Source organism: Vigna unguiculata, chromosome 6 (genome assembly GCF_037176805.1).
Source record: "Vigna unguiculata cultivar grain cowpea cultivar isolate G323 ecotype 2 chromosome 6, ASM3717680v1, whole genome shotgun sequence".
Classification (NCBI taxonomy): domain Eukaryota; kingdom Viridiplantae; phylum Streptophyta; class Magnoliopsida; order Fabales; family Fabaceae; genus Vigna; species Vigna unguiculata.
In genome coordinates, this window is record NC_140797.1 from 46717571 (window position 1) to 46787755 (window position 70185).

The 70185-nt window shown below is 32.5% G+C and overlaps 9 protein-coding genes and 1 long non-coding RNA gene across 18 annotated transcripts; 8 read left to right on the forward strand and 2 right to left on the reverse strand.

Annotated features, from left to right (window-relative positions):
- The first annotated feature begins 2134 nt into the window (after positions 1 to 2134).
- Positions 2135 to 16837, forward strand: LOC114188189 (uncharacterized). Of its 2 annotated transcripts, XM_028076744.2 has the most exons (22): positions 2147 to 2985; positions 5198 to 5312; positions 6144 to 6244; positions 6375 to 6466; positions 8156 to 8291; positions 8427 to 8495; positions 8640 to 8741; positions 9053 to 9151; positions 10060 to 10170; positions 11125 to 11331; positions 11674 to 11781; positions 12137 to 12232; positions 12331 to 12387; positions 12856 to 13002; positions 13528 to 13587; positions 13678 to 13782; positions 14112 to 14273; positions 14440 to 14513; positions 15412 to 15535; positions 15962 to 16053; positions 16257 to 16377; positions 16475 to 16837. In XM_028076744.2, the coding sequence occupies exons 1-22, from the start codon at positions 2317 to 2319 to the stop codon at positions 16625 to 16627; spliced, it is 3000 nt and encodes a 999-aa protein (XP_027932545.2). In that variant the 5' UTR covers positions 2147 to 2316; the 3' UTR covers positions 16628 to 16837. The 2 variants fall into 2 exon arrangements, 1 of the variants encoding a protein (XP_027932545.2); XR_003605385.2 differs by lacking the exons at positions 16257 to 16377; positions 16475 to 16837 and having other exon boundaries at positions 2135 to 2985; positions 15420 to 15535.
- A 775-nt stretch (positions 16838 to 17612) lies between these two features.
- On the forward strand, positions 17613 to 20751 carry LOC114187235 (myosin heavy chain-like protein). Its single transcript, XM_028075428.2, has 9 exons — positions 17613 to 17905; positions 18031 to 18158; positions 18428 to 18475; positions 18646 to 18759; positions 19367 to 19435; positions 19556 to 19612; positions 19846 to 19986; positions 20210 to 20290; positions 20391 to 20751. The coding sequence occupies exons 1-9, from the start codon at positions 17773 to 17775 to the stop codon at positions 20445 to 20447; spliced, it is 828 nt and encodes a 275-aa protein (XP_027931229.2). The 5' UTR covers positions 17613 to 17772; the 3' UTR covers positions 20448 to 20751.
- A 1805-nt stretch (positions 20752 to 22556) lies between these two features.
- Positions 22557 to 23229, forward strand: LOC114188781 (uncharacterized). Its single transcript, XM_028077421.2, has one exon. The coding sequence runs from the start codon at positions 22687 to 22689 to the stop codon at positions 23128 to 23130; it is 444 nt and encodes a 147-aa protein (XP_027933222.2). The 5' UTR covers positions 22557 to 22686; the 3' UTR covers positions 23131 to 23229.
- A 3303-nt stretch (positions 23230 to 26532) lies between these two features.
- Positions 26533 to 27750, forward strand: LOC114189013 (protein E6-like). The gene has a single exon (XM_028077712.2). It carries the CDS (start codon positions 26585 to 26587, stop codon positions 27446 to 27448), a length of 864 nt encoding a protein of 287 aa, XP_027933513.2. The 5' UTR covers positions 26533 to 26584; the 3' UTR covers positions 27449 to 27750.
- Positions 27751 to 31792: 4042 nt separating this feature from the next.
- LOC114188860 (uncharacterized) lies at positions 31793 to 34963 on the forward strand. 2 transcript variants are annotated; one of them, XM_028077517.2, is made up of 3 exons: positions 31793 to 31969; positions 34200 to 34358; positions 34540 to 34963. In XM_028077517.2, the coding sequence occupies exons 1-3, from the start codon at positions 31958 to 31960 to the stop codon at positions 34762 to 34764; spliced, it is 396 nt and encodes a 131-aa protein (XP_027933318.1). In that variant the 5' UTR covers positions 31793 to 31957; the 3' UTR covers positions 34765 to 34963. The 2 variants fall into 2 exon arrangements, with proteins under 2 accessions (XP_027933318.1, XP_085531422.1); XM_085675296.1 differs by lacking the exon at positions 31793 to 31969 and adding an exon at positions 33129 to 33271.
- Positions 34964 to 35752: 789 nt separating this feature from the next.
- Positions 35753 to 38591, forward strand: LOC114187083 (protein NUCLEAR FUSION DEFECTIVE 6, mitochondrial-like). Of its 5 annotated transcripts, XR_003605188.2 has the most exons (5): positions 35753 to 36004; positions 36078 to 36199; positions 37325 to 37395; positions 38049 to 38095; positions 38294 to 38591. XR_003605188.2 is itself a non-coding variant. In XM_028075211.2 (4 exons), exons 1-3 carry the CDS (start codon positions 35862 to 35864, stop codon positions 38054 to 38056), a joined length of 273 nt encoding a protein of 90 aa, XP_027931012.1. In that variant the 5' UTR covers positions 35756 to 35861; the 3' UTR covers positions 38057 to 38095; positions 38294 to 38591. The 5 variants fall into 5 exon arrangements, 3 of the variants coding, with proteins under 3 accessions (XP_027931012.1, XP_027931013.1, XP_027931011.1); XR_003605189.2 differs by lacking the exon at positions 38049 to 38095; XM_028075211.2 differs by lacking the exon at positions 37325 to 37395 and having other exon boundaries at positions 35756 to 36004.
- A 2003-nt stretch (positions 38592 to 40594) lies between these two features.
- Positions 40595 to 43072, reverse strand: LOC114188174 (Nucleic acid-binding, OB-fold-like protein). Of its 2 annotated transcripts, XR_003605383.2 has the most exons (3): positions 42707 to 43072; positions 41132 to 41384; positions 40595 to 40906 (listed from the first exon to the last, which is right to left on the reverse strand). XR_003605383.2 is itself a non-coding variant. In XM_028076724.2 (2 exons), the coding sequence occupies exons 1-2, from the start codon at positions 43062 to 43064 to the stop codon at positions 41194 to 41196; spliced, it is 549 nt and encodes a 182-aa protein (XP_027932525.1). In that variant the 5' UTR covers positions 43065 to 43072; the 3' UTR covers positions 40908 to 41193. The 2 variants fall into 2 exon arrangements, 1 of the variants encoding a protein (XP_027932525.1); XM_028076724.2 differs by lacking the exon at positions 40595 to 40906 and having other exon boundaries at positions 40908 to 41384.
- Positions 43073 to 45421: 2349 nt separating this feature from the next.
- On the forward strand, positions 45422 to 46175 carry LOC114189101 (uncharacterized). Its single transcript, XR_003605556.2, has 2 exons — positions 45422 to 45759; positions 45836 to 46175. It is a non-coding gene; the product is annotated as an uncharacterized LOC114189101 (long non-coding RNA).
- A 7480-nt stretch (positions 46176 to 53655) lies between these two features.
- LOC114189216 (ethylene-responsive transcription factor 4-like) lies at positions 53656 to 54767 on the forward strand. Its single transcript, XM_028077930.2, has one exon. It carries the CDS (start codon positions 53743 to 53745, stop codon positions 54415 to 54417), a length of 675 nt encoding a protein of 224 aa, XP_027933731.2. The 5' UTR covers positions 53656 to 53742; the 3' UTR covers positions 54418 to 54767.
- A 12382-nt stretch (positions 54768 to 67149) lies between these two features.
- On the reverse strand, positions 67150 to 68610 carry ERF12 (ERF domain protein 12). 2 transcript variants are annotated; one of them, XM_028075059.2, is made up of 2 exons: positions 67936 to 68610; positions 67150 to 67519 (listed from the first exon to the last, which is right to left on the reverse strand). In XM_028075059.2, the coding sequence occupies exon 1, from the start codon at positions 68441 to 68443 to the stop codon at positions 67937 to 67939; it is 507 nt and encodes a 168-aa protein (XP_027930860.1). In that variant the 5' UTR covers positions 68444 to 68610; the 3' UTR covers positions 67150 to 67519; position 67936. The 2 variants fall into 2 exon arrangements, with proteins under 2 accessions (XP_027930860.1, XP_027930859.1); XM_028075058.2 differs by having other exon boundaries at positions 67150 to 67522.
- Positions 68611 to 70185: the final 1575 nt, after the last annotated feature.

Below are 70185 nucleotides of genomic sequence, written 5' to 3' on the forward strand. Positions count from 1 at the left end.
CATACGAGATTCATAGCCACGAATTGCACCACTGTATTTGATATATATCACTAAGTCATTTAGGTAATTTTTTGATAGGTGATATAATAGTTCTAACGAAGTAATTGTCTCATGTTTTTGGGTTTAGGGCATATAAGTCATATGGATGCTCTATGTTCTCTTTCTCCGTGTTGATCATAAAGTGTTCTCTTGGGATCATTCATTTTCTTTAAATCAACAAAAGGATAAAACTCATTAAAAAAAGACAAATAGACCAAACGTACAATATACATTATAATTAGATTCAATAAATATAACAACATCTAAAACTTAATCATTTTGGGATGCATATTTAGACTTGGGCGCCTAATATGTGTCTCTAGTTAATAAACAATGGTGAAGAAATAATTCTCTAAAAAATTAACGAGAAATTTTTTGAGAAATTTTCATTAAAAATACTCTAAAAACATATATAAATTTAAAATGAAATTTATTTTGACTTTTTACATAGACATTGTAATAGTTAATTACGACATTTGAGGTATTATTTGCATTAGAATATGAAAATCTATCACATTTCTGACTTTAAAATGCATCTGAAAGAGTTTAAGAAAGAAATGTCTATTTGGATTGTTTTTAATTTTAACTCTTAAAAGTGATGTGAAACAATTGGAAACAAGTTTTTAATTGAATTTAAGGAAAATTAAGATTCATCTCTGTAAACACTTTTCTATCATTATTGCACTAATATTTTGACCTTTAAGTCCATTAAAATAACAATGTTAGAGTTAACCATAACATTTGAGGTGTTATTGTTTTTTAAATTTAGGCTTCTATCACAATTTCATTATTAAAATACACCTCAAACAGTTAATAGAGAAAAATGCAATTAAATTGTTTTTAATTTTGACTTTTAAACAATGCGACATTATTGAATATTTCTATGCAGAGACATAAAAGAGGTTTTAAAAATGAATTCTCATTTTCCTTAAATCTCGATCGAAAAACTTATTCAAAAATATTCAATATAGTTGAGAAAAAAACAATTTTTATATTACTATCTTTTAACCAACTTTTAAAGATAAAACAATAAGAAAACTCTATACTAAAAAATATAATATCTCAAATGCAATTATTAATCAAATATATCTTCCTTCCTTTCTTTTAATTTTACACACTTTATTAAAACTAAAATATTCTTTATTTTTTTCTTAAATAAACTTGTTCGATGAATTTATTATTTTAATATAATATAAAAATTGCATAAATACCTTTAAATACCTTTTTTTTAGGCAGGTGAGGCGCATAAAAGTAATCTTTTACTTTATAATTATGGATTAATTTTTTCAAAAGTGGGTTGAACTCAATCCGGTTCATTTAACACACACAGATTAAAGGTGGATTAAACCATTTAACCCACAAACATTTTTTTACAATTTTTTATTTTTTTAAATTTTTTTAATAATTATTTATTACTCCTATTATATATGTTGACAATTTCATATTTTTAAAATGTTATAATATTGCTCAATAATATTTGAATAGTTTAAATGTTTAATTAATTTGATTGTCAAGTTATATATGTTGATACTTTAATTTTTAACTATAATCTTTATAGTAAATTACTCAAGCAACTCTCTTATAAGTAATTTTTTCTAAATTAGCATGACAAAAATATATAGTTTTTTATTTATATTTTGTTGAATAGCATGACAAAAAATGTGTAACATGTATGTTGTCTTAGACTATATGGATACTTTCTAGGAAACAATTCATCATATTATCATATATTGGTAGTGAACATGATCAAGACATTGGTTCTTAATTTTACTATCATTGTCATCTTACGAGTTACTTAAAAATTTATTTAAATATTTGAATACTAATAAGTAAATAAATAATTTTTTTTATGTGGGTTGGTCAACCCACTTAACTCATCAACCCGTGATGAGTTGAGTTAGGTTATAAAATTTCTGATTCACCCTAAAATAAATCGAATTAAATTCACTCATTTTTAACTCGGTTCGTGGTGAGCCAACCCATATCACTTTGTCATGTTTATTTAAAAAAGGTGTAAGGATGTAGTCCTAATATTTATTTATTTTTGTGTTTATTTGTATTGCGTATGAGCAGCGACATGGCACGAGTTGCATTTCATAAGCTTCTTGCCTCTTATCGGAAAGGCAAACTCCTTTTAAAAGTAGTTAGTTGAAACTTGCAACAGATCACGATTCCCGCTATTCTTTTCTCTTTCTTTTTTCTGACTGTCATTTTCCATTTCACTCATACAACATTCACTCATGTCACCATTTCACTAATTCTAAGCTCTTTCCCAAAATGCAAACACTTTCATCCCCTCTCTTCACTTCCTCACTCTCATTTCCGATCAATTCACTCTCTCCATTCCCTTCTCTCACACACTTCTCCTCGCTTTCCGTGCCCTACGCCACCGCTCGCCGGAGCATCCCGTTGCAAGTTTCCGCGAGCGACTCTGCTTTCGCCTCCTCCTCCACCATTGCCGTCGACAACTCCGACGCCGATGACTCCACCGCCTTTGTGATCCGCGCCCGCAGCCGAATCGGCCTCCTCCAGGTCATAACCAGGGTTTTCAAGGTCCTCGGCCTCACCGTCGACCGCGCCACCGTCGAATTTGAGGGCGACTTCTTCGTGAAGAAGTTTTTCGTCACCGATTCACATGGCAACAAAATTGAGGATTCCGACAGCCTGGAGAGGATTAAGCGAGCGTTGGCCGAGGCAGTCGGCGGGGACGGCGACGGAACGGTCTCGGCTGCGAGACCGGCAGCGGCGAACCCGGGGGTTGTGGTGAGGAGGCCTGGGCTGGTGGATGGCGTTGGCGAGCGTCGCGCTAAAGCGGAGAGAATGTTTACCTTAATGGATGGGTTTCTGAAGAACGACCCTCTCAGTCTTCAAAAGGATATTCTGAATCATGTTGAGTACACCGTGGCCAGGTCACGGTTTAGTTTTGACGATTTCGAAGCGTATCAGGTACGCTGCCTTTCAACTCCATTGCTTTTGGTTTATGTGTGTGCTTCTTTCTGATTTGCTCTGGTGTGGTACATTTTGGTGTATGTGTGGATCAAACGTGGTTAGTTATCCGAAAAGAAAGAGGGAAAATGAGAATTTGTATTTGTGCATTTTATTTGGAAGGCAGATAGAATTGTTTTTGGTACCAGGCACACTCCACGGGAAGTAATTCTGGACGAATCAGGTAAGACCACAGTGGGTTTTTTTTTTTCGGAGTATCTAAAACATAATTGACTTAATTAGTGAAGAATAATATATTTTCAATCAAGAATATTAAATAGGAGTGTAAAATGAGTAATATAATTGTAGTGTAAAAGGGTATTTCATTGTCAATGGAGGCTATATGTCAGAAAGATTTAAGTTACTCCTCAAGTTTCGAACCATCATTTTTGGAGAAGTTTTTTAATAAACTTTGTTAGACCTAAGTCCACTGTGGCAACGATTTGTTATATGTACATTTGACTATTTTATCAAATTTGCTAAGCGCTGGACAATTGTTATTGAATAAATAAATGAAAAGTTTTACTTAGAAATTACGACAGAGATACATTGATGACTTAACTATAACATCTATTGATAGAATGTTTTCTCTTAGTTGTAAACGAAATTTCCTCCCTTTAATTCCTCAATCATTACTTAGGGCAAGAAAATGGTTTTCAGAATCCTTTCTTTTCGAGTTCAAGTTAGAAATCCATTTTGTTTAAACTTCATTAAAATCATTATGAGTGTTTGCGGCTCCGTATGGCTTGGTTTGTCTTTAGTTAAAAACTAGTTTTAAACCGTTCCGTTCCGTTCCTAGGCACATGTTGATATTTGTTTGTGTGTTTATTAAAATAGATTTAGAGGTTGAAAAAGGAAATAATAAATATTTCTTTATATATATATATATATTGTGACATAAATACTAGATAACCATAGGATATATCTCTTATAAGGCTATCAAATCTAATATTGCAGAAAATTCAAAACATAAACATTAAAATTCGGTCTTCTATTTTGTTTCCTTTCAATTATATTTTATGTTGTTTTAGCATTTTTCTCTTCCTAGATTAATAATGTAACGTTTACACTACCAGGGTAACTCTTCTTCCACCTCATTCATATGTTAAACATATTGTTACTACTCTAGTGCATATTTATAGGCAATAGGTACATTAGATTCTTGTCTCTAGTAGACATCTCTCATATATAAGAGAAATAATCGGTAATATGATAAGTTTAGATAATTGATTTTGGTTCGGTTCGAATCGTTCAAACCGGAAATTGATTCAAACTGCTTGGTTCTGGACAAAAATATCCAAATCTATTAAAAAAAGAATTGTTTTTGATCGGTTATTGACTTTTTGGATCAGTTTTCAGTTTTTGTTTTTGTATCGGTTTGGATCTAAACAACCCAAAAGAAGTTTACTGCGAATTCAAGGTTTTCTACACGAAAAAAAAAACTAACACTACCCAGTTGCTTGTTAGCAAACAGAAATTGAAAGTATTTATTTGGAAAGAAAACATTTATGATATATAAAAAAACACCAAGATTATTTGTACATGTTTTTTTTTTTTTTTTATGTAATTGTAATGAGTATTTAATATGATATATTTAATACTCCTAAACCAACACTCTTCTGAGTGTTCGTTGGAGGACCCTTTGACTAAATGATGTTTTGAAAGGATGAGTGTGTGACTAAGTAATTTTGATGATAGATGTGTAATTATGATTTGTTTATAGGAGTTTTTTGTATTGACCTTGAAAGAATACATGGCATATTGTTATTTAATATGATATATTTAGTACTCCTGAAGCAACACACTTTTGAGTGTTCGTTGGACCCTTTATTTTTTACTGAAGGATGTTGAGAGGATGAGTGAGTGACTGAGTAATTTTGATGACAGATTATGATATGTTTATAGGAGTTTTTTGTATCGACCTTGAAGGAATGCATGGCATATTGTTATTCATGTTTTCATTTTATCCAGCAAACCTTGTTGTAGAAGGAACTCAGTCTTCATTTATTGAACATTAAAGCTTATTCCATTGTTATCTGTTTGACATCTTGAGATTCAATTCTGTAGGTTATAAAGGGCATCAAATAATATATTAAAATGTTTTGACCTACTGCTCGCCATATTCTTAACGGCTATCATCCAAAAATTTATTTTTGTGTGATGATATTTGTAGGCTTTGTCACACAGTGTCAGAGATCGGTTGATTGAACGCTGGCATGATACTCACAGTTACTTCAAGAGAACAAAACCTAAGCGCCTCTACTTCCTTTCTCTTGAGTTTCTCATGGGTAGTTAAAGTGATGCCCTAAATTTTGTTACGCACATCAGCCATTATTTACTATTTATGTGCAAGTTACATGTATAAGTTTAATCAGTTATCTATGATAAAAAAGTATAATAAACTATCTCTTGTATAGTATCTCGTATTTAGGGACTGTCTGTTTTCTGACTTATTTTCCTCTCATAGTTTCCTCAAATTAGTGAATGTTAGTCATAATTTTTTATGCAATTTCACTGAGGATTACCTAAAGTAACTCAGAAATCTTTCTTCCTTTTCAATTCTTTCTTTACTTGTTAGTTATTAATTAATTATGAAATTTTACGTAACCAAATGAACTAACAACAAAATATATATTTACCTGATATGGTTTGAGCTGCAATGAGCAAGACACTTGAGTTGAGTGGTTGGACCAAATTTGAGATCTAGAAGGGGCTCCTAATTTAGGGGTTAGTCTGACAGTAATTCCACTGTGTACACCCTAGTCAATAACCAAAAGATAAATAATATAAGAAATGTTTATTATTTTGAAAGAGAAGCAAAAGCACGAACTAATTCCTGTTAAAGCTTATGATGTGCAACCAGTGTGAATAAGATTTTTTATTATATATTGTGTTCTGATGTAAGTATATATACGATTTAGTACTCTGGTGGTTTAAATACGAAGGAAACTACAGCAGTGCAAAATTTCTTCTTGGATTTGTTATAGCAAAGTCAAACAATTAAATAAATTGATACCTCATTTGATGAATTATTAATCAATGGTTGTGTTTGTGAAAGTGTACAATTGATGCCGTTCTTGTATCCAATTGTTAAGAACACGTGGCCTTTTTGATATCAGGTCGTTCCTTGTCAAATAGTGTAATCAATCTTGGCATCCAGGATCAATATGCAGAGGCCCTAAGCCAACTTGGCTTCGAGTTTGAAGTTTTGGCCGAGCAGGTGTTATTAATGTTTTTAATATAATCATTTTGTATTTCCCAGTCCACCGTTGTAGATTTGTTATCTCAGTGAGAATTCAATGTGGTTATCCTTATCCCTTAATATACATGTATGTGACATCCCTGACCAGGAAGGAGATGCAGCCTTAGGGAATGGTGGCCTTGCTCGTCTTTCAGCATGCCAAATGGATTCTTTGGCAACTTTGGATTATCCTGCATGGGGGTATGGTGTGATCTTCATATTTGTTGTAAACTTTTTCTAGCAGGTTTGAAATAGTAATGTTTTCACCATACTGTGTTTAACTTTTTAATGAATATTCTAAATGTAGATATAGGCTGTGAGCTGTGAAGTTGACATTTTAAGCTTGGACATCTAACACTTAGTTTTTTTTGGCCATATTTAGTTGTGGTGAAGCCCAAGTGTGTTTGGATAGGGAATTTTAGGAGGTTAATTTTTTTTTTTAATAGAAAGTTTGAAATGCCTTATGTCAAAGTGTGTATTTTGGGTAAGGAATTTCAAAAGAAAATGAAATTCTAGAATTTTAAGAGAGTAATTGAATTACTAAAAATTAGAAAATTTCAAATTCCACCTATAAGGTAAGAATTTGAAAATTTTCATATTCTTATATTCATGTGTGTTGTTTTCATATTTTCTCATTTTAATTGGAGCATCGTTGACTTGACTAAGACCAAGACATTGTTGATGCCGACCAGTTTTATTTATTCATGTTGATGAGTTGTTTTTTTATTTATATTGTTAGGATTACTTTGTTTTTGTTGTTGTGATCCATTTTTATTTCTCAGTTGAGTCAAGGTTTTGTCCACCAATGTTGGGATGTTATTTTTTTTGCGGACGCAACTACATTTTTTCAATTGACGTCTACCATGCTTACTTGTTTTGTTGATGTTTTGAGTAATTATGTTTTCTATCATATACTGTAATGTTATTCTTTATCTAGTTAGGATTTTTTTATCCTAATGTTGATTGAGAGAACTTTCGTTCAACATTAACTAGGATTTCTTTTGTCAATGTTGGTAATGGAAATTTGTCAATAAACATCGCTTGAAAGGTCAGGAAAGAAGCCCCAACCAGCAGTGTTGTAAAAATAATCTTAATTGATGCTAATCTAAATAATTGTGGTTGTTATAAACTGTACAATCATGGACAACGTCAATTGAAAATAAACTTTATCGATATAAGTTGAAAAAATCTTGATGAAGTTGGACCGAAAAATAAAATCAACCAAGGTCAACTAAAACATGTCTTTAATATTGATATTTTTTTAATTATTAGCAACTATTTGACATTTAAATCATTTTTGCATTTAGTGGTAGTTGAAACACTTTATCCAAACAAGAAAATTAAAGTTCAATAAATTTGAATTGATTTATTCAAACAAAACATGTAGAAAATGAAATAACGTAAAATGAGATTAATTTAAATTTTTTGTTTTGGATGCTTTAAAAATTGTGAAATTTCGTATCCAACACAAGGGAAAGGTTTTCCGTGTCTAAGCAGTTTGTACATCATGTGTAGTTATTGTCAAATAAGAATGAATTTGTGTCTCAATAACTTAATGCCTGAAGTTTAGTTCACATTCTGAGTGTCTTGTCCTAAAACTATGAATTTGGAAGTTATTGTACTTACTGTCAACAATACTTTTTACCAGTTTCTGTACTGATTGTATCTATGAAATCTTGAGAACCATAAAAGTTTACACCCAATTGACTGGTTATTTTTGGAGTGTTATTATTATACTTTTTTCAAGTTCCAACCTACTTGCTGATTCTGGAACTGTGCAGAAAAGAGAAGTGTATATATTTTGCTTTTTGTTATATGGAAAACAAATATGCCTATTATATAAAGACAGGCTGCTGTCCGCTGAGGTTGTGCTTGATCTTCACTATGCAGATATGGGCTGCGATACGAATATGGGTTGTTTCGTCAGGTTATAGTGGATGGCTTTCAACATGAGCAGCCTGATTATTGGCTGAACTTTGGAAATCCTTGGGAAATAGAGCGGATTCATGTGACATATGAAGTGAAGGTTTGCCCAGCTTCCATCTTTTATGCCTTTTTTAATCATTTTATAGTTTCTGTTCATATTATTGCCTTTTCTTTTCACTTTATCACCTCAAAATTACAAATTGACTGCATCTCTTTGTTATACTGGATGGATTAGTTCTATGGGACTGTTGAAGAGGTTGATATGAATGGAGAAAAACATCGAGTTTGGGTCCCTGGAGAGACGGTAAGAATAATATTTTTAATTTGGTTTGTAATGACACTTCTTTCTAATATTTTAGATTTATGCCTACTGCTACATGTGTTACATTTCTTTTAGACTTTGAATATGCATAATGTTGATGACAAACTTGTTCTTTCCGAACTACAGGTTGAAGCTGTGGCTTATGACAACCCAATACCTGGTTACGGGACAAGAAATACCCTCAACCTTCGACTATGGGCTGCGAAACCTAGTAATCAATTTGATTTGGTAATTATTTTCTTATGAATGAGCATCTGATCTAAATTTGAGAATAAATTATAGGCATGATGGTATTATCATAATATAGGTCTAAAGCAAATAAGAAAAAAACTAAGCGTGGTCATGCAGCTTTTACATACATTATTCAATTTAGGTCATTAATTAAATATGGTCATACCTTTACTGAGACTGACTAAGCATAGAATAAGATGAAAAGTGGTCTGCTGCAGTTCATTATTCTCTGTTTAGTTTGGCATATCTTTTTCTTTATTTGGGCTTAGGGTGAACTATTGAACCCTTTTTTCCTATTGCTTTTGTAGGAGGCTTATAACACTGGAGACTACATTAATTCTGTTGTTAACAGACAAAGGGCAGAAACTATAAGTAATGTTTTGTACCCTGATGACCGTAATCATCAGGTATGGCTTTATTATCATATTTAAGTTCTGAGGTAGTTGTTTCTTTTAACTTTTCAGAACTTCTACCCTGTCTCTGTTATTGGTAATAAAAGCTAGCTGTGCCATATGTTCGGTTCTGGGTTTATGATTGTAAGAAACAGAGATACCAATATTGATTTCATTTAAGGTTACTTACTATAGTTTCATCGTTTCCTTGTTGCATTAGAAAATTTACGTATAAGGCTTTACTTTGTTAGTGGATTCTTGCATCGATCTTTTGTGACTTGTGCAGTTGTTTTAAAATAATCTTTTAATTGAAAATTATCTCTCTTTTTTATTGAATTAACATAGTTGTTTATAGAAGTTATTAACTGCAGTAGTTTATGGTGAAAACTCACTGAAGGAACTTGGTGCCAATTGTTGAATGAGCAAAGTTTTTTTTTTTTCTATCTTCTGCTTTTGTTCTCAAAGTTTTCATTCGTCAATTTGTGCATTACTTTCTTATGTTTCTCAAGCTTTCAGTGTAAGATTCCACGCATTCTATTTTAGCTTGTTTTAGTAGTCTTCCTCACAATATTGACTGTCTCGTTTGGCATACCACTTGGTCTAGAAACATTGCATCAGGAAGTTAATAATTTTTCATGAATATGATAAATTATGGCTTTGTAATCATTTTGCCCCATTCAAAAAGATGAGTATTCGATCCCTCTTATCTCATTACCACTGAGTAGTGGCGGATCCAAGACTCAAGACTAGCGAGACAAATAGTATAATTACACATTCCTACATTAGCATATGGGTCTATCACTTGGTTGTTCGGTCAATATTACAAATTTGTGATGATAAAACATAACAATTTAATATATTTAGTTGTAATCCCATCCTGGAATTCTGTCGGTCCACCACTGACTTTTTATTGTATTTTTCAGGGGAAGGAGCTGAGATTGAAGCAACAATATTTCTTTGTCTCGGCATCTTTGCAAGATATCATCCGAAGGTTCAAAGAAGCACATAATAGCTTTGATGAGTTGCCCGATAAGGTTCATTGTCAATTATTTTGTACTTGCACATTTGGTTGTTAACTGGTATTGTGATTACTAATCACTATTGCAATACTATCAATAACAAGTACTTTACATATTTTTTAAATGTTCCTCTTTCCTATGGTGAGAAGGTTCCCAAAATCAATTGACCAATCAAAGTTCCAGGTTATCACATGGTCATTTCTTGATGACATTTCCTTTTTTGTTTAATTATTCATTTGGTCCCTGCAATTATATATATATTTTTCTTGGTCCCTACACTTAAAAAAATTCCCTTTTAGTCTCTACACATAATTTTTAATCTCTTTTTGTCCTTGCTGTGGGAACTAAAAGGGATTAAAATAGTGTGTTAGGACTAAAAGAGATTAAAAATGGTATGTGCAGGTACCAAAAGAGAATGTTTTAAGCACAAGAACTTAAAGGTTTTTTGTAACTATAGCAACGAAAGGAGTGATTTAACCTTTTTGGTTGTTTTAGTGATTTTATTGCATTAGGATTGAGGGAGTTTTCAGGTTAGAAAGGGGTTCTTTAGAGTTTTTAGGGAGGGAGACATGAAAATCGAAGAAAGAAAAGGAAGAAGAAGGCTTTGGCAGCATCCTACGTTCACTCAATTTCAAAGATCTATGGAGAGGATTGTCCTTCAAAGGGTTTCCCTTTCATAAATGGTTTCTCTCCTTTCTAAAACCAAGATAATGCTCAGTTCCCACATGATAACAAACAGAATTCCCAATCCTCTCCCGTCATGCTCCTATCTTTGCAACTTTATTTGCCAACTATTCTAAGTGACTATCCTAAATAACCATGCCAGCATGCCAGATTTCTATCTGTTGCTTCAGTATATGTGAAAGTGGACTATGAGTTAAACTTGTTTTATGCATTAGATTATCACTAGTGATATAATTATGCTCCCACTACTGTCTTGCAACTTATGATCTTCCTTTCCTGTATTAGGTTGCTCTTCATCTAAATGACACCCACCCATCCCTTTCAATTGCTGAAATTATGCGAATATTGGTAGATGAAGAACATCTGCACTGGAATAAAGCATGGGACATTGCATGCAAAGTTTTCTCTTTTACAACTCACACAGTTGTTGCCGAAGGACTAGAGAAAATCCCTGTTGATCTGCTTGGAAGCCTTCTCCCTCGTCATTTAGAAGTATATTCATCAAGACATGCTTTGAGTTTCTGTATTTTATTTTGTATTTTACCTTACATATGTATTTTACCAGCAAATTAAATGACACCAAACAGGTATCTTTGATTCTTTTTTCATCTTTTATGTTTGGCTAAAGCATGGGAACATTTGACTGCATGGTCCACTCATTTTCTAGGGAGTTTTCCATGTTAAACCATAAATTTCAGTAATTTGGAATGGAAATGTTGATGAATCTAAATTTTGTTTTGTTCTTGTTCTTATTCTTATAAAAATACTTCCTTTTTCCTTAATTATATATTGTAGTATGATTATATTTACGAATATTGTAAATGCTCTTTTCAGATTTTATATGAAATAAATTTTAATTTTATGGAGGAGTTGAAGAAAAAGATCGGTTTAGATTACAACCGTCTGTCCCGGATGTCAATTGTTGAAGAAGGTGCTGTGAAGGTATTCTAGAACAATTTGTCAATGCTTAATCTGGTAAATTTGGTAGGCTACATTTTCTTTCTGCGTGTTTTTATCTCTTGTAGTGCAAAATATTTTTAGTTATTCAATTTAACTATCAGATAATGTCTAGTGCTATGTATATTAATTCTTAAAACAAAAGCTTAATGAATGATTGAAATCCAGTGGTTTTGGTTACAAATTACAATGATTAACATAACCACAAATCTGCTTGAACTTGGACTAGGCTGCCATATTCAGCCTTAGTGCTGGATATGTAAAAAACTTTATACTTATGGGAGTATTATGAAATAATGTTTTCTTGATATTGTTTTCTGATTATGTATTGCATTTCCAGAACATTAGGATGGCCAACTTGGCAATTGTTGGCTCCCATATTGTGAATGGTGTTTCAAAATTACATTTAGATACACTGAAAATGACAACATTTAAGGTATGAATTAATTGTGCCAAATCACTTCACTGTTCTTTCTTATCACCTTGGCTGATTGTGAAATCATAAAGCAATAAATTATTGGTTCGACTTTGCAGGACTTCTATGAGCTATGGCCCGAAAAATTTCAATTTAAGACAAATGGCGTAACCCAGGTAGAAAATCAGTTACTATTACTACAGTATATGTATAATGCAACTGTTTTTCTCCTGCTATGAATGTATAGTTATATGAAATGGCTCATGTGGCTTACTGTCGAATGGAGTTGTATATGCTGAAGAAGTTATCTTTCTACATGTAGAATTGTTTTTTCTGACTATAAAGGCTGTCAACACTCAATTGAAATACACAAATCTAGTTTCTGCTATATGAAATTTTGTTAGCTCCTTGTGAGTACCATTGTTGGGAGACTTGTGTGTATCTTGATTACATCTTAAATAGTGTTGTCCATTGACCAAGTAAGTTTAAGATGCTTGTTTTACAATTATTTTTTCATATTTCTCTGCAGAGTAAATTTTGTTTGTGGTTCTTGACAATTGCAACTATTCTTCATTAAAAAAAAATGTGTGATTATGTATACACAGTGCAACAACTAATAAGTCAATGAATTGATATTTTGTCAGCGTCGGTGGATTGTGGTGAGCAATCCCAGTTTATGTGCTCTTATATCAAAGTGGCTTGGAACTGAAGCCTGGATACGTAATGCTGACCTTCTGACAGGATTGAGAGATCATGTTGACAATACTAATTTCCATCAAGAATGGAAAATGGTAATTTTTCAATTCAAGTTTTATCTATTACTTATTATACGGAACAGCAGAATTCTGGTAGAATACGTCATCCTTTCCACCACTGGAAAATCATCTTTTGAAATTGTTTGTCAACATTTCCTAGATGGAAGCAGCTGTCTCCCAGGTTTTATCTATTACTTAAGGACAGGGCAGCTTCTGTAGTGGGTCGAATTAATAGGAAATAAACTTGAGTAGGATAGGCCTTTTAAGGTGTATCCAGGAAGGCCGCCCAAAACAGTGGGGAGGGACATACTAACCAAGATCTTTATCTGTGGGGAGATTCTGGGAGTTAGTTAGAAGAGAGGAAATGTTACGGAGGAGGAAATTTGAATGGGATCTGGGAGATTAGAGAACCTTTCTCTGTCTTGGGGGAACATTTCTCTCATTACTCTTTCGTGCATTTTCTTTTATTTTCCCTATTTCTTCGTACTTTGCAGGGGATTAATATCCAATACGAATCATATGATCTGCTTTATATCTCTTTCTATCCTTTTGATATTGTAGGTTAAAAGGGTCAATAAAATGAGGCTTGCTGAATACATTGAAGCAATGAGTGGTGTGAAGGTTTAAGTGACATAGGTTTACTTGAACTTTTCTTTTCTTTTTCATTACTACAATAGAAGTTATTTTTTCGGATATCTTTCACAATTGCAGGTCAGTTTGGATGCAATGTTTGATGTTCAAGTGAAGCGGATACATGAATACAAAAGACAATTTCTTAACATACTTGGAATAATCCATAGATATGATTGTCTCAAGGTAAATGTATGTTCTGTTGGTGCCAAAAGATCTTATAAATAAATAAAAATTTTTAATAGCAATATATTTTTTTCCATTAAAATAAAAACATGTTTCTTTGGTATGATAAACTTTTTCCTCTGTTTATGATGCTCTTTGTTCTTTCTGCACTTGAGCAAGAAATCCTAGCACCTAGAATCTGATATTCCCCTCAGCTGTGGTTTAAATTCTTACTCGTCTACATACAAACAAACTGATCACACACTCATACATACTGATCATGACTTTTCACTTGGAGTTATACTGAGACATCGACTATTCTTTTGCATTTATTCCTTGGTTTCTTGCAGAATATGGACAAGAATGAGCGAAGGAAAGTCGTACCCCGTGTTTGCATAATTGGCGGGAAAGCTGCTCCTGGTTATGAAATTGCTAAGAAGATTATCAAGCTTTGTCATTCTGTGGCTGAAAAAATCAATAATGATGCTGATATAGGAGATCTTCTGAAATTGGTAATTTTCTAGTTTCTACGGTTCATTTGTGATTCTTTTTTGTTATCCTTTTTCTTTCGTTTTGTTAGCATTTCTCTCTGTGTAGTACAACTCAAGATGGACCTGTTAAGTATACTGTATTTTTGTTGGCATATCTCTTGCTGATCCAGTCTCTATTATTTTGTAGGTTTTTATCCCTGATTATAATGTCTCTGTTGCTGAATTGGTAATACCAGGGGCTGACCTTTCTCAACATTTAAGGTCTCCTAATTTAGCGTTCATCGTAGTTCCTCTTTTTATTCTCATAATATATTAGCCTTCATCCTCATTTCTCATCGTGCTTGATATTTGCCATGCTTATAATGATCAAGAATTAGCACTAAGTTTCAAATAAAAGAGATATGGAGAAAAATGTGGGGATACTATACAGATGGAATAGCTTTTTTGAAGAATTCCTCTTTTGACAGAGTTGAATTTAATTTATAATCAGTATATTGCAGCCAGCTTGAGCAAGAACCTGTATAGTCCACCCATTGCTTCGAAACTGCGCATGGTCTTCATATTCTCTCTGATTTTTATGCATTTGATGTTTATTGATGACAACATGAGGACACAGAACAACATAGGACAAGAAGTTGATTCAGCACTATTTTTTTATTTCTGGTCTGTTTTTGGGTAGTTGATACAGCACAAGCAATTTTAGAGTTGGAGCAGGTGGTTGTGCTGGGTATCAGTTAGATAGGATATAAGCCCACTTGGTCTTTCTAGTTTTTTTCCATTGTTTTGATGTTTACTAGAAAATATCCCCTATTTTTTGGGTTTAAGATATTTAGACCTCCGCTTCCTCCTTTGTTTTGACATGTCTCATCATTTTTCAAACCAAACACGCCACTAAGTATTTTGATGCTATTTAATCCTTCATCGTTTAGCAAATCTAACTAACCTTCGAGGTTTTTATAATGTTGTATTAATATATTCACTTGCACCAATTACCAAACGACACATTAGGCTGCATCCTAGCCAATCTTATTCTTGCTCAATGTTGTGCAATTTATATTTTCCATACATTTACCCTGCCTGCCCTCCCAATTTTTCAAATTTAGTTGCGAGAAATGCAATAAAAGTTTCTTACATATTGACAGCAATAATTATCTTGTAGCACTGCAGGACATGAAGCTTCAGGAACTGGGAGCATGAAATTTTTGATGAATGGTTGTTTACTTTTAGCTACGGGAGATGGATCTACGATAGAAATAATTGAAGAAATAGGGTCGGATAACTTGGTGAGTGATAACACAGATGATGTTTTCATGTTTCTCAACACATTCAAATAGAGTGTGCTCTTGAGAAAATTATGAAAGATTCTTAAATTTAGAAATCAAGTTGCTTTGGCATATTTCCTAAGTTCTTTTCGTGTATAAATTTTCTGTCTATAAATCTGCTTGGAAGATGTGCTGATCTGTAATCATATGATGCTTTTAAATTCCTACGTATTCTACCCTGCTTCCTAGAAGGGATAGAATATTGTAGTTGGCTTGGCTAGCCTCAGCCTTGGCTGCGTGGTTGCCTGCCAAAAATTTCTCAAAGACATGCTCGCGGTTTATGAATAATTGTAATATAATAATGGAGGCTTTCTTTGATCATTTTCGGAGACTAAGGTTCATAACTCACGTAACAACTTCAATTCAAAATGTCTACGCTTGTTTCAGTTTCTCTTTGGTGCAAAAGTGCAAGAAGTTGCAGAACTGCGTGAAAAAGGATCTACTTTAAAAGTACCTCTACAGTTTGCTCGCGTGTTAAGGTAAATTAACGGGTACATTACTCCCATCTTCAAAGAATAAGTGGATTATTAACAATTCCAGATAAAATTTCTGATCAGGGTTCAATTGTTACTTTGTTAACTATTAATATATTACTCTTATGCATACTAAAATCGGGAATGTTACTCCTAATTGTTCTTTTTCTCCTTATACATAACTGATGTTAATATGATAATACCATTAGGATGGTTCGAGATGGATATTTTGGTTATAAAGAGTACTTCAAATCCTTATGTGACACGGTGGAAATCGGTAAAGATTTCTATCTCCTTGGCGCTGATTTTAGTAGTTACCTCGAGGCACAGGTATTTCCATTTTTCATTTTTTTAGAATCCAAACCATTTATAATACCCCAGTTTTTATTTAATATTAGAATTTAACCTTGATTAAATACGATACCAGGCTGCTGCAGATAAAGCATTTGTTGAACCAGAGAAGTGGATCAAGATGAGTATCCTTAGCGTTGCTGGTTCTGGGAGATTTAGCAGTGACAGGACCATTCAAGAGTATGCAGAGAGGACATGGAAAATTGTTCCAAGCCGATGTCCTCTCTGATCACTAATGTACCAGTAGACGAGGCTAACAATGAAGAATAATTGGTGATCATTTTAGTTTTGTTTGGGGAGAGGCCAGATGAAACGAGACATTGAAATTCCCTTTTATTTTATAACCAATAACGCAGAATTGTAACTTTTCACGCACCTTGATACCAGTTATTGGTTGCACCTTGATACCAGTTATTGGATAAAGAAATGTCTTGTACTATATCGTGTATCTTGGCATGAAAAATTGAAGATCAATACTAGATACAAATCCATGTATAAAAAAGATATTGAAAATTCCCAAACAATGAATTTCGAACAAAAACATAAGTTTGATAGAAAATTTGAAATTACCCGTATCTTTGGGAACAAGATGTTTGATAGTATTTTAGTACATATTTGAAATTTCAGCTGATTTTATAAATTGTCTTTAAATATAAAAAAAACTCTAACCACAATAAAAGCATTTTTTTTTTACTTTAACTTGAATATCTCCGATACATAAAAGGATTTTATATCAGTATCATACACATAATTTTTATATACAGTGTATATAAAGTAAAGTTTTACCAAGTTTGTTAATCACATATTTTATGCTTTATATGATAATTAAATTTATATTTTTGAAGGAAGAGTTTTTATGCTTAAAAAAAAGACTTTTTCGTAACAATTGTTCAAGTAAATGAAGTGTTTTTTAAAGTTTTATATTAAACAGAAAAATGATAATATTTAAATTTTTTGATAGAGTTCATCTTATAAATGGGCATTTTATTTGCATTTAAAGAATGGAACTATCTTTACATATTCATACTTTATATAAAACTTATGTGAAAAGCTAAGATATACTCTAATTTATTAGAGAGAGAGAGAGAGAGTAAATGTGCGAATTTATGAAATTACTTTAATCTGTAGATTTAAATTGGTTAAAAAGTGAGGGATGGATTAAAGTTTGAGATTTTGTAAATTTCAGTAATTCTAGAAATTAAGAAGACAATAGAAGGGAAGCAGCTGCACTGAAAAGAAGAAATTACTTTAATCTGTAGATTTAAAATAGTTAAAAGGTGAGGGATGGATTGAAGTTTGAGATTTGAAAATTTCAATAATTCTAGAAATTAAGAAGAGAAGAGAAGGGAAGAGAAGCAGCTGCACTGCATCACTATGGCGATGGCGCTGCCATACCTTCTTACTTCCATTCCCACACTTCTTCTTCTTCTTCACGCTTCGCTTTCTGCTTCTGCCCAATCAATCCACCACGAAATCAACCAAATCAACGTCAAAATCTCTCACTTAGGTCATTTTCATTCAACGTTATACTTCATCTTATCTGCATCATTATAGTTCTTATATTTGCTTCTGTTCTGCATATCATTTTATGCTTCATTTTGCATTTCATTCTGAGGAATAATTTCAATGCAGAATCAGTTCTCGAAGAAAGCAATAAAAGATTGAAGGAAAGTGATGTGTACCTGGAGGAGTGTGATAAGCGAGTGAATGAATTGTCAGAACAAATCCACCATCTGCAATCTACTCTCTCTACATTGAAGGTTTGTCTTCCACTCTCTAGAATGGGGGGAAAAGAGCAAAGCGTTCATTATCTTATTATTAGATTATAGATCTTTTGCTAGACCTTCTTATTCGCTTAATTTGACCTTATTTATCCAATGTATGTCACCAAGTCAAGTTCCTCTTTCTTCTTTATTTTGATAGTTTATTAATTATTATTTTGGTCGGATAATCGGAAATATATGACAATTTATTCATCATATCGATGCCTACTTATTTTTTATTTGTTTTTTATATATGATTCTTGCAGGCTGATTCATTGCTTGTCGAAAGACAGAATAAAGCTCTGGAGGAAGAGGTATTTTCCTCCAACCCAAGGCTCCTCTGGCTCTACTACTATGCTCCCTCCCCACTTCCCCTCTTACTTTTGGTTGTTCATATATTATGGCCGAAAATAATGTATAGCTTTTACTCATGGATTTAATTGAAAGTTCGACTGATTTGAGAAATAGGATTGAAAATGCATAGGTACAACTTCTTTGGCACACCTTGAGAAAGAACAACTTTGATCTTCACATTTTGAAATCTAAAGCACAAGAAACTGAGGAGAGACTAGAGGAGGTCACTTCAAAAGTTGAAAAGGTTTGTGCGTTATACTATCACTTATTATGATTTCTGTTCCATTTTATTTTATTTCATGTTTGATATACCTCATAGGAGTTGGAGGCATCTAAGAAAGCTCGTTAGTGGCTAGCTATCATTTAGGCAGTTAGATGACTCAGATGGTTACCGGAGGTTGGGCAGTTAAATAGGGGACTCACTTTTCCTAAAGTTAGATTCATTCTCTGATAATTGAGTGACAAAACAATCTTTGGTTTTAAGGGGAAACCCCTGGAAAGACTCTCCCTTTTATTTTCAAAACTCTCAGCCATTCTACTAGTTCTCTGCTCTCTTTATATAATGTCCTTGTATCTGGGATTGTATGTCCTGCCAGTCTGGTAGTGGTCAGCATGCATCATCAAATTGAAGGTATAAGCATGTGGCACGAAAGTCAGTTTTGGAAAACATATAATCAATTCTAATTCAAAGTATAATGCGTTTTAGTCACAGATTTCAGCTTATATAATGCTCATTATGAATTTGCATACTTCATTTGCAACTTAACATTTTCCTATACATCAGTGAGACTTGGTTGCGATAAATTACGGGTCCTAGTATTAGTTGAGGTTATTCATCTTTTCCATTTCAGATGGATGCCATTGTGAATGAACAGTGGATTCAAGTTCAGCATCTCGAGCAGGCTCTTCACATTACCAAAGTATATACAGTTTATTTTCTAGTTATATATATTTTGGGAAACCTTAGCAGAATTACATCATTTGTTTTTTGAGCTTTATATTTATTTTCTATTTGGACACTTGTTTGTGTATGTGCAAAGGTGAGGACTCTAAGGGCCCGAAGGCTAACAAGCGTTACAAGATGCACATTCTTGAAGGTAAGTTTTAAGTGTTTTGAATATCTAGTTTAAGCGCTTCACTAATTTTTTAATGTAAAGATAATTAACACTTTATCAAGTCTGCATTGGTATTTAGTACAATCTTTCAGGGTAGTATTTCTTGTTTAAAGAGATGTGAGAAATTGCTAAAGCTTCCTGGCAATAAGCACATCTATATATTCCACTAGCCATAATTTCTCATCTCCCTTTCTTTATCATTGTTTGTTCCCTAGTTTTTCAACATCCTTCTTGATGATCTTCGGGCACTTTATTCATATGTATTTGGCGAAAGGACTGCAGTCAGTTCACTCATCTCACAGGCTATGGATAAGTTGAAGAGATGCTTTTCACTGACAAGAATGTATCACCATCAGGTCTGCATGGACCTTCTATAAGCTTTTAGTTAATAATATTAGATAGATGTTTCAAATTTGTGGATGAAAGTGATTTTTTTATTTTTTTTACGAGGATGGGAAGTTCATTCTCATACAAACTTGATATATGAAGCTTCAAGATCACGTTGTTTATCATACTACTTATTCCGGCATGTGCATTCTGAATTTCGAATTTTTGAACTGCAAAATTTTTAACGTGTAGCTTCAAGGTTATATCAAATATCAGATGGAGAGAAATGAATTGACTGCATCTCTTGCAAATGATGAATTAGTCTTCTTCCTGGTATGCTTAAAGCTTTCAGTTTACTTATCAAGTACAAAACTTAGATGAATAAATTTGTTATAACGTGTGGAATTCTCTGACCAATGTTACATGTTTTCAGGCTTCTGCTCTAATCATCTTTCCATTAATGAGTGCTTGGATGTTGCTTTCTTCGTAATTGCCATGCTTGCAAGGTTTTTCTTTTTAATTGAACAGGAATACTGCTTTCTACAGCGGCAACTGAACTTTCTTCCAACGCTTTTCTCCTTCAACAGTGATGGTAGATTAGTGTAGTTTTGATATTGGATCAGTGTATGGTTGCATATAGCCAAGAATAGTGGCATTACGTGCAACTTTATTTCTTGTACATATCCTTCTGGAAAGAAAAACTAAAGAGGTGGATGAATTACCCGTGTTTCCAAATACAACTAGTAGGGAAAGTTACTATGTTTGAGTGTGAATGATTATTGAAGTTTAGGATATTTTCTTCCGGACATTTTCTATATCAAGGCATACACTAATCACAAATAATTTTCCTTGAAATTCTTTAAATGTCATAACTTCACATGCTCACATATAATTCTATATCAATTATCATCTTATATATTCACAACATTTTCACCTAAAATCATAATAATAAAAGCCAATAAATATGATTAGTACCAACTAGAGATCATTTAAAAATAACTAAACATTCAAACAAGCAAAACAAGACATCTGGCCCTTGGTGCCATTTGTCTCATGAAAATGGCGCTCAACGTCACAGAGCTAAAATGCTCTCAGACCTGCAATGATTTCCGATGCTCAGCTCCAATCAGCTCATAAAAGCTGGCCCTCAACGTTGTATCAGAAAACATAATTTTTGAATTTTTGTTTTGTGATTAAGGGAATTGTGACCTATCCAATTGATCTATTTTGTAGTCCTCTTTTAGTACTTTGAGTCAAAACAATTTTTACATAAGGTAGAGCTTGTACCAAATTGCTCGGATTTCAAATTATCTCATTCACACACCAAAACAATCACAAACACTCAATATACAATTATCAACCAAACCATACCAGATCACAGGAAGCATACACTCAAAACCAAATTCATCAAAACCATCCACATTTCATCTCCAAATGCAAGAGAGCGACATGCAAAACATCAATTTTTGTAAAAACTCATCCAACATAGATTAAGACTAACTTTCCTTAATATGTGAAAAGTTCAAATGACTCTAACAATATCAAAACATTTCCCAAGTCACATAGTACTCTATTTACGCATAGAAATAGCACTGAAATGATCATATCATATTCTTATGACCATTGATCAACATAGAACTAAACAGAAGACTAAAGGAACACATGTCACCTCAAAGAGAGATGCATGCAAAGGTGAACAAAATTACACAAAAAGAAGAGCTAAAAATGAACTTACTCAAATGGGATTAGATAATTTAGAAAAAGCTCTTAGAAAGAGATTTTAAAGAGAAGAAATGTTTTTAAACAATGAGATCCTTTATAAACTTTTTATTTATAGTCAAACGTTTTATTATTAAAATAATAGTCTCATTATTTTAAAACAGAGTATCACTTCTTAGATATTATTTTCTAGTTCTCGCAAAATTGATGTGATCAAATTTAATTATTTATAGTTTGTTTTATTTATCTATACATAATATATATATATATATATATATATATATATATATATATATATATATATATATATATATATATATTATGACATTTTTTTTACATATTTGTTTAAATATGACCTTTTTTAAGTAATTTTTATTTTAAAATAAAAGATCTACATTTTCAATTTTATCATCGATAATTTAAATTTAATTATTTTTTAAATTGAATAATTATTTTATTTTTTAAAAATTATTATTTATTTAAATTCAATTATATTTTTAATTAAATTCATTATTTATGCTAAAGTAAAATTTATTTTAATTATTTTATAAAAATAATTATTTTTTATATGTTTTTTAACTTTATCTTTTACTAACTAATTGTTTATTTAAACTAATATAATTATTTTATTAATTTTATTATTTCAAATCTAACTGTTTTATATTTAATTTTTTTAAATTTAACTATTTATAAATTAAAATAATTATTTATAGTTAAAAAATTGATTACAAAATAAATAAAACAATTTAAAAACAATTATAAATTTATTTTTATTTTTATAATTGTAATTTGAGTATATTTTTATTAAAAAAATCTGCCAGGAAGATTTTCACCAGTTAAAAGACTAATGTTACACAAAATTAAAACAGACATATCTTGTTTTTCGGTGTGGCCAATAATTGTAGAAAGGGCGTTGTTAATCTATGGAACTTTAATCCTTTGAAAAAAAAAAAACCTTATCTGATCTTAGCTTCATCCTCATCCTCATAGTTGTGTGAAGGAGGAGGGCCATGGAAGAAGCACCATGGGAGCAGAGGCTCCAAGCCTTAACCCACATCCTTACGAGCCCCACAACCACCCCATCCCTCCACTCTCAATTCTTCATCGCCACCCAAATCCCCTGCTACATCAACTGGGACTACCCTCCCTTTCTCTGCTCCAACCCCAACTTTCTCACAACATGGCTCCGCTCATTCTTCCTCAAAAGGCTCTTTGGAACCGCACCTCCTCACACCTCTTGGCGATCCAAGTGTCCCTTCCATCAACCCCAACCCTTGATTCTCGCGCAGGGACTCGACCACCCTAACTGGGAACCCCAACAGAGAAGAGCTTATGTTAGGAAGAGAATGGCTCGGAAACTTCGCAAAAATGTTAACCCCGTTTTACACATTGTAATGCCAAATCTTGTGTTCTTGTCGCTTATGATTTGGAACCCCTTTCGATCTCTAGATTGATTCACATCACTTTCATTCTCTAATTTCGGACTATTTCTTTTTTTTTTCTCTTTCTTACACAATGATGATTACTAGAAATGAACGAATGCTTTCTTTGAAGGATGCGCTTTCAGCAAACTGTTGTTATAATATTCCTTCACCCTCATTTTTTAGGAAAAGAACTAGTTCTTGTATTTAAGTCAAACTTTATTGTAGTAGTTATACTTTTAAATCGGTGAAATCAGTCATCTAGCTTTGAAAAAATTGTGATTTTCACATAGTTTACTATATCTCTACATAATTAAATCGTTGGGTCGAGTGGTTGGTTAATATAAAGAACTAAACAAAATTGGTTCATAGAGAAGCGCTTGTCTTATAGGCTAATGTCATTTGACACAGTATTGAGACATGTAGGGGAGACAAGTAGCCTCCAAAATCATTGCAACATGATGACATGTTATGTCAAAGGAGAACAATGATGTTCTCATACAACACAAAAACAAACACTTCCTTCTCATATCCAGATTTGGACTTGAGTAGAAAAATGTGCATAGAAGTTTAGTTTGGAAGTGTTCTATATGTTTCCGTTGGTGTATTTATGAGAAAAATGATGAAACTTCAAGCTCTGTGAATAAGGCAGAAAAAAAAAACATCGAAGTCTTTGAAAATGGAACGTGCTTATCTTGGACTAACTCCTCTAATTGAGATGGAACGTGTTTCCCTTCGTCAACTTTGTCCTTTTTCACTCTTTTCCTTTTTTTTTTCTTTTTTTTTTTTTTCTTCTGGAAAAACTGGCCAGAAAGACTCGTATAGTTCCACCAATTACGCAATCAATTTCAGGACCATTTCACACGAAGGAAAGAAAAAAAATTGCAAGAAAAAAGGTTATTCAATCAAAAAGGTTATTCAATCAAGCTGGAATCTACCCCATTCAATCACTAACCAAGTCCTGGTCCCAGCTTTTTTTTCCTTGATGGAGTTGGATTGAATTAGCTTGCGGATTAAACAAGAGTTTATTATTTTTTACACACCTTCAATATTTTAATAAATCAAATGGTCATCATCAATTTCACAGTTTTTTACAGGATTTAAGATCTAGCCACCTTACTTTTTCTTCTATGTACAATTAAAATCCATGAATGATTTTAGGTGCATCTTCTTGTTCCCACCATTGTGGGGTATCTAATAACCAAATGAAAAATAAATGTTATTCAGAGGAAAGCACAGATCTCAGATCTACTTATGCCATAATTTTCTCACTTTCAGATTGTTCATCCCACTCTTTCTTTGCGTGTGATGGCTCTCCTAATTGCTTTAACTATTTACCACAAATGAAATATCTGAACATAATGAAGTATTCACACCCACACCCACGCTTTCACCCATAACATACAATAAAAACCTCTGATTTGGAATCTAACTCTCATGTGTTGACACTTCCACCTATTCTTATATGCAAGATTTTGGCAACCTACTCAAGACTTTTCTTTCTTGTTTCAGGTTAATGCCACCAATTCAGTTACATGTAGATCCCAACTTGGCCCCACTCCTTCATTACATTTACCTACGTGAAGAAAATTCAGTAACATCACCCTCCCTAATTATTTCATAAATAGTTGTTGCCATGCTTCACGCACAATTGCTATTAGATCAGGTTAGTAACTCAACAAACCTAACAAAACAAAAAGGATAAATTCTACTCCATCACATCTTATACCCGACACACTCACAAAGTGCCTTTTATCTTATCAACTCCACGCACTTGGCTTTGAAGAATGATCTGAAATAGTACAATCCAAAATTATGCTTATTTAGGCTAAGAAACCCATTTTGCTTTTGCCACAATTTGGATAATAATACAACAATACTTTAAAGTGAACTCACCCTCATTTTATTTATCAAAAGGGTCTTCATTCCTCATATTAAGCAAAATCATCAATTTTAAGGTATTACTTCACAGCATCATAATTAGTAGTTACAATGTGAGGATGTGTTAATCTCATTTTCTGTTAAGAACTCTTACTTCTTAAGCAGTGGTCTGAAAACTGGCAAAGTTTGATTGAGCAACTTAGATTTAAGCACCTAGTGCACTCTTTCTAAGAAACTTTGAAGCTAGTTGGTAGTAGTCTTCTTCAAAAACGCTAAGAAAGTCAAATTTTAAACCGTTCTATTCAAAATTAGGAAGTGTAAGTCTAACTCAGTTATAATTTTTAAATGGCAAAACCGAAAGAGATAAAAGTCTAACTGAGTTAGAGACGCTGCACTGACTTTGAGTATGTATGCACATTCACAGAGAAAGATCGAAGAAAGCTCAGTTTTGGAGAGTCACTCTCAACATAGACAAAGCATGGAAGGCACATGCAGTGTGCACCAAATGTTATTATTTTCGTGTCCTACCAACTCCTCAATCCACGCATAATTACTCGCCCAAGCCTTCCCTTCTCTCCTTCTTCTTTCATTCTTCCAAACTTTAACTCTTTTAGAACAATGTTCATTTTACAAAGGGGTTTTATTTTTGGACTGAACCGTGATCAATCACACCGTATTTTCGGTGGTAGGAATACTATGATCCATGGAGTTATGATATATGATGAATAATGTCCAAAAAGACTAAATGTGAAAGCTAACTACGGAATCTATTTAACATTAATCAATACGTCAGGTCTACCAGAACATTAACTTTAGTCTTATGCATTTTCTGAACATAGTTATAACAGCTGGTTAAAAAAATCATAAGATTAAACTTGAATAATTTCATAATGTATTATATATTTTACTTGTATCTTGTCTGTACAAAATCTATGAATAAAATACCACGATTTGATAAGGACCAAAATCTTAATCAAGTGGATAGAGTTGGGTTGCATCGTTTTTGACAACTGATATATAGCATCATCAATACACTTTATGGACCTCTCTGGATATGAATGAAAATCAAATATAGAACCTTTTTATTGGGCTGGAATCCAACGGTGTGAAAGCTACCACCTATGAATGCAATGGTTGCGTCATAATAGATGGCGCAACTACTAATTAATAAAGAGTTAGCTTGCACTAAAGGTAATCTGACAGAGGCTAATTAAATGTTAAGGATGCGCTGTAAATCTGATAACTGGGCATTTTCCCTTGCAATGATGCTGTTTTTCCATAACCATATCCTCAGTCTTCAAAATCTTACATACATAATACGATTATTAACAAAATAATAATGTAATGTGATCACGTCAAAATGTACTAACAACATCAAATAGTTACTCCATGACCACATCCTAAATGGATGGGATCCAAATATTAATCAGCTATAGTTTCATTGAGAGAGGGTCCACACCCATCTAACTTTGCTCCATTTACACCTAATAAGTGGGAAAAAAATTTATAGTGAGAAAAGAAAAGGTTTAAGAACTTCTATATAAAGATACTTATGCAACCATAACTTCTCATCAGCATAGACCATCTTCCCTCTGTTCTGTTACCAATGGCTCATTCGTCAAACTGCATTTCTTTCCTTCTCTTCACCACCCTTTTGTTGGCTCTTCAAATCTCTGCAAGAGACAGCCAATTCTTCAGTAAAGTCTCCCATTTCGACAACAACAATGCCAAAGAGACAGAACTTCCCAACAAAGAAGCACCAGAAGCAAGCAAGGTAGATCAACAACCACCTTTTGTTCCCGAGACTGAAAACAGCTATGGCCTATATGGTCATGATGAGTCAAACCAGGTTCCTTCCACCACCACAACAAAAAATGCCGATTCTTACACCACCCCAACTTCTTACCACCCCTACAAGCCCGAGTTTGAGAACAACAACAACTTTAACAACGATGCCTACAACAATAGGTTCGCGGAAACGAACAACAACAAGAATTCTTATGGGGGTGACCAAGATGAGTTGAGCGACACAAAGTACGCTGAAGAAGGTTACAACAACAACAACCAGAAGTACTACAACAACGATGCTGCCAGTTACAAGTCGTACGACAACAACAACCAGAAGTACTACAACAAAGATGCTGCCAGTTACAAATCCTACGACAGCAACAACAACCAGAACTACTACAACAACGATGCTGCTAGTCACAAATACTACAGCAGCAACAACAACTATAATGGTAACGCTAACAGGTACAATGGCGAGAAGCAAGGCATGAGTGACACAAGGTTTTTGGAAGGTGGAAGGTATTTTCATGATATTTACGCAGAAGAGAACCATCCTACTAACTACGATGATTCATCCAGGGGAGTGAACAATAACAACTGGTACAACAACAGAGGTGGCAATTACAATGGGTACCAGAACCAGGAGGTGTTTGAAGATGAACATGAGAACTTTGAGCCATGAGCTTGGATCACTGTCTAAGTGAAGAGCTCACTATACTTTTGAGTACGTACCACTGTGGGTGTTTAATGTTTTTAATGTGCTTTAGACTCAAGAAAACACAAAGTAACAGTTTACGTTATTTTATTTTTTACTTGGTAGTACTTTTATTAAGTCTTGTTTCACGAATTGCTTTGTCTCTGTCATCATGATCTGGAAATATAGCTTGAAGTGCAAGAGCATAAGCAACTTTTTTGCTTATCACCTATTAATAAGTTGTATAATGTTACCTAAGCTTGCATGTTACTTTCTCATTTTTCTTCTTACCCTGTTATGTTCCCTTTTTTGCTTAGTTATACAATTGTTCTTCCTTTTGTCTGTGTCTTTGGAACCAGCGAAATATGAGGGAAAGCTAGAAAAGTTGTACACAGACAAACATCAATTACTCCTAGGGAGTTGATGCAAATTGCTTACATATAGGTGGATAATTAGTGAGAATAATTTTGTGGTAGTGTATTATTCATTGATGAATGGTTAACTGGTGTGGCAAGGGAACAGAGAAATACTAAAGCTATGGGTAGTGTAGGTAGCAGAATAATTATTGATTGCGGCTATATTGCTTGGTTTGGTGTCTGTCTTTATCTTCTGTTCTGCCTCATAAATTGCACTGTATTGGCCAACCATTTGACAAAAAATAATTCACAACAAAGGGTTCCTTATAGACGAGGATACTTTGAAAGCACAAATTATTTATTTATGACGTTGAATTCAAACAAATCGACTTGTCAGTAGTTCCTCCGCTGGTTACGGTAAGGAAAAAACATGCTTTTGTGTTGGGAAAGAAGACTTTGTTGTTCTTTCGTATAAGTCGTAAATCATAATTGTAGGTTTCATGACTCTGAACTCGAGTTCACCGTGTTGGAAAAAAAAATGTCCAAATGTATCAAAACAAACACACCATATACTTACTCATAATAAATCTAAAGTATGGGTTTTAGTATGTTTGTCTCCCTCAATTAGTCAATTTGGGGTACTTTTCCGAAGATATCGTTATTATTTTAAAAAGATATCTGAATTTTTTTTTTCAAATTCTGAAAAGTTTTGCACTTTAAGGGTATATTTTTAAAACCAACATATTAGGAAAGGATAAATGATTTTATCCATTATACTAACTTTAAAAAAAAAACATTATTTTATTATACATTTTATATTCATATACTCTTTTTTGTGAAACAACGAACTTCTTCATTATATTGATATAGGTCAGGGAACATTTGTTTCAAAAAATATGATGAATGATATATCTGGAAACATTATAACTAGAATGCTATCCTTAGACACATTTAAAAATATGTGTAGTTAAATTTCGATAGTCTCCTAAAAGGATTTTTAAATAAGTAAAAAGTAAAGTTACATTAGGGTTCAAAACAATATACAGAATTTGATGCATATTCTATTTTTCATGGAGGTTATTTTTTAGTGCCCCTGTTAAAGATGGTTTGAAAAAGGAAATGAAAGACGTTTGGCATCAAGGGAGGAGGAGATGTGAGTAAAATTGACCTTTCAGAATTTTTTATTGGGTGGAAGAAGAAAACATGGGGTGCAAGAAGAAATCTCCCCAAACTAAATTATGTACGAAAGCCCACGAAGACCCTTATTTAGTTATCGCCGTGGATCCATTTTTCCATTTACAAACAACGGGCTAAATAAAAAAAATAAAAAAAAAAAGGACAGAATGATTTGACAAATTAATGAAACCAGTCATAATTACTAATGATGCAATTGGTGCAAAAAAATAAATTGAGTAATTAAAATAAGCATATCTCTTTATGTTCTTACAGATTATAACTTTCAAAGTAAATTTTAAAGCTTTAAACGCATTTTTTTTTCTTCTAATTGTTAAATGAACGATTGAGAAAGTAAGTTGAAACTCACCCATAATTCCCTATAAATATAGGATTTGTTATAAAATACCACTATTGATAAAACAAATTGTAAGATTTTAGTATCTTCAAATATCTATAAAAGTTTGTGTAAACCTATAATAATTTATTTGTAATCTCCATTCTTTTGGGATGAGCTCGAAGCTCTTAAGAGATAATGTGAGAGTCAATATTTATAAGAGCACTTTATTATTTAAGTTTCTTTGAGAAAAATCTGACTCAAAGACATGAAATAAATTATCAATCCATTAGATAATTTTCGCCAAAAAAAAAACACGTACATCCACACTGTCTAAATTGAGTTTAATATTTTTAAAATCACAAAAAAAAAAAAGTAGATTTGAAAGAGAGTGAATAAATGAATCTAAAAGGATGAAGACACAAAAGTGAGATTGTTGTTTTGATAGTTGAAAAAAATAGAAGTAAAGACATTTGAAGATATAATTTATGAAAATTTGTGAATTATTTAATAGATAAGATAAAAAAAAAAACATGTTTTAATACATAAAATTATTATATTACAATTTTACCCTTATAATTAAAATTAATATAAAATTAAATATAATTGTTATTATTATTATGATTATTAATATAATAATAATTATTATTAGTTTTAATATTATTATCATTATTTTTATTTTAATTATACACAGGATTTAACATTATTAATAATTATTATTATTATAATTATTTAATTATTTTTCATGTGTTTCAATTTCACATTTAACATTTGTAATTTTATGTTATTATTGTTGTTATTATGATTATTATTATTATTAATAAAATTTATTATTTATTAATAAGTTATATTATTACTGTTAATTATTATTATTAGTTATTAAAATTAATTATTATAAATTATTATGATAATTATTAATATTAATATATGAAAAATTGTTTAATTTTATTATATATTAGTTTAATTTATAACTTGTACACATTAAATTATTTAATATATTTTATAACTTAAATAAGTAGATGAGATTATAATAACAACCAGACAATTAATTAAAAGTTAGGAGTAAATTGGTAAAATAATATGTAATTATGTTATTTTTCTTGTAAATTTTCTTGTTACGAGGAGATGAGTTTCATCCCTCTTCCCTTTAAATTCATCTTCATAAATTCTCGCGAATCCCTTAAAATAAATTAGGTATATATTTTCCTTCTTTTTCTCTTAAATAGTACATCCATGAAAGTAAAAAGCCCCTTAAGAATCAGAATAATAAATAGTATATTAAGCATAAAAATTAAGATCAATTATTTTGTTTTTCTCATCTAAAAATTTAAAATTATATGTTGCATTCTTAATTTCATTTCTATACATGAATTGCATTATTTATGTGATTCTTTATGTGTGTAGCATACACATACTAAACTAAAACTAATATAACTACATGTACGAACCACCAAATAAAAAGTTATCTATGATAGTTAGAAAGATAATTATTAATAAGTTTTTTTAAGATCTAAAACTTTAATAAAACAGTAAATTTATTAGTATTTTCATTTTTAAGTTTGGTTTGAATCATCAACTCAGAAAGAAAAAGAAAATCAGGTAGGAAGAAGGACGTAAAACATGTAAAAAGACATATTTAATAAATGTCAGCAGTGTACAGATAATATTGAGATTTATAAATAAAAATATTAATTTAACCTATACTTTATAGAAATTTAAAATGCAAATAACCAATAATAGGAAGATCAAAGTGTCGTACGAAACAGTATTCTGGGTAAACAAATTTAAGTGTCGTGTAACGTTGAACATAAATTTCAGTTGCGTGTTGCTGTAAGCAACCACTGATTACAAACTGTGAAGTAACTTGTTCATCGTTGTTGACCTACTACTTAAGCGATTTTTTACCAATCAATGGTGACAATAAGTGTTTAAAAATCCAACACTTTTGCTAATTAAGCCACGCCTCGCATAGATCGAACATCTTCCCAACCGTTTTGATGTCTACTTCTCCACCAAACTCAAAAGCTAAATACCCCGTAAAAAAATAACATGCAATATTCTCTTCAATCACTTATCAGTTACTACACCCCTTTTAATTTTTCTTCACTGATATCTGTTAACAGTGTTAAGTCCTTAGAAATTTCAAAAATGGCAGTAAATTAAAGGTTTATTCCAACCGTATGTTGCTCTAATTATTATTATTATTTTTTATAACTGTTTGTTATGCAAATTCTTTACTTTCATTTTACTTGTGAAAATTTGAATTCTTAGGATAAAATAAAAGGGTTCCATGATTCATTTCATACCTTTTTATAGTATTGTTTTTTATTCACCTCTTTCTTCTATTAGACAGATCCTCTATGATACATTTATCTCTCTTGGTTGTACCGTGTATTTTACTGTACAGTAAAATTATATACATATAGTCTCTCAAAAAATAAAGCTTGGTTCAAGTAATGTAGTGCAGGTCCAGTGGGACCAGGTTCTTAAATGTCTGATGTTTAAGGAAGAATACCAGTTAGGAGACACGTAAATTCACCACTGCTTTTCCAATACATTTTTTACTTTGCTCTGAGTTCTCTCTGCGATCATCATTTTCCCATAAACTTCTCTCGGGCAGGCAGAGACACCATGCTTGCAGAGGTACTAATTCTGTGCTTTCCTTGTATTTTTTGCATAAATAAGAACAAAGATTTTCGCACATTGTCCCTTATTTCTTCATTTTCTTCTCGCATTCAGCATCTCTTGTCCCCATATACTTCCTTTTTGACTGGTTTATCAGTTGTTTCACTTTTTTTGTCAGCGAAAGATCAATACATTTTTTGGGGTCTGTTTAATGCAACTCGATCCACAAAATGTCAATGTGCTGGTCTGTCAAGTGTTTAAACTGGAATGAAACTGAACAGCCTCTGCTTTTGTTATCTGTGAATGCTTAGTCCATTTCCTGCAGTTGATAAGAATCATTCTCAGGACACAGATTTTACTTTGTTTGATCTTTTTATATTGTTAGTACTCTTGATTGTTAGAATTTATGAAATGAGAATTGAATTCCTGCTATTGTGTGAGTTTGTTGTTGGTTCTTCTAGGATTTGCCATGCTTTGAGAACAATTATTTGAAAGTGATATTGCATGTCAACCGAGATGCATAGTTTGTATCTTCTGAATGGATTGATACGAAAAAGAAGATAAATGTGTCCACCAATTTGTAGAAAAATTGAATTTTGCAATTGGAATGACACCCAGAAAAGACCCCATTAGTGTATTTGGTTACCGCCATAATGCTAGTAGTTGTGGATTCAGTAGACACATGGATTAACGTTTCATTAAAACCATCAAAGTTTGCTGTCCGAACTTAATGTTAGGAATGTAACTTGAACTGATACATCAGTCCTAATTTTAATGCAGTACAGAAAAAAGAGAGGTCCCCTATCAGTATGTTAATAATAATTTGATCATTTTAGTAGCTAAAGAGTTATAGCAAAGAGAGAGGCAGATAAAAATGTTCATTTTAAGCATAACATGTCATAATTACATGGTGTAGGAGTAGTTTCACCCAAGTGTCTGCCTCAATGTAAAAATTACATGTGCAACCATCCATCTTATTTTGAGTGACTATTTTTTTTATATTTTATATTGATGAGTAAAAAAGGCTGAGTGAGTTGCACATGAAGTGGGCCAAATCTAAAAGCAAGAGAGAACAAAATAAGGAATAGTTTAAGATGTACAAAAGGAGTGAGAAATATATTTGAAAATATCTGGAGAAATCAACCCATAAGCTGAACATCGGTCATTTGCTAATTATGCCGACACTTCAATCTCTCTCAATTTTTCCATTCATGTTTTTCTTTTACCATTTCACAGCGGAAAACAAAGCCTCAGCTAGGTATAACGCTGATACAAAAACTAGAAGGAACAAGCAAACACTTGATGCTTTGATTGTGACTTGTTAGTATTATTTATCTCATACTCTTTTACTTAGGTGTTCTAACTTGGCACTATTCTCCAGTCGTATTAGTATTTCACTTTGGTAATCTGGGTAATAAAGGTTAACATATTAAAACTCTAATTCTAATTAAACAATAACTTCAGTAGCATATATTGAGCTCAATCTAAGTTTTGTATTTCTTATTATAAACAAGGATTAGTGTGTTCGGAATTTACTGTGATTGAACTTACCCACCCAGTTGATCAGAATGAATAGTCTGAACCTTGGAATCTATAGACAGAATCCAATATCTTGCTGACTTGATTCCTGTATGTGATTATTTTTATGGATATTCTTTATCAGTACAAAAGCTTATGGGCTTTAGAAAAAATAATTTTAAGACTTGACCAAGTCTGGTAGGAAAGAGTTGCGGTGTCATATGAACTAGGTTCCTGTAATATATTCTTCTACCACGAGGAGGATAGTAATAGAACACCAACAATGTGAAGAATATGACACTGTTTCTCTTTGACTCTTTACACTTACTGAAAAAGTGGCAACAATGGTACCTTCCATATTGTTCTACTTTTTTTTGGTTCAATATCTATTGAATAGAAACACGATTACAATTTCTCCAATTCAGTACAACTTCTCCATTTCCCCCAATTGCTTTTTTTTTCACATAATTAGGAGAAACCGACAATATCCTATTCATATCTTTGACACTTTACTACCCATTTTGTTTACTCTTCCAAACTAGATCCATTGTATATTTTAAAGTTCCAACAGAGGAGATATCATTTTATTCATCAGAAACTTAAATCTCGACCTCGTTCTTTTGAACATTCTTGTAATTAAGGCACTGAATTTTTAGGACATGCACAGATGTTTTTCTGAAGTTATTTAAAGTATCTAATGTTGGTAATTTCTACTGTCATCTGATCTCAGAATGATGAGATGCCAATTGGTTGGCCACTTGGACTTGGCTTCTTGAACATGAGACTTAGAGTTGGGGAATCCTTCCCTACAGCTTCAATGGCACCATACCAATTGCACGTGCCATCCACCAGTTTCTCTTCATTTTCATCCTCTAACCTAGATACAGAGGTACTCTATTCTTATTCCTATCTTACGGTTGGTTTCAAAATCTGTTTTAACTCGTTATTCAATGAATGCTACTATTTCATAAATTGGTTAAATAAGTATTATCACTCTTGTTATGGAGCAAGAACAATTAGAATGGTTATTATAGTTTATTACTGCAATGCTTTTGTTTTGCAACAAGAAGTCGACGGCATCGTTCTTCCAAGACAACAGTGTATCCCTTGCCCAACTGATTGGAGTTAGAGCAGGAGAAAGAGGACGCTTGTACTTCCCAAACTCACGGTTTGAAGAAAGGAAAAAGAAATTAGCAAAGGCTTCTACTTCTGATGCCTCTAAAATGGATATGTCTCGAGTCATTTGCATACCCTTGCTAAAAATTAGGAAGAGTAAGAAGAGTTCAAGGAACTAACTACAACACCACTGCACCATTTCCAAAAACCAATTCATAAATTTGTTGTTGCTCCTAGTCAAAATCGAGTGACGATGACCAGTTATTTCAGTCACTTTTTCTTTACATCACTCATTTATTTGAACTTTCTCAAGTTTGTTGTGTCGTTTTTTCATTTCATACCATAGCAAATTAATAAAAGGTTACTTGTATTTTCTTATTGAGTCCTTTCTTTATAACAACTAGTTTTCACCGTATGCATATGAAGAGATGGTGAAGTATAATTTGGAGTGTTGCTAAAAGCTTATTGGTGGATGGAAATTTGTGGGGTGAGGAATCGAAATTTGTGGAGTGATATCATGGGCACTGAAGCCAAACTACATGAAAGCTGGAACCCATATCATCAGAAAGTACATGCACTTAGGACCATTCGCTACACAGTTATTCCCCTTTCTACTTTCCACAACAATATCATTCTATTTTCTATCCCGATTTAACTTCTCCCACTGCATATGTAAATTTCAACTTATTTTAAACCAATCATTTTCTCCATTTAGAAGAGATCAACATATTACAGTGCATTAGTCAATAACAATGACTTTTGGATCGTACAATGAAAAGGTTACTTATGAATTTCACATTTTAGAATTTTTTTCTTATGCAAATTATGATTTTTGTATTGGTCATCTAAAAGATATTTTTAGATTATACAACTTCAAATATTTCTTTTATGAAAATACGATTTAGACAAAAATAAATAAATTCTAAATTGTGTAATTTATAAGTCATTTCCAACTTTCAAATTGTGTAATTCAAAAATACCTTTTTCAAATATACAATATAGAAACTCTTAATGAAAAATAATAACTTCCGAATCAAAAGACATTTTTTACTTTCTTAAATTAAATACAAAATCTATAAAAATCTTTAAACTAAATAGACATAGTAAAAAAATCTATATTTCTGTAGGTGTAAAAGGAAAGTATGGGTGCAAAAAGAAATCCACACACTGGTGACCCATGGCATAGCTCTTTAACAAAATAGGAACAAAAAAAAATAGTAAAAAGGAAATATCAAAACCCCAGAAGGCCAAAACCCCTTCCTGTTGATTCTTCACGATGTCCGCCGCCAGGTGTTTGCTGCGCTCCGCCACGTCCCGCGCTGCCGGTGCGGCCAATCTGGCAGCCGGAGCTAGAACGAGACCTGCACGATCTCCGTTTCGTCTCCCAAAGCAAACCTCAATCTCGAATCGCGTTTTCAGGTAACACTGCTCCTCTCTATCGCATTTTCCAAACATTTTCAATTTGATTAAAATATTATTTTGCTTGGTACAGGTTACCGGTAGAAGCGAGTTTCTGCGTGGAATCGATGCTTCCTTATCACAGTGCTACTGCTTCCGCATTGCTGAATTCGATGCTCTCTGTGTCTCGCCACTCCTACGGTTGGACTCCTGAAGGTATTCCCTCCAAACACTTTCCTCCCATTATCTTCAACGTAGTTAGTTGGATGTGTATGTGATACATATGATTGAAGAGCTAAGTTTATGAAATGCCAACATTGGATTCTGAAATTAAATTTAATGAAATGTTATTGTAACTTACTGGACCTACCCGATTGTCTGCAAACATGCTCATTTTACTTGGCTTGTGAATTATAAATTCCAATTATTATTTTTTTTCTTTATTTGATGGATGGTTATTTGGTCTAGAATCAAGGAGTGAAAGTTTTTGCTCTACGCCAATTTGACTTCTGTAACAAAAATCATATCTGTTAGCTAAACTCCATGGGTTATACATGCTGCGTTATGCGAATTGTCTAACTGTCTAGGTTTCCCAGAAAATTTATTTATACCCTTCGGAAGCCTGATGCACTACTTTCATTACCACGCAATGCCATAGTGAAATACTTATTTCTTCCTTTTTTCTTGGGTTGCATAAAAATAGGATTTAAATTTTATGCTAAATAAAAATGTTTTCTTGTCGTTGTCCCCTTTCTGTGTGGTAGCTAAGGTTTGTGTGAACAGACTGTGTTAAATGAAAGTGTTGGGTGCATATGGGCAACTATTTTTCTGTTCAAACATTTCATTTTTTTGGGTTAGGTTCTCTCTCTTGCTCTCACAATGAAAGGATGTATATTTTTTCCTCTTTGTAGGGCAAGAGAAGACTAGATGAAGATCAAGCATCAGAGATGGTGTCACATGGATTTGTTTCAAATTTTGGTTTTTGAAGAATTGAGAACTTGACTTCCGTAGATTAGGGAGAGCATGAAATTTCTTAGTTGAATGTAAAAATGAACACCATATCTCATGAAAACAAATGTGGGGGCTATGGTGCTATTCAATGGTATTTCTTAGAAGTACCCTAATTATTATGTTTAATTTATCTGCAACAACTTCTCGTGACAAAGAAATTTCATTTTGAGTTATTGGGCAATTCTCCTCTTTCTTTCTCTTAGAAAAAGTGTTATGGATTGTCGCATTTAGTGCATCCCACCTTTTAAAATGTCTAGACTTATATATTAGCTAACATTCACTTAAGAGATAATCACATGAAGATCATACTGATTGATTGTATTCACTCAGATTGCAATGATGATGTATGATGAATGACAGAGGGTTCGAGCAAAGTTTTATCTAGATGCGCTTGAAAAAAGGTGGTCAAGTAAATTTTTCTTTTGGGATTTTTAATTGTTACTGTATACCTTAACGTCAAACAAGCATTTGCTGAAATTGTATAAGTGACTCAAACTTAGCAATAGTTAGTCCCCTTTAAAATTGCATCTTGATATCGACTTATGGATACCGTTTGTGTGCATACTCTGCATTTTTCTTTTCTTACTCAAAGATGTTGAGTTTATGTATGGGAATGATTTTTGTTCATGCATGAATGAAGTTTGACATCATCCATTAACCACACTTATGCAAACTATCACAGGCATTAAGAATACTTAGAATTTTAAATCAACCTCAATACAGAATACCAGCCAGCTATATCTTATATAGTTCACTGCTGCAAAAAGCCATTATTGTGATGTTAGAGTGTCACTAAAGCAAACTGGAGATTTTGCTAACTGTAATTTTAGAATTGCAGTTCTTGTTGACTTGGATATTGTTAATAATCTCCGGAATGATGCCAGATGCTGGTCTGTCAGCACGTGATTTGGAATGTATAAAATTTAACATTTCTGTGTAAAATGAGCAATGTGTTGAAATGACTTATTTTTTATATGCTGCCGCTCCAAAGTTTTTTTATACATGTAGACCTCTTTGCAACTCTTTATTTTGACTTGGCTGTTTCCTTGTCTAGGGTCGTGATCATTTGCACTTTGGCTTTTAGGCTTGAGGACTAGCCATGTAATGTTTCGTCATTTCCATTTTGCTTTGCTTTCCCTTACCTCGATCTATTCCTGTCCTGTATCTAAATGATTTGCATTTTAATTTACTAATATACTATGTATGACTATTAGATTATCCTAACCTTTTTGATTCTGATTTTGTATTGTAGTATGTAAAATTGAGTTTTCTCAAAAATATTTTCTTTTTTAATTCTAGATGGATGATGATTGCTGTCTTGGGTGCGGTGCATCTGGTCATACTTTCCGTGGATTTCAGTTTACTTAGTTAGACCTTGTTAGAGATTTTTTGTCCTTGGTCGAATATGAAACCTCCAAGACTTAAATTGTACAAGCACCAGAGCTGGTACATGCTTAGGTATGATTACTCCTTAGAATATTATTGCAACATTTCTCTACCTGCGATTTACGATAATTGACCCTGTAATTGGAAATGGGATTACTCTCACCCTTGTTTTAAAATGTTACACGAATAAGCATGTCCCTTAAGAGTTCAACCGATGAATTTGGATAGAGATTCAGAATTCATAAACTGGAACTTTTGTCAGTGCTTTTTTCTTCTGGCGGATTGGAATTATGCTTTCGAACGAAATGCCAAACATCGATAAATATAAAAGCAAACGAGCACTTTAATTGGAGGCCATAAATGGCTTCCACTACCTATCTTCAATATCATGTATTCTCATAAAACTACCAATGAATTCACAACACATTAAATTAATACGAGAACAAAAATTTTTACATTTCATTTTACGTCACCATTAGCTTTGTACAACCTATCTTTTACGTTTTCAATAACTGAATAAGTAGGATTGATATCTGTTATTAAGTTGGACGTTTTATCATCAGGATATAGGTTTTCGATTAATTGATTTTAATGCTCTCACTCACGGCTTTTCATATTTTAGTAAATTTAGGATGAAAAAATTGTTGACAGTTGACCATACAAACGGTGCTTTCGATTCGGTCTGTGCTTGAAATAATTTTGTTTTTTTTCATATTATTATATTGAGTCAATAATTTTACATGAAAAACTACTAAATTTAATCATTTACTGTCGTTACTTTTCAATTTTCTGCTGAGATCGATCGTATAAAGGTTAAATTTAGTTGGTTAAGTAAATTAATTGCTTGAGGAATTACATGTCATCTCATGCTTAATCAATTTACTAAATAGTCTTATAGGGTTTGCTGATTGATATTAAACTCTTTACAAAAGCAGACAAATCGACGTGAAGATAATTCACAAATTAAAATACTAGAAGAAAAAACAAACAAAAGTTGTAGACACAAATTTTAAATATTTAATTATAAACCTTAAGAAGAATAACTAATTATAAATAACAATTCCGGATGAGAAAAAGATAAAATACTGAATGTTTTGCCTTAGAAGAGTTTTCTAAAACACTTGGTTTATTTTGACAGCTTTCTGGAAGGGAGAGTTTAGAACAGGAAAAAAAAAACATAAAAGAATGAATCAACCTTTTTACAAACCAAATTACGTCATGTACACACCGTTAATTTTTATTTATTTTTTTTGAAAGTTAGAGGGGCTTCAATTAAAGGTTGGCATACATAACCTGAATCATTAACGCAAATAGATGTAAATTAATGAAATAAACAAACAGTAAGGATAAAATAGCAATGGTATCTTCATTATTACCGTAGACTCACCCTACTTGACCTCAACATCGGAAATGCAATTATAGTGTCATATATCCGCTTTCATCACTCATTTCCAATGGTGATTCCTTTAAGGCTCGACCCGCACATTCCAAAGCCTTGTTGAACGTGTTCCCAAAGCTGTCTTGTTTAACCAACTACATTAATTACACCCCTATTTTCGTGCTTCCACCAGAAGTTTTGCTAATCACTAATATAATGAGGGCAATTCGGTAGAGAAGCCATAAATTATTAATCAGCGTAAAGTTCAATTTGGATGTTGAACTAATTTTCCATGTTCGGTAACTAGAGAGGACCAATATTTACGAATTTTAGGTTGAAGACATAGTGTATAACCTGAAATTTAAGAATTATCGTACAAAGGTTTATTTGTGCATTTTCACAAACAATAGACAGTGTGCCTTCGAATACTGTCAAATGAGAAGAAAATACACCCTATGTATTTAATCTGCACTATACAAAGATGAATTAACAAAAAAGGAGGACACCCTGGCCTGTTCATCAGGTTCTTTGGTGATCGCGTTCTAATAAACATCTAAAAAAGAAATAGAAGCTTCCATTCTATCAAACCAATAGATTTGAATAGATATATACACACACACGCGTAACTTTTCGGCCAACAAATTTTTAACATTCTGGTATAGGCTTCTAATTTGATTCAAAAAGTCTGCACAGTACGTCGAATTTATGAGAATTTAAGTTTTCAACTGCCTATTAAATTTAATAACTCAAGACACTACTAGAGAACAAAATTCCTTATCATGGAAAAAAACTTATGACCTTCACAACTTTATGAGAATTTAAATTTCAATCGCCTCTTAAGTTTCATAATCAATACACTAATAGTGAACAAAATTCTTTATCACGGAAAAAAGTTATGACGTACACAACCAAAATAAAAACATATTGTGAGCATGAATGACACAGTGGTCATTGAATTTCATTAGCAGAAGAAACAGAAATTATGGACTGTTGACTTTAACCCAAATTTTTAACCACTGTCTTCTCTTATTTGAGCCAAGATACGAATAATGATTGCGCTGCTTCATAAAGCCAAAGCTATGAATAATGATTGCGCTGCTTCATTAACTCAAACACAGGCATACCTATGTATATCGATGCACAGGAAACTGCAAAGAAAGATGTGATACGGATAACTATATTAACATAATACTATACTTAAGTTCATTGAATACAGTTGCTGATGAAGATAATAGCAAATATTGTTCGCTTGACACAAAGGTTGTTCAAGTGACATCAACTTAACCCAAAATCATGTCAAGCATGTTAAAGGGGAAATACAAGCTAATTAAAGTGAGAACGTTTACCAACCATCCATCACCAGTTAAGTTTACCTTGAGGGTATCCAATGCACCATAACCAAATCATAAAGCTATCCTTGCTCTCTTCGATGGGATTATTCTTCAACCACGTTCACCAATTCATATTCAACCAGGGATAGGTTATTATCCTCTTTAACTACAAAATCTGCAGGTTCAGTTACCTCAACACGCCCCCATTTGTCAACAGCCAGCCTCATTGATCCCTTGAACATGTCAATCTTTGCATTACGAAGAATCACAGTAGAACCAGCCTTCATCAAATCAACTGCAAAGAAGAAAAGGTCATCTAATAACTTGAACATAACATATATTAGTCCCTTCATCCTCTGCCTACATTTATATGAATTATCAATACCTGTAGGTTGATTACCTACCAAGGAAGTACATACATCAAGCTAATTTTCACTAAAATAAATCAACTGAAACTCTATGTAAATGCAAATGCTTATACATGCAGACTTGCATAGTATGAACTGCTGAAATCAAAATTAAACCCATCACTCAAGGTTTTGTCTGTTCAAAATAGAAAGAAGGAGAAAAGAGTGAAAATAAGTAATGTAACATCAATATTCTGTCTGTATACATTGAATTTTCATAATTCAACTCCTATTTTCCTTACTATTATTCTTACTCACGAAGTGTACAGAAACAGAAGGCACTGATGTTATTCAAGAACGTGGATCTGGAAAAGTATAAAATCAAGATGTTGTTCATCAGTGTAGACATTGTAACATTTAAGCCAAAGCCCATGAGTTTGAAAGAGGCGAAGGTTAATCAAGAAGTACTAAGGGCATTCCTGGTTAAGCAATCCCATGAACAATAGAGATAAAGAAAAAAGCAAGAGAAATATTAACAAAAAAGTTGGAGCAGGAAAAATATAATTAACTGGGCGCAGACACATCAACTAAAACACTTTGATAAAACTAGTTTAAAATAGGAATATAAAATTAAAAAGAAGACACCTAAGATCGTTACTATCACCTTCTAAGCAAAACTTGCTTTGTAATCGCAAAACACAAAAAAGGAACAATATTACCACAATCATACACTTTCATCCCCACAAAAAGTTCACCCAGCATATCAAATCATATTCATAGTTCGTATCAACACCTCAAGGAAGAGGAAACACAGTCGTCATCACAGGAGCAGAGCAAGAAGCACGAGAATTTACCAAATCTACGCCGGTTGACACGTTATAGAACCGAATCAAACCACTTGGAGTAAGATCAGTGAAGAAAAGGAAGGAGATTTCAGCCCGATTAAAAACGATTAAGATATCACGCAATCAAACCAAAAATATATGAGAAGAAAGGCTTATCTTATCTATGGAATCAGGCAGTCATGATCCACTCACCACCATCATAGACCCAGATGCTTTATTGAAACCAGGGCACGAAACAAGCGCAATCTCACAAACCCAAGAACAATGCAGATCGCAAAAGGAAAACCCCAAAATGAAAATAAAAACTCAAAATTGAGACAAATAAAACAGTGCCCATGTGGAAAGTTTCCGTTTTGATAAAAGGGAAACTGAAATAAGTAAAAAAGAATAAGTTTTACAGAGATGGGTAGGCGAAATTAGAGTACCTTGTTCGTTGCGAGCGGTGAAGATGATGGTGCCGGTGTCGTCGCCGATGAGGCACTCGGCGATGACAGTGGGTTTGATGTTATGGGCAGAGGAAGGTCGCGGTTTGTGCACGACGGTGTCGGAGGACAAGACCTTGGCCACCAACGTGTGACCGTTGGTTCCGGGTTTGAGCTGATCCACTTTGGTGAAGACGGGTTTTCTCTTGGCAGGTTTGTTGACATCTTGCTGAGTGGAATTGGATGATGCCATTGGAATTGAACACTCGATCGATCCGAATGAATCACTCTCAGACACACTCACTCCTCGCTCACTCACTCTTCTCTCTATCACTCTTCTACCAAACACAAGCCCTACCATAAAACCAACCAGTTTTATGCATTTCTTTCGCACCTTCCATTGCACTTCCCTTCTAAATCAAGCGACACGTCGTTTCCACTTCCATCCTCTAACCTCACGTGACTTCAGTTTCCCCTTTTTTTTTATGCAATATACTTTAATTTACTTACTTTTTAAGCATTACAATAATAATCTTGGTTTTTACATTTTTCATAATTCTGAATTTCGCTCATTCTATAAACCTTGGAAGGTTAAAACATGGCAATTTTTTTTAAATACAAAGATTAAGATTAGTTACGAATTCACCAAGATAAAACACTAAAAAGATAAAATGCATCATTCTATTGAAACGCTTGAAAGTCATATATATCATTTATCCTCCTTTATGTGCATGATTTATTGCACATTTTGTACTTTTGATACAAATACATTAACATGTCTCTAATAAAGTCCATACCTTGTAGCTGCTTATACTTGTTTTCAATGTGTATTACATTTTTATTCCATCAAAGGATAATGTTGAAGGTGCTTCTTCAACAGTATTCATATCAATCCTTTTTCTTCTTTTCCACTTTTGTTATTAGGAGTTCAAATTTGTATTCTGTCACACAGTGAATCTGGTTCTTCATCCTCAGTTGGTTGAATCATATATATTAGTCATATACCACTTTCTTCCCAGAAATGTATTACTTTCACGTTAAACAAATACGTAATTTAAGCTTATATAGTTTACGAGTACTTCGAATGGTTTTATGATTATTTTTTTTTTGTTTTTAATAAAAAATAAGAATAAGAATAGGACAAAACATTTTAAATCATGATCATTCCTAAACATAGTTGGGAGATGCAACCGTATAATATCCTCAGAGGATCAATTATTAAAATTCTTTATATTATTTTTATTAATATATCAAATCATGGTTTTGTTTTGAAAGTTAGAATGTCATATATATGATTGATTCATAATGTTAGTTGCTAATTTTTATTGCTATGTTATGTTAACAAATATAAATATATATTGAACGAGTTTTCATATTACATACGGAGGATTAATGATAGTATATTTAAATTTTTTACTTTTTTATTAAAGGAAATGAAATTAAAATTTAATATGAAATGATATTTTGTTGATAATTGAAAATATTGACCAAAATATAAAAATTAAATTATGAACGTAAAAATAATTTTTAAAATATGAAAGTAAATTAAAGTTATAAAAAATGTGAGAGGTTATTAAGTTATTTTGCCTGAATTCGAAAAAACTAATCTGAAAATAATAAATTTAAAAGTTTAAAAGTTTAACATTTGTTATTTTGTAGGCGATGAAAACAAGAGTCCTGTGTGTTCTTGACTAGTCTTGTTTTCATGTATACATAATATCTAGGTATAATATTTTTTTTTGAGATGTAATTGAATGATAGTTTGTAAGATAAAAGTAATCAAACTAAAGTAATTATATCTATAGGTCTAATTTAAATTTAATAATTATCAATTTTAATAAAAATGTTTAATTTATTACTTATACAATATATATTTACCCTAAGAATAAGTGGAATGGCCGATTCTTAATTCAATATTTTTAATTAATTTTAAATTAACACATTAGATTACTTAACATGTCGAGATGTATTTAGGAAAAGATAATCGAATTGATGATATACACAATAAACTAAATACACTTTATTTGTATTAATTTAGTGATTGAGTTGTTAAAGAAAAATAAGATAGAAAATATGAAAAATATATTGGGTAGTTAATTAATATTTGGTTAATATCTCTTCACTGATTAATTATTATGAAAATATCCTTGTTTTTTATTTTCAGTAATTGAGGAACGGAATCGATGAAAATATTAAGTTTGATGAAAACAAACAGGTTAAATATAGTTCAAATTAAAAAAATTTCCTTACTTCTGTATGACTTTATAATTTATTAGTTAGGAATTTAATGCAAGTTTAACAACAGCTTTTTTGGAAATAATTAATTTTAAAAATTTTATTAAAAAGTTAACTAAAGTAAAAAAAACTTTTGGAAAACGTTAATCAAACGTGCACTCTATATAATTTGACTTTCAGACTAGTACGTAATTTACTTCTCTGGTATGAATAAGGAATTGCGAAGCGGATTGGCTTTTCTTTATGTATATCCCAAAAATAAAAAACGGAGACTTGTTTTCCCTTATCACATTTTTTGTTAAATTATTGACACACACACAACTACAAAATATTTTATATTATTGTCGGACTTCTTAATTAAATAAATATATATAATCAATTAGTGTTTTTCTAATACAAATAAAGTAAAAATATAATCTCTAAACAGATATAACATTATAAATACTGCTGCTGTTCATTTAAATTAGAGTTTTTTCATAGGGAAAAGTGTGGCAATAATTGAAAAGAGTGGTTAGACAGCATTTATCATTTATTTTGAGTAGTTTGATGATGAAAGGGTTGTTTGTTGGAAAACGGTGGTTCATATAATTCCTCTTGAAACGATTGAACCCACATAGCCACCCCTCATCAATGAAATAAATTTTTAAGCATAACCATAACCTGTCTCAGCTTCTGAAACTGAAACCAAAGGTGAAGAAAAAGGAGAGGATGATGGAGCTGTTGGTGTTATGTTTCACAGGAATTTTGGCATTCCTTCACGGGGCACGCTTCTTTCTCCATATTCTTACCCAACACATTGCTCTTCCTTCTATATCTCTAAGGTACTCTCTCTTTCAACTTCAACCTCAACTTCATTAATCATGCTCTCATTAATTTGCTTCTTCTGTTTCACTCAAGCTTCTTGGGCTTCGCTGGCAGGTAGAGTCCATGGATTCTGGGCACAACAACCGTGACCAGCACTCATATATCAACAGTTGAAAAACCGTCTTAATAAACCCAATTTAACCGTTGTTAAAATGTTCTGTACTATAGTCAGTACTTTCCCTTGGACATTGGACATAGAACACTAACAATTCATGCACCAAATTATAAGCTTGTCAATAAAGTGACTGTGGAGGACAACTTCATGGGCTCAGAGGTTCAATTCTTATCTATTTTGTTTTTATCGGAATTTCATACTTCACTCATCATGTTTGCTTTTTTATTTTTTATGCTAGTTGGCACATCATTGTTAATACTTCATTCGGAACATTTTTATTCTTTATTTTTAATTCAATACATATTTGTTGATGTTTATTTTTATTGGTTACTTTTCTTTTGGACTACATAAAAAAAATAAGTGTTATGTACTTTTGAAAAATAAGTGTTATGTACTTTTTAATGTTTTAAGATTTGAATAATTCGTTGTGCATGTTAAAGTAGGAATACGATGAAAATATTGAATTATCAATTTATTATTAAACTCTTCAATTTTTTTGTTTAATTTTATAAATTTCTTAAAATTTCTTAATTTGTTAAATATTAAAAATTTTATCATTAGATTTTTTAAAAAAAGAGTCGGCCACATATTAGAATTTATGTGAGACGGGCAAAATATTTGAATATGTATTTTCAACCTGGAACGGATCAATCTAACCTATATTTTATAGACCAAATAAGAGACAGGCCTAAACTAATGGGACAGACTGTATTGTTATCCCTAATTTTTATATTGTACATATATTTTCATTAAAATACTTGTTGAGCTCGTTTTGTAGAAGATGCCCCAATTCTAAAATTGAATAAAGAATTCGTTGGTTTTTTACACGAGTCCCGAGTCCATTAAGGTTAAACTTTGGGCCTAGGCCCGTGATGACTTTTGGTTATAGTATGAAGTCCAAATAGACCAAAAACCCAGAACTAGAGTTCAGCACAATTTAATGAATGGTGGAAGGTGTAGTTCAATTTTGATGGAATTCATGAAACGCGCAAGATCGTTAGTTAAAACTGATTAATCAATAACCAAAGTACAAAGTCCATCCATGCACCTTACCTTCTTATTGTCCTTGTAATACACATCTTAATTTTATTATCCTCGAATAATCTTTTTATGTAACGTAGTTTTTGAAATATTATAATTTGAAAACATTACAGAAGTTTTATGATCATTTTTTTTTAAGTTCAGTTTTCTAGTGTTTTACAGCAAATCCGTGAGTTACTATAATTTTTTTTCTCATAAGTAATCATTTTCCTTGATCCATGCTTAACATACATTAAATAATAATTAAATCTTTTAGTTTTAATTAGTATAATAAAAGTTTATATTTTTACTGTTTAGACGATGTCTATTTTTTATTTTCTTTTTGTTATGTTTTCGTTAAATTTATCACCCAATAATATCGAGTTTGGGAATTTTTTATTTTTTCTAACATAGTTATTTGTATATGTATAATTCAACTATACATTGCCTTTAATTTCTTTTTCAATTTTTTTTGGTAATGAAACAGTACTACAAATTTGATTATATGAAAAAATTTAATGAAAGCGGTATTTCTCCTTTTATTTTTTTATTTTTTATCTGTTATAAATTTCTAAAAGTCTTTCATTTTCCAGTTTGTTAGTATCTACTTTTATTTCTCCTTCATTCTCCTCTCTATTGGATTTGTAATTTCAAAAAATCTCAAGTTTCACGTAATTTTATATTTCTTTTGTATGTATAATTTAGTTATACTTTTTTCTTTTGTTATTTATTCTTCTTCTTGATTTAACCCACTTCAAGTAGTTTTCTCTGTATGATTCTTTTACTTTTATCTCTTTGTTCGTGATTTGTTTCCAATAATATTGTCTCTTCCTTCGTATACAATTTTGCACACACAATAGTTTCTAAGATCGAAGATGATACACCGATTACCATGAAGAAGTTTCTATCTATGAAAAACAAAAGAGTCAAACAAATATATATTTAAAAATCTAAATTTTATTATTGTCAAATTCATTCAACCGATATTGTGTTATCCTTTTTATTATATACACGTCATCTTATGCTATACAATAAAAAGAGTATTTTAACTTCTCAATTTTTTATTAAATTTTTAATTCAACTAATAAATTGCTCAGACTTCACTTCATTTGTATCATTTATATTCTAAGACAAATCTTACAAATAACTTCTTCCATTCAAAACCAGTATAAAAAATTAATCATATTCAAGAAGATTAATTTTGATTTAAGTAATAAACTATTAATCAAGTCACAAAATAATATGTTTGTCCTTCTAGATTACTCCTAAAAAGACTTCTAGAGTTTATTTCAAGTCTACTTCACAAAAAGTTTTTATGTATGAAAAACGCGAGGAGTTAACTAAATAAAATGAAACAGAGAACTTTGTACCAAACCTTTTTTTCAATTTAGGTGGGCTTCTTTAACCAATCAAAGAGAGACCTAATTGCAATTTTGGTTTACATGTCTGTCTGGTCAATTTCTTTATTTTCCACCAAGTGCAACCTTAAACACAGGACACATTTTTTTTTTACACAATTTATTGACTCCTGAGAGGGACTCTGCGTTTTTAACGTTGTCTTTTTCCCCCAAGATACCGAATTCTGAAAATGCTTAGATCTTGAATGATATATCCCAATTTTGGGTGTTGTGAATGGTTTGACCCTATATTTGCCGTTATTGTCTCGTGATGTGTACGGAACAGTCATTTGAAAAATAGCTAAAAAAAATAGAATTAATTATGAAGATGTGTGGAGACTTTGAACTCCAATGGGATAACCATGGAATGGTGATTTAACATGTCTGAGTCAGTTCTTGCTGCTTCACCCATCTGTTCCAATGGAATTCTGGCTATAAATTATCATTGCTCAGTATCAACAAATTAGTGGAAAATATCTCACATCAGGTTCAGTGCCAATTTATGATGCAGTCAAAGGTTCACACTTGTGTACACTTAGTTTTAGTCGTAAATTTTCTATAATACTAATGCAATGGATACATGTCGTTGGTTTAAGCAACAAATTGGGAATTGTTTTTTTTCTTTTTTCTTAGCAAATGGGGACAGAATATAAGAATATGAAACCCCCAACCACGAAATCAAAAAAGGTACAACGTACGAGTTGAACTAACTAACTTGGCCCGCAAGCGTGTTATGATAGAAGAAAATAACAATACAAATGGCCTGTGCTTAATTTGGTATTATTTCTTCCTAAGATGTTCGTGAATCATGTTGCTCTTAAATTTAGACGAGGATTACTTAACTTTCTGAATTTTAGTGTATCTTAAGGTTGCTTATTACTCTATGCATGCCTCACCAAATTAATACAATGTTTTCTTTTTGGAACCATTTGTGGACTTTATTGTAACATTCTTCAATACAACTTTTGACTTCTTCAGTGAATCTTGTCAGGTTTTAAGTAACTAATTTTTAAAACATTAATTTTAAAATATTAAAATCCATTTAGCCAATTACTTTCTTCCGTCAATACTTAACACAAGACAGACATTTATACAAGAAGTTGATGATCCGTATACTATATCTTTTATAATTTTGTTGTCTTTATCTCAGATTATGACTATATGGAATAATTAGTTCAAATTTGATAATTCACAAGAAATTTAACAACTTTAGTTTAATCAATCAATTATACTGGAAAGGTCTTACGATGATAATAGGATGGAGTAATTTTTTTAATATATTGATTTGAGGAATGACATTAAATGAGTGTTTAAAAAAATATATTCATGAACCGTGTCACAATATTTTAGTAACTTTTTAACTGAAAATTCAGCTTTAGATTGGGCCAAAGAAAACGTTGGAGTCAAATTCATGGGTCAACGCGTTTATTGAGTCGACGGCAGCAGCATCAGTTTGACACAAATTAGCAGAGTTAGCAGCCAGGGTAGATGTGTTTTTTGTTTCTTTGGTGTAAAATGCCAACTCCTTCACTTTCTTTAACTGTGTTTCCTTTGAATATAATAATATATTTCATCTCACATGTATAATATTTTTCAAAAAAAAAAATAATCATACCAAAATAGTTATTTCCAATAGAAAAATCTCTGTTAAATTTTGTAAAATGTTTTGAAGACGTGTAACATAACACGGTTGAAGTAATGTGAATGCAAAGGTTAACAACCTAACACTGTTATTGCTCTAAGTTGGGTTGAGTTCATAAATGGGTAAGAAAAAGAAACTCGTGGTAGTCACATGTTCAATGTTGTGGGACCAATCACCAGGCATGGTTAATGGGTCGTGTCCTAGATAGAAAAATGTTCACACACTCAGTTGTCGACACGTGTCGGACATATCGCAATGGCTGCTGCTACTAGGTGTCAAAGTGGTACGGATAAAGATGGACAATGAAGGAAATTCTTGTATACCAAACAGAACACGCTAGCATTTCATATAAAACCAAAACCCAAATTTAAGATTTTTTTTTTTTTTGGTAGGGCCTGCAATTTGGTCAGCACCGTGTTGTGTGACCTTGTGGATAACAGAGTACTTCTATTTCAGAACTTACATATTAAAAAAAGAAAAAAAAAATCAAAGTTTGGTAGTAGTTATTCATAAGAATTTTGTAGAGTTCAGAAAACACTTTACCCATTTAGATTTTTAGTGGTAAGTAATATAATGGACCACTTGACTCTGTCTTCACACGTTTTCTTCTTTGTTTTTTTAATTGAAAACGAATAACTTTCCTTCTATCTACTTTACATTCTTTCTCTTTTCTTTCTTAAGAATATGAATTAAATAATGACATGAGAGAGGCAGGTTCAAATGATCCCTGCTGCTAGATTTAGTAAAATAACATGTTTAGTTTTTGTAGATGCTAGTTTAGCCAAGAATATTAGTTAAATAGAATTAAATTCTTTAATTACTCTAAATTAATTACTAATTTGATATTTAACATTTTATCAGCTGGTAATATATAGGTACTTATAGATATTAGAGTTGAGTGAGATGAATGAAATTGAATTAATGGAAAATTGATCCGACAAGAATACCTGTGAATTAATGGGTAGTGGGTGTGTGAGTTATTAATGGAGTGTGTGGTTTGTTAACTTATTAGGCTGTGAGTTGTTTGCGTGTTGAGTTGGTGGAGAACAAAGAAATAAATAGGCTTTCACACCAAACCAAGGTTGACCACATGCTTCTCTCTTTGTTACTTGTTTTTGAATTGGTTCACCTCACCTCTTTCTTCTACACGTGCTGTTCTGTTTGAACTTTTTGTTGTAAAGCAGTGACACAGAAGCACACTGTTATAGTTGGGGTAGACCTATAATCACGCTAACAATGGATTGAAGCTATATTAATGGATCCATCTTCATTCATGCTTGCTACCCAGGAACCCTATGGCCATGTTTTTCCAACAGTTTCAGCCACACTGATGTGATGTGTTTCTTATTTTTCATTTTTTTCATTTTGTGAATTCTTTAACAAAATCCACTGTTTTATTTGTCGTATTTTTAAATTCTAACATAATAATATTATTTTAGTTATATATTTATTTTAATTAAATTCTTTTATCTTTATGTTCATTAAAATAGTTTTTATTTTTTATTATCTAAGACAATAATCCAAAAAAAGTTGGAAGTTTATTCTATTATATCACTATAATCTTTACTTTTAAATAAAAATTAAAGTATTTTATAACTATTTTTTCTTCAATTTTTATCATAAATTTGATTTTTTATTTTTATATAGAAATGTACTAGGAGATTTTAAAAAAATTATAATAATTTTTTACATATATTAATTTTCTTATAGCTTTAATATAAATTTTGATAATGTTTTTAATTATTTTATTACAATTTAATTTTTGAAATATGAATTTATCTCTTATTATTATGAAAAAATAATCACACTTGGACGAGTTTTCACCTGTTAAAATAAGAAAAATAGAAAGCATAATGGATAACTTATTTAAAATTAAACACTAAATAAAGATTTTAAATATGTTCCTTTTGATAAAAGAAAAACTTAAAAATTAAAAAATAAATTCACGAGTTAGTTATTTTAAGCAGATAAGTTACATAATTTATATTTGAATGGATAAACTGTGCAGTTCCGTATTTCATTCATTAAATAAATTATTTATATATATTGAAAGATAAATGATTTAGTTTTATTAAAGAGTAAATTGTCTTATTAAAAAAGACCGGTTAAAAATAGTGTATTCCATTATAATAGTATACAATAAAAAAAAAGTGAAAATAATTATATTATTGATAGAAATATATTTTAAAATATTTATGATTGAATTTTAAATTAAATTAAAACTCTTGAATTTTTGTATTAAATACTTTAATTGTATTGTTTTGAGTTTACTATTTTGTTCCTTTCACAGGGTATATTCCACTATTGATGTAATCAGAGTTATTAAAATATTTTCACTTTAATTTTAAAATAAAAAATCAATAAAACATTTTCATTTCAGTTTGAAGTAAAAAAAAAAAAAGCTGAAATATTTTAGTTTAAATTTGAAACAAAAGTAAATAGCTACTAAATATGTGTTTTTTTATGTTGCTTTGTGATTAAAATGCTTTAAATTATAATAATAGTTATTTGAAAATGTGTATTACAAGGTAAAATTTGTGTAAACTAGAGGCAAACATGTTTTTTTTTAATCTATTTGAATAAATGATTAAGAAAATGATACAGTTATTTATAGAACTAACTAAAATGTATCATGAAAGACAAGGTTTATATCTTGGTTCAGATTGACTTGGAAAGAGGAATAGAGTTATTGCAGGGTTTAAACATTTTTTCCTTCTTTCCTCTCAAAAGGTGGGAATTAGGGATTTCATTTTCCTAAACAAGTAGAAGGTAATGAAATGACATACTAAAACAGAGATAATATAATATAAAGTATGTACCTTGTAAGATAGGTTCAGTGTAACTAAAAGTGAGGAAGTTGAAAAGCTACATAATTTAACTAAGTATTTGATTGTCAAAATTTAAGGTAAAGAAAAAAAAAAGATTAACTTAGTGGAATTAGGAAGGAAGAGAGAGAAAGTGGGTGGGAGGTGGTTAACAGAACCTGACTAATTAAGTTAATTAGAGAAGGATCTTAAGGATAAGCATATTATAAGTAAATGTAAAGAAGGAGTAAAATAATAATAATGAGAATGAAGATGAAAGGAAAGTAAAAGGGTAGGAAGGGAATGTAAGATAGAGTGATTGGTTTGGAATAATAATAAAATTAGCCGCCGCAGATTGATATGTCATTGGGAGAGGGAGCGAGTGAGCGTTTCCCATGCCCATAAACAATAGCAGCCCTCCTTCCTTTCATAATAATAAAAAATAAAAAAAACATCAGATATAGATCCAACTATCAAGTCACGCGCCGAGACAGAAGATTCCGCCGACAACTTTTCTACGTACTACTACACTATCCATCCATTTTGAAATCTTTATTAAATGAAATCACCACCACAGAAAAAATACTTAGAAATGAATTAAATAAATAATTTATGAGAGAGGGTTGTCCGGAGGCATAGGATAAGTGGGGGTGGATGATGTGATCATCAGACGAAACCAACTGCTTTGTCTGCTGTCTGTCTGGACAACCCACATGCCACGTAACTTTGTAACTTCCACACTGCAATGGTAATTTCCATCTCCAACACCCCAGTCAAATACATAGTTGACTCACTCTCTTTCTCTCTCTAGATTCATCATCCATCATGCATGGCCCATCCATCCCATCCCATCCCATCTATAAAAAACCTACCTGCTCCCTCCCACACCCACTCATCCATGCGCTTCCTTTTCTCTCTCACTCTCCTACAAACCAAAAATAAATTCAATCTATAACAATATTATGGCGCCCAGGGACAAGACCACTGCCGTTAAGGTTAACACTAACGCCAACGCCGCCGCAGCCGCCGGGGTCAAGGAGGTGCATTTTCGGGGAGTCAGGAAGAGGCCATGGGGGAGATACGCCGCCGAGATCAGAGATCCCGGCAAGAAGAGCCGCGTTTGGCTGGGCACCTTCGACACGGCGGAGGAGGCGGCGCGTGCCTACGACGCCGCCGCTCGGGAGTTTCGCGGCCCCAAGGCCAAAACCAATTTCCCTCCTCCATCCGATAGTAACGTCAAGAACGCCAGCCCTAGCCAGAGTAGCACCGTCGAGTCCTCCAGCCGCGACCGCGATGTCGCCGCCGATTCCTCCCCGCTTGACCTCAACCTCGCCCCGGCCGCCGTATCCGCTGCCCGCTTCCCCTTCCAGCACCAGTTCCCCGTTTTCCCGGCGGCGGCGGCCAACCAGGTTTTGTACTTCGACGCTGTCATACGCGCCGGTTTGGGCGGCCCGCGTGGGTTTGGGTTCGGCTACAATCAGCATCCCGTTGCGGCGAGCGAGTTCCACGCGACGACGAGCGACTCCGACTCGTCCTCCGTGATCGATCTGAACCACAACGAAGGCGATGTGAAGGGGAGCGGTTCCAGGATTTTCGATCTCGACCTTAATAACCCTCCCCCACAGGAGATGGCCTGATCCGGAATCTGACACACCCTTGAGTTTTGTTTTTTGTTTTTTCTTTGATTTTTAATTTTTGTTTTTCGGATTACGAATCTCTCTTTAGTTTTTTTATGAGTAGAGAAAATAGCAGCGTCCGATAACCTAAAATAACAGGAAAGGAAAGGAATAGTAGTATGTGAATAGGTAGGCGATATGATTGTCTGTATTTTTTGCGACAGAAGAAGAACCGAACCGTCGGTTTGATGCTGTTGTTTCTTAAATGAGGAAACGGTTATTATTATTTTGGTTTGGATTAGTGGTGAGTAGTATATTGTGTAAGGTGTAATGTTGTTGGTTAAATGAATTTAACAGCAAAGTTTTGATTATGTTGATTGTGATGTTGTTTTAGAATTGTTGTTTGAGAATGGGAAAATGGATAGGGATAGGGAGTGGGAAAGAAAAGGTGTGGGTGAAGCGTACTTGGTAGCAGTGGTCGTTGTTGTGGCGTTGATTTATTGACCTGCCGCCACGTGACAGCTGGCCCCTGTTTCCTCTTGAAAAGTTTAAGGTCACACCACACGTGTCCCACTGCCACACTCATTCCTCCATATTGCAAAACCCATACCATTACCACTTTCTTCCCATCAAACTCTTTCGCCCTTTCTTTACATACGTCACACCACATAACGGATCCATTTTACGTTTCTTCCTCCTTACACATCCCAAACAACTATCTTTCCTCTTTCAATACCACAACCATATCTCCACTTTTTATTACTTTTAATCATATTTCTATCATTCCATTAACTATTTTAATAAACCAAATCAAATTCGTTAATATGGTTAGTAACTTTATTCACAATTGAGCTTATTTATATAAAAATAAATATTTCAAATTTGTTGAAACACAAACCACAGACAGGAAAGACAATTGTAATAACATGCAACTGGGAAAAAATATTCTGGAAATCCTGTGACAACTAATGCAATATCGACATTCTCTAAATAACTCGTGACAGGGAATAACTATGCATAATTTACACAACAATAACGTGACTACAAAATTCTGACCCACTTTGGGGTTTACACAGATACGCCCGTGCTTCATCGTCCAATGGCACAATACAAAAGAAGTTACGGTGGAATCTTCTATAATAGAACCCTGATGCAGTTCATTCAGAACACATACAATAAAACCCATTCACATTAAATATTTTTTCCTTTTACAATATATGCTTGTCTTCATTTATTTTTGTAAAATATAAATAAAAATATTTTGTAAGTTTTACTGAATATTACTACATAAGGATACGTGTAGTTTTATGTGATTGGAATTATATTATATATTGCAACGGCACGTTGAAGTTTAAATATTTTGAATTCCTTTATTTGGTGGAAACTGAGCATGTGATTAGATGAGTTTGCGGCTGAAGGAATGATTAAACGTTAGTTGATTCCACAAAGGACGAAGGTTCCTTCAGAAAGCCACGCAGAAAAAGAAAGCAACCATAACGCGGTTAGATATATATATTCAATACGCAACCAATTCTTTAATGTGCGTCTGATACAAAAGAAATATGATTAACCCATGTATGGGGGAGGAGATGCATCTTTGTGATGTTTTGGTTCATTGAATCCCGTTTTATCATTCTCTATTTTCTTTCCTCTCTTCTCATCATAACCTTATCAAACTAATTATGCCAAAAGACAAATTGGCCTACCGTTATTTTGTTCGGACTTTGACAAAAGGAATAACATGAGTAACATCCTATGATTTACTATTTCCTAAGATGCATTCCACGTGGAAGGATGCTTATATTGTCGCCTTCATATTTTTAAGGATAAAATTAAAATAAAAACATCAATTTTCAAAATTAATAATATTTATTTTAAAGATGTTTTATTAAGTAATCTTCAGGGGGAACCATTCATATTTTGTATAAAAATAGATAAGGGAATTCCAAGTTATTTTGTCCTTTAACTCTGACTTAGAAAATTCGTTATGACATATTTAAAAGTTTTACATTGCTTAAAGAATTGAGTCAAAAAATAACTTACAAGCATTATAAAATCTTAATACTGATATCAAATTGGGGTTTTGATTAAACTAGGTGTCAATGGAGGGAATAAAATGGATTAAGCTTAATATAAAAAGGTAATCGAAATGAGAGAATAAAATGATGATGAGATGAAGGTTGTGTTGTAATAGAAAGAGATAGAGAGAAGAAAGACGTAAGCGTGGTTCACGATTGGTTCGGTAGAAACCAAACATTTCATTTGTTATTCCCATTTTAGCGTACCTTGCCCACCAACCACTCAAGTACTTCTACACTACACACACACTTTTCTTACTTCACTCTTCAATGTGGTCCTGTTCTTCACAATTCACATGTTGCAATCACCGCCCATATTTTCTACCATTTTTTTCATCTCCTTCTCTTCATTAAAAATTTCTCTCCATATTATTATTCTCTACTTTAACTACTTTGGACTTTGACTGATGCGTAATATGGGATTTTAAAATTACAATATCTAATTGATTATATGGTGAATTATTTTAATTATACGAGGTGCTTCTATTGACATTGGTTGGGTCAGGATGCAAAATTGATTGATTGAAGACTCTGAAAGGGTTCCACCTGTATGAATGAGGAATGCATTAAAAACAAATAAAAATAATTCACTTTATTTCTCTGCCTTTCCTTTGGAAAGCAAATTTTAAGATCGTGGCCGATGCATACTTGCCTTTCTGTTCAAAGATAATTAAATAAGATGAGATGAATATTTAATGGTTATGCAGACCTTCTTCCCATCCAAAAAACACTTTTTCATAAAGGAAAAAAAAAAAAACTCAGAATACAAAAAAGCTAAGCAATGAAAAATAATAGGAAAATTGTAATCAGAGAAAAGAAAATGCTGCTGAAGCCAAAAGTAATTTGGTTTAGTACATAGTTGATATTGGTGACTAAGAATAAAGCTTTCTCACCATACACGCGTTTCGGATTATGTGAACGCGATAATAGTCAAGAAAAATAAATGATGATGCAGATGAAAACTAGTGATTTGAAGAAAAAAACAGTTAAAAATAAGTTAATTTAAATGAATTGAAAGCTAATAATGAATTTGAATAAAAATGTGATTGATACTTTTAAAAACATTTATATGTGTATTTTTTAAAAATATTACTATTTTTTGTTATAAAAATATAATTGAGAAAATAAAAAAAATGAAATATTACTTATTAATTTTCAATGAAAAGTAATATTGTTGAAGCTTTTTTGTTCATTTCACAATTCTTTTTTAAGAAACTTTTTCTATAAATCCTCACAAATAACATAAATCAAATGACCCAATTTTTCCAAATCATCTCAAAATCAATTTTCACAGATCGTTACCTATTGTGAATAACTCCTTAAAACAATTAAAAACCAGTTGTAAAAGAGGATATGCATAATTTATAAACTTAAATTTGGCATCTAGAAACAATTTAAAAGAGGTCAAACTTTATTATTAAATTACAGATATAGATCGAAAAGGCAACTTCCATGTCGTACCCGGATTTTGATTTCAAAAATCTGTGCTAAACTAAAATATGTATTATAATTAATAAAAATCTATATTAGTTGGATCAAGATTGTAGTTGGAGAATAAAAAATTGATGAAAAATGGGTAATTGTTGGGAAGATTAGATAACTAGCAATGATTGATTCTCCTTAACACCAGGCTCAAGGAAAGGATTAGTGCTGCGCAGCTCTTTTTTCCGGATTGTAACATTTCATTAGTTGCATTGAATTAAAAGACAACATGTCAAATTAAAAATAAATTAATCAATGATTCATGCTCTGCTTTGTCGATTTGATATACGAAGATGCTGCTTTATTATGAGCAAGGATCGACAAGTGGAGGCAAATTATTCATGATTCTCTTTGTCTCCGTATTATAATAACTATGTATTTTGTACGTATTTTATACCTCCATTAAAAATTTGTCTGATTATGAGTTAAAGACTGATTCTATTATACAAGTATTAATATGAGGTTGATCTCTTTTGATAAAATCTTTATGGATCACATTTGTTGAATTGGAGAATCGCGGAAGCTCAATACAATAATATGAACTTGAACTGCAGCGTATATATATAATTAAATAAAATTGATTTATGATAAAAAGTGTTGGTGATAAGTATGAAATTATTTAATTTGAATGGTAGTGTGGTTGTTGTGATAAAAAAATGAAAAGTAAATAGTGAATGATGGGCATGAAGAAGAAATAGATAATAAAATGATGAAAAGAATAGAGTGAATTGGATTGGGAATGGGAAGAAAGAGAAAAGGGTGCACGAATCAAGGTGACGTGTCGGACAGAGACAGACAGCTACGCCGGCGGGTCGGCAATTTTGGACAAAAAAAAAAGATGTTTGTGGGTGTGGGGCCCATTGCGGCTATTATCTTCTGCAGCGCTGGGGAACACTCACTCTCCCACAACCAAAAACGAAACACACATAGGTTAATCATATCACCCCAATCTAGAATAAATATTATAGATTCATGCGCTGCTTAAATAAGAGTTACTACCACTATCGTAGTCCATAATAGTAATGTCAAAATAATTACTACAATTGCAATCGCATAAGAAAAAACGACATGTTAAAAAATTGGTTAGGTGTGGGCGGCTGCTGTTCTTTATTTTATAATAATATTATTATTTTTTTGTTGGTGCTGATTATAATTTTAAATATTTTGTTGTGCATTGAGGTGACACCTTTTGTGGAAAGGGAAAAGAATAAATATCATAAACATATAAATATAAAGGCGGAGGCTACTTTCAATTCTCCTTTTCTCCTCAACTCGCATTCCACACTCTCCTTCTAAGCGCGTTCAACGTCAAAAACCAAATTTCGTGGTCTGAAAAGTAGTGGATTTGGAATATTTGACCATTCTACCCTGTCGTTTAGTACTGTAATTACAAAGGACGAGGTTTTTATCGATGTTCAATATTTTCAACAATTAAAAGAGAAGTATGAGATAAAATACGTGAGGAGAAAGGAACAATAGTAACAAAATCAATTATGAGGAAAACCTCGTCCCAGAGATATATTTTAAAAAGAGAAAATTGTACAAGTCTTGAATAATTAGTCGATTGTTCATGTGGGTGTTCACAAGAGGTGAGTCACTGAAATTTGATCTAGAAGATTTTGAGTATCTAAATTCAAAATTGAAAGAAGAGACATGCACGTGGCTTGTGGTTCTGGTGTGGAGATGGAGAATGATGAGGCATTTTGGCTTCTATCAATAAAATAACACCAATACGCGGTGGAACCAATAATTACTCATTTTATATTCAAACTAAGATGAAAATAAAATATAAGTACTGAGGCTGCGTTTATGGAAGTTATGTGACTAATGCGAATGCAAGCATCATTAAAAATCAACACGTTTTCCACACCCTAGGTATTTGATTAACCAAGCATTTGACTCATCTATTTTCTGCAGAGAAAAACCTTTCACACGCTCAATTATGCAACTATTCCTTTGTCTTTCTCTCGCAGTAAGTACTGAGCCCAATTTTCTGAATCATAACAAGTTGAGGCAAAAAATTAAATAAGAGAAATTTCTTCTTTTTCTCTTCGTTTGGTGGTTTCATTTTTATATCTAAGTCTCCTATTAATTAATTCGAGATGAAAAAATTGAAAAAACTTTGCTGGTTTTATGTAATATAATTTAGACTTTAAAAACAAATCATTTCGTTATTCATGTGTGAAAAAACGTAATGAGCTCAAAAATGCTCTGCAGGATTACGAAATTTGTCTCACCAAATGACTGTGTAACCCTGTTATAGTGACGAAGCAAAATTGCAAGTTCTTAAAAATTAATGGTGAATGGAGCCCATAAACACGCCCCTATTTATGATTTGTTATTCGAATTTATAGTTTTCAATAAACTATTCTTTGATAGTTACTGTTTCTGATGATGATACTGTTATCATCATGTAAGTGATGACTTTCCTATTTATAAGACTTTGTCTCTACCTTCTGAAATTTTGAGCAATCTACTTATGAGATGGGTCATGGGTTATTATTACTATTGTGACTGGGAAGGAGTAGTTGTTTATAAAAACACTTAGAAGATGAATATTACTCTTGCTTTTTTTCTTTTGTATAATATAATATTGTAGCCCATGCTGGTGTGTCTTGTTGTAATCAAATGCAACTGTACAAAATTGTTGCCCCCCACCTGCTTGTGCTAAGTCTTCTGCAAAAATTTATTCTTTGCATGAATGAAGCACTGTTGCTATAGAGTGTGGTATTGTTGAAGGTGAATGGTTTTTTGCATATGAATTAAAAACTGTTTAATTGTATATGACAGTACAAAATGTTAGTGGGGCTGCTTTATATTTTACAATCATGATTTCCACTACGACCTGAAAGTGTGGCTTGACCGTTCGAGATATTGGAATGGAGGAGTGGTTTTGCGTTCCTTTTCTTCAACTTTCAGGTAACTTTTTTCTGCATTTGGTTTCACGAGTAAAGCCTAGAATCCAATAAAAAGAAATGGCCTAAAAAGGAGGAAGCAATGAAAATGGAGGAAGTGATTTAACAAAGATTTAATGATGAAGTAATTGACTTTATAAAAAAGCCAAATGATACTTCTTTATAGGACCTTTGAGGAATGTCTGTTCAGCTGCATGGCCATGGCCGAATGAGACAAAAACTAACACGATCTCCTACTGGCCCATCAAACAAACAACTTTTGAATTCAAAACACTACCTAAGAACAGAACTATGAATGGTCCCCGCTTTTCGTTTCAACTTCATTCAATGGTTGTGCTTCATCACATGAATCACGATAACGACCATAGTATATATCATGTCTATTAAAAAATTTAGCCGTCCATTATATAAAGTGTGAAAGGTAAGTATGGTTTTTCAAATATTTCATGCCCTATCAAATGAGTGGCTCTGGATTCTTTATGGACATAATAGATTTTCACGTAGGTTGTTTATTTAGGTAGGTAGAATATTATCTATCTAATGTCAAATCTTGTAATACATTAAACAACAAAAACTAATTAGGTGATTGATATTATTGTTTCTAAATGTTCCAAATGTTTGAAATACGTAACCTACTTGGTGAGTCTAGCTAGTAGGGGCTAGATGATTTTTAAAATGTCTTATAAGTTCTAGAAAATTTATATTTAACCATATGTTTTGTCTATAAGAATTCATTTTTTTTCTCTTAATTTTTCTAAATATCAGAAGTTTCCATTTTATCTAAATAGGAAGTCGTGATATTAATTTAAGGACCCCTGAAGAAAAAAATGTGTAAGTATTAATAAATCCAGTGGAAAACAAAAACTATAAAAAAAAGATTGATATACTGATTAAACACTTCATCCTACTATGTTGCAAGTATGACTCATACAGAGAGAAATCCATACTTGACTCTTGCATTCCGAAAACCTGTCTCATGGACCATAATCAGGCATTCCGAAATCCATACTGATTAAATTAAATTGGTTAATTTTTATCTTTCTCTGTACTTGTTTTAGGAGTGTCTTAATCTAAAGATGACATGATGTATTGGATAAAAAAAAAATCGATAGAAAAAAAAACATTTAAAAATAAAAATGAAAGGTCCAATAAAAAAATAAAGTAGTTTTAAAGAGAAAACCTGAATTAAACCTATCATATAATGTGAAAGGTATATTGTTAACATCTAGAATAAGAAGAAACTATGACATAAAATAGCTAGACAAACTTTCTTAAAATTAAATGTTATTACTGGTATGATCAAGATTTGTGCAACTTAGGAAAGTGACAAATGTTGGACATCTAAAGTAATTTACGATGAGAAGAAAAGAGGAAATTAGTTGAATAGCTTAATGAGCCCAAACAAAGTGGACCCAGCTGTTTAACAGTCCTAGTTGTTCACAAATTTGACTAGGTGGTTTTGTTTAGAAGTCCAAGTAAACTGAAGGGAAAGAATTAGGTATACTTAAGGTTGCAATAATAATTAAGGGTGAGTGTGACGTGTACACATGAATGTCATTTAAATCGTAAAGAAATAGATGGGTATAGAATCTAAGAAAAATTTGGTGTACGCGTAAAAGCAGATAGTATGTTCTTGACTTTCTTTTGTTATGAATTCCACATTTTGGTTCATGGGTCCTACAGATCTCTGCGTGGGATTGCCTTCATCCAACAATATCTTTAATTAACAACTCTTTACACCAAATATTATAAACCTATTCTAATTTATACTAACACTTTCATGTTAATATCATTTACAGAACTTTATTTTAATGTTTGTAAAATAATAATAATAATAAATATTAAAAAAAAATAGATGAATACCAAGAGAATTTTAATAAAATATAAAATAATAATAGTGAAAGAAAACAAAGAAGAACATCTCGATCTAGTCTCTTCTGCAGAAGGCCCTACTGTCCGAGGGGACTTCAAACTTTTCAGACTAGTTCATGTGTAAACGTATTGAATGCAATTTCTTTTCTTCCATAATTAATTTTATCTTATTCAAAACTATGTGTATCCCCTTATTACAAGGGTGTCAAATATTTGATCACATCTATAATATCTTCAGATTGGGACTGGATTGTTTGAAAATTTTCTATCTTTCTTTCACAAGATGGAAATAAGATTCAACGTCATTAATCCATGATTATTTTATATAAGAAATTAAAATATATTTTAATCTAAAATTTGAAGATAATAAGTTTGGTAAGTTTTTTCTTTTGTATATAATTATAAGAAAATTTCTAGATAATAATTATTTTTAAAACAAAAAATTATTATGACTAATTGAAATATTAATTTAAAATTTAAAATTATTAATAACTAAAATAATTTTTTAAATTGAGTTCTACAGTGATCATTATACTGAATTGGTTGCTGTATTAGTCATTAATATTAATTAATAAAAAAGTATTCTCTTTGATTCCTGTATTAAATATGATAATTGTGATATTTTGGTCACAGTTGTGATTTTTGTCAAATTTTTGATAATTGTGATATTTGAGTTAATACATTACTGAGTAAAAAAATGAACTAAATAATTTTGTTCTGCTTAAGCTAGTGAATCTGGCAGAAACACTCAAATGATTTTCTCTTTTCTCTTCCTTGTAAATAGGGTAAAAAACTGTATATATCATTCACTTGGGAAAAATATAACTACAAATGATATTAAAATATATTTTATTTTTCCTTTCAAATATTAGAAAAATCAAATTAACAATTTGTTCAATGTCAAATGTGTATTCATGCAAAAAAGAACAAATACCCATGATTATAATTATTTTAAAATTATGTAGGAGCAAGGTAATATTTCATCGTACATGTAATATGTGAAAAAAAAAAGTTGTGATGAATGAGACGAATATTCAGAAAAGAAAAATGAAGAAAAACGACAAATAAATGTTTGGTCTAAACCTGGGCTCCCACCTTTGATATATTGATGGATGAGGGATCCGCCGCGGTCAACAACCAAACTCCACTATGATAATCGTGACATAACATGTCCACATGTTGCATGACGTGTGAATACATAATGATACATGCATAGCATGAAATGTGAACAGGTCTTGCCTTTTTATTCTTCCTTTCTAACATCTATTAAGTGGTTAATTAATTAATTAATTAATTAATAAAAAAAATTGAATGAGTGGTGTTAAAAATGACATAGGTGCGCCGCCGCAGTCAATGGAGAGTATACGGCGGCACCACAGAGAGGACAAAAGATAGCAATAGCGAAAATGACAAACAGAAAGGGAAGAGGAAGTAGTGGGGAGAAAGACCAAAGAAAAGACCCTATTACGTTTTCGTGTCTGTGGTGGTGTGTTTTTGCGTAAAGGAAAGAGAACAAAACGCGATGTGTTGTGTTGCGTGTGACATTGTAAGAGAGAGCAGCGTGACGTGTGCGGTGCCGACAGATTCGGTGGTGATGGGGCTTCTCACCAGAAACACGCCACGTTTTCCTCTCTCACTATGTGGGTCCCACAGTGCACCGCCCCATAATAATAATAATAAAAAAACATAGTAAGAGGAAAAAAAGGGACCACATGAAGAAGGGTCAAATCAGACACGGCAGAGAGAGAGAGTTGTGTTGTGTTGGTGTGAAATGACGGCCGGCTGGGCGCAGGTGGAGCAGCTTCAGAGCTGTGTGCTCTGCTTCCTCATGACGTTTTTTTTTCTTCTATTTTATCTCTCACTATTACCAATAAAATATTAAGAAAAACTTAAAATAGTAGTATATGAATGATAATTTAATATTAATAGGGTGATAAAGAGAAGTAATTATTATAGTAATGGGTGTTGAAGAATAGTGGGGGGTGTTGCGTGTGGGGATGGTGGGGTATTGCACTTTTGCAGTCTTGCGTCTTTTTGTCACTCAACTGTGTGCTCATAATAGTTTTCTGACAACTGGGTTTCAATAGGTCACATTCTCTCCATAATAATATCACTGCTTCACCTCACAAAAACCCAAGCTAACCCCTCTTCCCCCTCTCATAATAATATCACTTTCACCTAATTTTCTTTTTCTTTCACATTTTTTTATTACAATCTTTTTCTTCTTTTTTTTTTCTTTTGGTCACCCAAGGGAAGGAACAATCAATTGGCTTCATTCACTTCCTTCGGTCACATCCGTAGGCTTATATGCATCTTTGTATAGTTTCATCCTATAAATGTTAACCCACCTCTTGCACCGTACTTTCTTTTTCGTCATTATTATCATTCATTATATTTTTCAAAATACTTTATATTAATAAACTTGTTAGTCATTCTATTACTGTTAAGAAAAAAGAAATACGAGGGATATTCCTAATTCCTAAATAAATTTTATTATAAATAAAAAATTATAATTAAATTGTAAATTAGAGTTTAAATTTGTAAAAAATAAAAGTTTTGAGATTTTAAAGTTAATCTGAAAGAGTAACAATTTTTAAAATTTAATTGCTTGATGTCATCTTAATTCTTTAATTGAAATCTCCAAGTTTCCACTCAATCGTCTTAAATTTTATTTGTACCTTTTGTTTGTGCTTTTGGAAATCCAGTATTAAATTTAAATGCATATTCAAAATAATTTATTAAACTAAAACAATCTAATACTAGCTGATTAACCCATGGAGTGGGCTCCAATCAGTTCATGTGTTCTGTGATTATAAATATGAACCATAGTTCTATAATATATCTTCAACAAGTCACATGATTAATAGTTTCTATCATAGTTTTTTTTTTTTAATGCTTACTCTGCAACATACTGTTGAAAATATAATAAAAAAAATACATTTATGGTCTGATTATGATTGGATTTAAATGGACATTGCATTATGGAAAATAGGAAAGGAAAAATATGCTTCCATTGGTTTTTGTTTTGGACCTCATAAAATGAAAGGACGAACTATTATATATCCAACTTGAGATTTTAGGAGTATAAACACTTGCTTTTAGTAGAGAAAAATATTTAATCCCTTATGAGAGTGAAAGTTCAGAGTCACATTAAGTATTTTATTGTTATAAGTTATTGTAGTAGGTTTGTATAGATTTTCAAGTAACACACAAGATGCAGATTCTTAATGTCTTAAAAGGATTACAATAAATGCAAGATAGGTATGACCAATTAATTACTTATTTATTATAAGACAATCTCAACTCAATTGATTTGAGCTTTGGTTCAGACAATAAAAAAAGACTAATTTTACAAAAAAAATAAAAATCATTAGTACATCTGAATGTTTAGAAGATCAAAGTATGAATGAGCTGCATATGTTTTATATGTCACACATGGAAATGAATAACTATGCCAATTTTAAATAATAATATATTTTTTTATTCTGGATCAGGAGTCATACTCAAGTCTTTACTTAGTTAATCAAGTAGTGATTAATTACGCTAAAACAATTCTAAAATGATTTTTTCAATTTTATATTTTTGTAAATGATAAATGCTAGAATGTGAGACATTACATCTAGGTATGTAATTAATACTAAGCTTAAACATTAATATCAAAATATTCAGATAGGATTTATTAAGTGCAGTATTGTTAATGTGCTACCATGAATGCTTCATAAAATAAAAGCTATTGAAATTCTAAGAAAACAATCTCAATTGCTGAATTACAATTTATAAGAACAGAAGCAGAAAAAAAAGAAAGTAAAGAAATAAATATTGACATGGGAAAGCTGCTAAAAATTGACACACACAATGAAGAGAAGGGAAAGAAGAAAAATGTAAAAGGTGAAAAAAGTGTTTAGCTTTATCTAAGAATAAGAAGAAGAGATAAATAAAAATGTGGGGTGATTTGATAGCACAGACATCGAGAAAAGTCAAGTTTTAAAAGCCGGCATGTTAACAGTGCGGTGGTGCCTGATTCCTCAAAAATGCTGTGCTGCTCCTTCTACATCACCATTTTCATTTCCTCATAAATTATTTCCATTAATCACCTATACTCTTTCCTACTTGTGTTCTGCTACTTACCAAAACACTCAAGTTAAATGCACTATGTTAGCTTTCATCAACATCCTATGCAGAGTGGGCCAAACCCTTTCCCTCTCACTGCATGCACTCTCTTGCTCCATAATCCTCTTTACTTCCAATAATTTCAAAAAATTAATTGTTAACATACTTTTGATTATGATAAAAATCAATAATTAAAATAAATGATTTAGTATTTTTGTTAATATATAAAATTTATATTACAATAAAAAATAATCAAAACAAAATAATTTTAACTTTGAACTACCACACATCACGCATTGATTAAGATATCTCCACGATTTAAAGAGAATAAGGTATTTGTTGACAGTAGTTTCATGTGCAAATAGAAGTACAGGAAAGTATATAGAATAAGTAAAAAGGAATATGAAGGTGTATAAATGGTACGCGCTATGGATGGCGAATGGGTCTAAGGGTTGTGGAAAATATACGCTGCAAAAATGATAAGAAGCAGAGGTCTGACTAGAAAAGGAATGCCATCATGCTGATACCCACACGCTCGCTTCGCAGTTCCCGCTCCCCACAGAGCAAGCACTCTCACGCGCGCGTCTCTTCTCTTCTCACGCTCGTCCTTTCTCTTTCCCAGGTGGTCCCAACCGCATCAACGGTTCGCAATCCCTCCTCGCTTGTCTACTACGCCGCCCAACATTCCAAAAGCGCCAAACCAAAAATAAATTAACCACACTACACTACCACCAACATTGCAAAACTAAAAAACTTTCAGACCACACAATCATGGAAAAACGTTGAATATCATCTTCTAACAACATAAACAACTTTAACTGGATCCGCAAACTACCACTACTACAAAATTTGTAGAGTCATTGATAAGGAAAATAAATGTATATACAATATCATAGCGTTTTTTTCTTCCATTAACCTAATGTTAGATAGACTCACATGGACAGATAGATACCATGAACGTACAGATAGTAAAACCTAAGCGAGTTGATGGAAAATTTAAAAACATACAAGATAAATCAGGTACGAGGGAAAGCAAAACGACGACGACGTAAAAAAACCTAGTCAGAACTTGGATCAAACACCTCATAGCCAAAGCGGTGGAGGCTCGTTCAAGTCGATGGGGATCCCGCGCCGGACAAGTCCCAAAAACGACGCCGTCTGGGAGCTTTCCACGACCTGAACTCCGCCACTGAGAGGAACAGCGCCGTCGGGGCGACGGAGAGCGGCGGTGGCAGGAGGAAGAGGTTGCGGCGGTTCGATGTCTTTGAGAACGGCGGTGTGGAGGAACTCGGTGAGGACGAGGGTGCGGGAGGGGACGTTGGGCCAGCGGTGATCGGAAGAAGGGGCGTTGAGGTCGAGGCAGAGGGCGGGCGCCGGGGGGAAGTTGGTCTTGGCCTTGGCGCCACGGAGAGAGCGGGCGGCGCCGTCGTAGGCTAGGGCGGCCTCCTCGGGTGTATCGAATGTGCCCAACCAGACACGTGTCTTCTTCCAGGGGTCACGTATTTCGGCGGCGTAGCGTCCCCAGGGTCGCTTCCTGACGCCCCTGTAGTGCCCCTCGCGAGAGGCCGAAGAAGAAGAAGACGCCATCATGCAACGAAAGCAAAGTACCAACTAAAACTCAAACTCAAAAAACGTTGATGAAAAGGGAACAAACACAACAAATGACTATGTGTGTATATAAAAGTGGAGGGACCCACATAACCTCCCGTAATTGTCGGCTGGCCGGCACCACCACACTTCCCTTCTCTTTCTCTTTGCTTTGCCTTTTGGTTTATATATACACGTACACACGCACACAGTCGCAAATTTGGATAAAATGGGCACTTTAGATGGGAGCCGTTGATGTTGATCAGGGTTGGGGGTGTAGAATCGGAGGGTTGTGGATTGAGATTGTGGAGCCGCCGCCTGATGAGACGTGTGAGAAGGAGGAGTGACGTAAGCCCTAGTGGTGTGTACGGCGTTGGGTGAGCGGCGCCTGACATTATTTAGTGTTAATTAAGAATGGATTAGTGGTAATGTGTGGTTTTTTTTGGGATTGAGATTGTGAATGGGAATTTGAGTTGACGTAATGAAAGGGAAAGGGGAAAGAGGAGAGAGGATGGGTGAGGTGAGTGAGGTGGGGGAGTGGGATTGGGAAGAGAGAGTGTGGGGTTGGGGTTGTTGCAGTGACAGAGACTCCCACGTGGAAGAGTGTCTGAGTTGCAGGGAACAGGTGGTGTTGGGCCACACTCTCTCTCTCTCTCTCTCAATATGGGCTTCTCTGTTCTATTTGGCGTGTTTGACTCTGTTGGGCTCTGTCCTTTCTCTCACTTTAATAACTCTTTTTCTTTACTATTTTCTTCCATCTTACTACTACTTACCACTGTAAAATAAATAAATAAATTATTATTATTATTATTATAAAAAGTGTGAGTGAGTGGTGAATGCCAGGGGTGTTCAGACTCACTGCACCAAGCAGACGGGCACAGTTTATATGCCTACACATACAGATACGGATGTAATAATGTAATAATGTTCACGTGAATCCCTTTCTCTTTTCTTTTTCCTTTCTTTTCTTTTCTTTTCTTTTATCACACACTATTTCGATTCTTAAATCGAGTTATCGCCACACATGTTTCGACTATCTTTCAATGATTCTCTCCCTGCACCAGGACAACTGGTTTTACATTATTTTCTTTTTTCTTCTGTTTTTTAAACTTTGCCTTTTGGTTTCACTTTCTATACTCACTCCATCACCCTCATCATCATCATGATATGATAGGACGCCAACTTTTTTATTTCTTCCTTTTGTGTGCTCCGTGGGATGTTTTTTCATTACCCTTCAATTTCTCTGTTTCTGTCTATCAAACAACATCCCTGCGTCTGTTTTGCTTTACCTTCAAAACCCACTTTCAACGGACACAATATACATCTTGTTGTGACGACCTCTTATACAAAATTTACTCAAAATGTGATGAAATTTTTTTAAAATCTACCAAAATAGTCTAAATAAATTGTATTAGCATCTATCATACCATTAATATTATTTGGAGGCAGCCATAGTTAGGTAAAGTTTGGACCAGTGGACCTAAGACAGGGATAGGACATGCAGAGCTACAAGTTTGAAGCAAGAGTCTTCGGAAGACAAAAATAACTAACACGACCAAAACAGACTCCTAACAATTTAGTCCTAATCTCAATAATTCAACTCTCCTCACTCAGATAAACATTGTATCACAAGTTCAACAATCATATGTAATGTTGTTACTCAGCGTATTCAAAAACTTATATCGATGCCCTGATGTATGAACTCTTTCAAATCATCTTATATATTTTTACCTGAACTGGCATGA

Excerpts from the sequence above, each read along its gene's own strand:
- LOC114188189 (XM_028076744.2), top strand. The coding sequence starts at position 2,317 with ATGCAAACACTTTCATCCCCTCTCTTCACTTCCTCACTCTCATTTCCG. Across the intron at positions 11,332-11,673 it reads TTCTCCCTCGTCATTTAGAA|ATTTTATATGAAATAAATTT; the intron begins GTATATTCATCA and ends TGCTCTTTTCAG. Across the intron at positions 14,274-14,439 it reads TAGGAGATCTTCTGAAATTG|GTTTTTATCCCTGATTATAA; the intron begins GTAATTTTCTAG and ends ATTATTTTGTAG.
- LOC114187235 (XM_028075428.2), top strand. The coding sequence starts at position 17,773 with ATGGCGATGGCGCTGCCATACCTTCTTACTTCCATTCCCACACTTCTT. Across the intron at positions 18,760-19,366 it reads TCACTTCAAAAGTTGAAAAG|ATGGATGCCATTGTGAATGA; the intron begins GTTTGTGCGTTA and ends TTTCCATTTCAG. Across the intron at positions 19,987-20,209 it reads CAAGAATGTATCACCATCAG|CTTCAAGGTTATATCAAATA; the intron begins GTCTGCATGGAC and ends TTTAACGTGTAG.
- LOC114188781 (XM_028077421.2), top strand. The coding sequence starts at position 22,687 with ATGGAAGAAGCACCATGGGAGCAGAGGCTCCAAGCCTTAACCCACATC.
- LOC114189013 (XM_028077712.2), top strand. The coding sequence starts at position 26,585 with ATGGCTCATTCGTCAAACTGCATTTCTTTCCTTCTCTTCACCACCCTT.
- LOC114188860 (XM_028077517.2), top strand. Across the intron at positions 34,359-34,539 it reads CCTCTAACCTAGATACAGAG|TCGACGGCATCGTTCTTCCA; the intron begins GTACTCTATTCT and ends TGCAACAAGAAG.
- LOC114187083 (XM_028075210.2), top strand. The coding sequence starts at position 35,862 with ATGTCCGCCGCCAGGTGTTTGCTGCGCTCCGCCACGTCCCGCGCTGCC. Across the intron at positions 36,005-36,077 it reads ATCTCGAATCGCGTTTTCAG|GTTACCGGTAGAAGCGAGTT; the intron begins GTAACACTGCTC and ends TGCTTGGTACAG. Across the intron at positions 36,200-36,894 it reads CTACGGTTGGACTCCTGAAG|GGCAAGAGAAGACTAGATGA; the intron begins GTATTCCCTCCA and ends TCCTCTTTGTAG.
- LOC114188174 (XM_028076724.2), bottom strand. The coding sequence starts at position 43,064 with ATGGTAGGGCTTGTGTTTGGTAGAAGAGTGATAGAGAGAAGAGTGAGT. Across the intron at positions 41,385-42,706 it reads CACCGCTCGCAACGAACAAG|TTGATTTGATGAAGGCTGGT; the intron begins GTACTCTAATTT and ends TCTTCTTTGCAG.
- LOC114189216 (XM_028077930.2), top strand. The coding sequence starts at position 53,743 with ATGGCGCCCAGGGACAAGACCACTGCCGTTAAGGTTAACACTAACGCC.
- ERF12 (XM_028075059.2), bottom strand. The coding sequence starts at position 68,443 with ATGATGGCGTCTTCTTCTTCTTCGGCCTCTCGCGAGGGGCACTACAGG.